Source organism: Dendronephthya gigantea, unplaced genomic scaffold (genome assembly GCF_004324835.1).
Source record: "Dendronephthya gigantea isolate DGI-Jeju-01 unplaced genomic scaffold, DenGig_1.0 000006F, whole genome shotgun sequence".
Taxonomy (NCBI): Eukaryota; Metazoa; Cnidaria; class Anthozoa; order Malacalcyonacea; family Nephtheidae; genus Dendronephthya; species Dendronephthya gigantea.
Genome location: NW_021163016.1, coordinates 792,976 through 847,726, shown reverse-complemented (window position 1 = coordinate 847,726; position 54,751 = coordinate 792,976). Strand labels below are relative to the sequence as shown.

The 54,751-nt window shown below is 38.4% G+C and overlaps 3 protein-coding genes across 6 annotated transcripts; 2 read left to right on the top strand and 1 right to left on the bottom strand.

Annotated features, from left to right (window-relative positions):
- Positions 1-10,219: 10,219 nt before the first annotated feature.
- LOC114516570 lies at positions 10,220-13,378 on the bottom strand. Its single transcript, XM_028536096.1, has one exon. It carries the CDS (start codon positions 13,376-13,378, stop codon positions 10,220-10,222), a length of 3,159 nt encoding a protein of 1,052 aa, XP_028391897.1.
- Positions 13,379-29,320: 15,942 nt separating this feature from the next.
- LOC114516897 (follistatin-related protein 4-like) lies at positions 29,321-47,845 on the top strand. Of its 4 annotated transcripts, XM_028536507.1 has the most exons (5): positions 29,353-29,881; positions 30,547-30,712; positions 31,228-31,487; positions 31,584-31,719; positions 32,019-32,636. In XM_028536507.1, exons 1-5 carry the CDS (start codon positions 29,842-29,844, stop codon positions 32,020-32,022), a joined length of 606 nt encoding a protein of 201 aa, XP_028392308.1. In that variant the 5' UTR covers positions 29,353-29,841; the 3' UTR covers positions 32,023-32,636. The 4 variants fall into 4 exon arrangements, with proteins under 4 accessions (XP_028392307.1, XP_028392305.1, XP_028392308.1 ...); XM_028536506.1 differs by lacking the exons at positions 30,547-30,712; positions 31,228-31,487; positions 31,584-31,719; positions 32,019-32,636 and adding exons at positions 45,815-45,980; positions 46,491-46,751; positions 46,848-47,845 and having other exon boundaries at positions 29,321-29,881; XM_028536504.1 differs by having other exon boundaries at positions 29,346-29,881; positions 31,584-32,636.
- Positions 42,972-44,546, top strand: LOC114516568 (calcium-dependent protein kinase 2-like). The gene has a single exon (XM_028536095.1). The coding sequence runs from the start codon at positions 42,972-42,974 to the stop codon at positions 44,544-44,546; it is 1,575 nt and encodes a 524-aa protein (XP_028391896.1).
- Positions 47,846-54,751: the final 6,906 nt, after the last annotated feature.

Below are 54,751 nucleotides of genomic sequence, written 5' to 3'. Positions count from 1 at the left end.
GATGAAAGTTTTCGAGACTTATCAGGATTTTTTGGTTTTTTGGTTATTATTAATATAATACTAAAGCACCAATTATGTCATTGACTGAAAAATAAAGAACTGGACAGATAAGAAAATAATTAGGCCAGAGATATTCAACGCACGGGAACCTTTTTAGCTTATACACTGGCGCGGTAAATATAGAATAGATTACATGCTAAGCTATATGAAATATTAATATTTTGTTGACCCTCCTTTGGCCTTATAATTGATAACGGCCTTACACTGGCGTGGCATACTTTTTGTTAAGGTTGTAATCTTAACGGTCAAAAGAAATTCATCCTATGGACAGTCTTTACAGCAACGCATAAATCATGAACGCTTTATGAATGAATTCCTTTCTTGCACTATCCCCTTGACATTGTCCCACAAATTTTCAATAGGGGCTTAGTCTTTTAACTGTGCAGGTCAATCCATCTCTGTCACTCCCTCTTCCTGAAACCGTTGTTTGACTATATCTTGGAAGTGTGGTAGGTTGCATTACATTATTATAATATATTGCTTGGAATAAGAGAATTATCCAAAATGCCTATGAAGCTCTCTCCTATATTCCCTCCCTTTTTTTTGAATTTGTATCTAAACAGTTCTTTGTGACCGCTAGTGTACAATAAAAGATTGATTGTTACGATTCCTGTTACATACGATAATAGCAACATTTGAGCAGTTCTTTTTGACCATGCACCATTGTATACGTAAAGAAATGTGTGAAATTTCGCTGTCGGCGAATTTTTAAAGGATATCGATGTCAATTTTTTTGCATAATAATTTCGAGTGAGGTCACTAAAAAATGGACGGAATCCGATGACAATCAAGACATTAAATTTTTCACAACAATGCTTGGAAAATGCAGTACAACTTGGAATTATTAAAATTGTCGTCGCATAGCTAATTTGTTCTAAAATGGCCTTTACATACAGGCTCTACAGCGTGAATATCTCATTTTTTGCTTTGTAAATTTTATAACTTTGCATGATATATGCATGCAATAAGAAAGAAACAGTTCATTCTCTCTGCTTTCTTTATTAAATAAAGGAAAAAATCGCAAAATTTCTTGGCGATGCAAAATTGGCAAATTTATATGTAATCCGCCAGGGTTAGGGGCCGGTTATATGAGTCAACGTGAATATTATGCACTGAATATGTAGTTGTAAACAGTATCCGTTTGTATTAAGTTCAAAAACATTTAGTTCGTTTGTTGGCTAAAACGATAGATTTGCTTTCTATTTTGAACTTATTCGCCGTTTACGCTAAGTTTATACGTGCAGGATGTCGTAAAACAAACCTCATAAATTTCATCCTCTTTTGCCTCCTGTTGTCGTGTAAAAGTTTTTATTCCCTGCCTCTTCATGAAAATTTCACAAGTGCCGTATTACAATGTTGACATCCTTCTAAAATTTGTGGTGCGCTATCTAATTAATTTTTAACATATTTTAAATAAATATAGCTGGTGGTATAACCAGAACCCCCTAGCTAGACTTCGCAGGAAAATTTACCCGATATGACAAAATTAGTTTCAATCTATTTTAAATAAACTCACCTAGCGATTTCTTGCCTGGCGTCGATACCCTATACCACCTGTAAATCTACGCAAAGAAAACAATCCTGAAAGCCCAAATCAAACGAGGACGCAACTCCATCGCCGTTTTTGCTTGTGCTTGCTTGTATCTCGTTTGACCGTCAACTTGCGATGACTTGCGACAACTTTGAATCTGTTCAAACTTTATCACAAGCTTTTTCAAACCTGGAAACATTTGAACAGACAGTACAAGTATTTCGCCTGTTACCATGGAAACTTTTCGAAAAAATATTTTGAAAACAAGACGCCAGCCCCGTCATATAGACTTCGTAGACTAGTAACCCGTTAACCCCGGCGTGCCGCGCACCTGCCAGCTACTGAACATAAACACTACAGTTCATACTCATTGTTTAGAAGCCTTGCGAACCTACTTGTTCGATATTCAGACAACACACCGTGCTTTAAAAGTATAGATTATATACTTTAAAGCACGGTGTGTTGTCTGAATAGAAGCGTTGTGAACCTAAATGTTGTTCGACATTAGAAGCACATCGTAGCTACTTTAAAAGATATAGAAGTTAAAAAATGCATGTCTACATGATACATCTACATACGGACATGGCTTTCACTTTTTCTTACACTTTGGAATTCGCATTGATGTAAGTGGTATTCTTCAATCGTGTGCGACGTGTCAACGCGCCATACACGACCACATATTTAAACGGCGAAATAGCAGCGATGTTATCAAAATAGAACCAGAATCTACATGTATTAAAGTTATTCTTACCCCAATTAAACCTAAACTTAATCCAACAGCATCAAAAGAACGATTTATTCGAGGAATTTCCGTATCATGCGAACGAAATCAAATCGCGCATCGGAAAATTGGCCAAGAGTTTCGAGCACCGAAAAAAAGTTTGCTATGATTTACTTCTTACATGATTTCGGTGTTTGTATCTCAATACTTCAATATTTATAATTTGGTTCAAATGTTGAATAATATTCAAACCACGTCACATAAAACTCAATTTGATGACAAGATGTCAGAAGTCACAACTGTCCTGTTGTTGTTAAGTACCCCTCATCCCATGGCTTTGTGTCAAATGCCTACCTCTGCAAAGGTTATATTAATCGAATTTCTACTCTAGAGATGGCCAAGGTAGTATTTGAAGCATTAATGGACGACTTGCGCTTTAGACTAATTTTTGATCGAAGTAACTAGAAGAAAACAAATCATCACAGCTAGAAAGATCTTACTTAAATTACTGCAAATGCAAAGTTTGGCTGCGAAATTTTGTAAAATACGGAAAATATAGCCACGCAAAGTTGGCAGATTTTATCCCCGAGCCGGTGCGGAGCACCGTGCGAGGGTACTAATTTCGCCCGGAGATTAGGAATTACACCAGGGACCCGGGAGAACATAGCGGAATCCAAAGTCGCCTAAATTTGGACCATGGACGTTCAATGGTCATGGTACTTGTGCGCATGCACGAAATGCAAACGAGCGTAGACTGGTAATCAGCAACTTCCTGATTGGCTAAGACGAAACGTTTGTGTTTCAGTGAAAAACATCAGCAATTTAATTGTCATTTTGCAAACTATATCGGCAGCCCAGACTTCGACTTGCGCGTGTGATACTCGCGCGCATGTCGCGCTTAAGTTGTTTACTTCGTCTATATATTATGACAATGTAGGAAAGAGTTTATCAAAATATGACAGATATACCTTCGTAAATGTATAATTATCTAAAAAGATACTTGAAGAAACGCCACAAAAACTACAACCTAATAATTACCGATGATTAAACTACATTATCCTGCAGTTTCCATGTTTTTAAACATCTAAAGCCTTCAAATTAGCAAAATAAAACAGGAATTCATACGGAATTTTGAGAAAACTATCCGAGGGTCACTCCGCCTAAGGAAACGTCATCTTTTTTGAGATATTAAGTAAACGCTCATTGGTTCTCATTGGTGGTTCTGCAGGTAAGCCAATGAGCGTTTATATATAGTTAATATTTCAAAAAAGATGACGTTTCCTTAGGCGGAGTGACCCTCGGATAGTTTTCTCAAAATTCCGTATGAATTCCTGTTTTATTTCGCTAATTTGAAGGCTTTAGATGTTGTTTAAAAACATGGAAACTGCATGCAGGATAATGTAGTTTAATCATCAGCGATTATTAGGTTGTAGTTTTTGTGCCGTTTCTTCAAGTATCTTTTTAGATAATTATACATTTACGAAGGTATATCTGTAATATTTTGATAAACTCTTTCCTACCTTGTCATAATATATAGACGAAGTAAACAACTTAAGCGCGACATGCGCGCGAGTATCACACGCGCAAGTCAAAGTCTGGGCTGCCTATGACTATATTTTAAAAAAAATGTTTCGAAAACAAAATATGAAATGTGAATCAAATAACAGATAAAACACTGGGAAGAGTTTAAAATATTATTAGAACTGGAAGAATTAGCTGTGAAAAGGAACAACTCGATTATAATCTTTGAACTGGTAGGAGTCTATTTTGTTTATTTCGAGGTTTATTTCGTGTTTGCTGTACGAATACATTTTATGACCTTGGTACAGTATATCGTTTTGCTCGGTTTTGCGAAGACGTGACCGAGAATTTAAGGCTTTACATCATCGTTTTAACTTCCAAAAGAGTCCTTAAAAGTGTAATTCGGAGTTTTAATATAACAAATATCACTTTAAAGGTTTATAGAGTCGACTGCAATCACTGCATGAATTTAATAATCGAAAAACAACATTCGACGTTCACTGCTTGGGTATTTATATTATTTGTGCTGTTTTGATGTTTTGAAGGTTTAGCTATAATGAAGTATTAATAAACTCTCACTTAAACTGTGAAAGTCTATAACTTAATGCAACGGAAAGCAGCAGGAAAACGGGTGATTTCACTTCACCTTTACGACTGTGTTTGTTTCCGAAATATTTGAAACATCAGTTATCGGCTTTACATTCAGGACATTTCATAATATTGAAGGTTAGGTCTGGCTAGCTCAGGAAATATTTTGCTTCATTTGAAATAGCGAGGGGTTGCTGCATGCAAGTATTTCTAGTATACTTTTGTATTACGTGCGGAAATGTGTAACAAAATTAGTCACAAACTTCCGGCCGTAATACAAAATTCGTCAAAAATCGCATGACTATATTTTCTGTAATTTAAAACAAATCGCAGCCAAACTTGGCAGTCTTACTAATTTTAGTAAGATCTTTCAGAAAATATCCTTTTTATCGCCTAGGTAAGAAATAAGTCTAAAGCGCAAGGCATGAAATTTCAAGAAACGAGCCCTTAACAAAAGAGAACTTACTTCTGGGCAAATGTTGCCTGAGACCTCTCCAAGCTGACCGCCAAAGCATTCTATGATGTATTATTATCTCTGTTATTCTGATTTGTTTACATCCTATCTTGTATAGAAAATTTTCTGAATTAGAAAATTTGCAAGATGGCAGTGCAAAATGAATTTGTGGCTGAGACCATATTGGATGTTTCACTTTCGTATACTACGCATGAGCTGTTAAGACAATCCGTTATCCATCAGCAGATAGCTTTCATTTAGCCATTTTTTATACACCCTGTATATCACATATAGTCATAGATGAAACTTCGAGTTCTTGATTTCTACTATTAGGGACCATGCAAAATTTATGTGTATACGGGCCGCCGGAGAAAATCAATTCTAAATTTTAAAAAAATGCAAGCCCCGCTTGAGTTGTCGTATAAAAATCTCGAGCCCTGCTCTGAAGTTCACAAAAAAAGTTGCTGGTAAAAAAGCTACCGTCAGTATACAAAGAAAGCTTATTCTTTCTGTTGAAAACAGGTGGACTAGTGCACTTTTTATGTTATTTAATAGCTACGTTTTTATACTGATTATACACCATCAGAAGAAATCGCTAAAGTATGCAAAAGTCTAACACTGCGACCTCTACGGGTCCGAACTTCTCCTAAAGAGAATAATCCTTGTGTTGGCCTTTTTTTTAGTAGTTTTATTTCCAGTTCGTCATATGAAGATTCTGGAAATGACGAAAATTCTGTGCTGATAATAGGCAAAAAAAAAACTTTTTATTTGCATAGATTAGCCCGATGAAAGTATTTGAAATTTTATTGAATTTTTTAAATAGTTCATGAAAGAGAATAGCCTGGGACTGATCTACATACTCATATGAGAAGACTTTATTCTTGGTGGACATCTGTTAAATCACACCAAAAAGGCTGAATTTATCGAAAATTCGTCAAAATTTTAGCGAAATTTTTTCGTCACAGATTTATGCCCTGTGATTGGCTGACAATGAAAACACGGTGAAATCACGCGAGCTATTAGTCTGTTGACGCGTTTGAACGTTTGAAATATCCCCCGAGGAATTTGCGTGTGTGCACGCATTTTGTGAAAAGCTCACAGCCTTTGTTAAGTAAAAATTGTTTATTGTAATTCACAATTTGCAGTATATCCTCTGTGCATAGACCGCAGTACTTTCCACCTGCTTTTATGGCGTGCGCTTGAGGTAAGATTGACCATTTGATGTCGTAGTGTTTGCCACTTTCTTTCAGCTTCACAGACGCGTATTTTGTCAATTAGCCTTTCTCACGATGACGAATATGCCGCCATTTTTGGGGTACTTTTAATCAAAACCGCAAGCGAAACCTCGTAACGGCCACAGTCTTTAATTTTAGGCTGGAGTTATTCATCCAATGGTCTGTTGATTCTAAAAAAATTGCTTTTCATGATGTTATTAATTTTAAAACCCGTTTGAAAGAATTGAAAATACCCCAAAACGTCATCGTGAGAAAGGCTAATTCAGTGCTGTTCTCGTATCTGACGTCGTTAAATGACTTCTTGAGGTTTCGGAAGCGTTCTTTGAAAGTTGTCGAGGTCGTTCCGATATAACTTTTAGCTTGTTGACTCTCCGCCGTAATCACATCAGCTTTATACACAATATTATTCATAAGACACTTGTTTTCTAATGGACATTGATCAGGATTTCTGCAGTTGCATTTCTTTTGGTTCCGGTTATTCTTTTCCCAGTCCGATCATTTCGCGCAACAAACACGTTTTGCGCATATATATAAGACGAGAACAAAATACAATAAACTTGGTTTACTTCATATGATTTTATTCACTACAAGTTTCTTTTAACAAGCAGTGCTTGCCACACTCATCACGTGAATTTAAATGTCGTGCAATATAGTTGCCATGGCTATATATATATATATATATATATATATATATATATATATATATATATATATATATATATATATATATATATATATATAAATATATATATATATATATAATCACATACTTGTGCCTTTATCAGGGCGATAACAGGGTGACATAAAAACGATATCGTCACTGATATCGCTTTTTGTCACTGATATCGCTTTTTGTCCCGCTGCATTTGCCGCTGTCAAAACAAAGATGGCTGACTCGGAGTTCGAGGTTTGTTTCAGTCGATGTCGATTGCTTTATAGAAGAAAAAGAAGTATGTGATAAACAGGTTATCACAATCGGGACGAGGTGATATGAGTTTTATCGCTTTCAGGACGATATCATAAATGTCCCTCGTTCGCTGCGCTCACTCGTGAAATTTATGATATCGTCCCTCAAGCGATAAAACTGATATCACCTCGCCCCTCATGTGATAACCTATACATATATATATATATTATAATATTATATATATATATATATATATATTATATATATATATATATATATATATATATATATATATATATATATTTATATCATATATACTATTGACAAGTTTGATTGAAAACAGATTGCATTGTATTAGGTTACATTACTTATTTCTATGTCTGCATTTTGATAAAAGTTCGCTTCATGCTTGAATTAAAAGAACAAAGTTCAGAGTGGTATATTATAATGTGTGCACCTCCCAATTATATCGATGTATCTATAGTTTAGGCCATGACGGCATGCATTGCATATATTCTTATTTCAAAAAAAATTGATCGTAATTGTTCACATCTTCAAAAGAAGGATCATATCAAGAATTTCGTGACATGCTTTTTTATCCATTCTCGCTATTTCTCTGCTTTCTCTCAACTGCCCCCTTGCCACCGTAAGATCGACTTTAGGGTGTGCATCATCCTTCCTAGTTTCTTTGAGCACAGACAAAGCATGCCTATGCCTGCGTTCTTTCCAGTTTAGCCTGATTTTCAAGTCAGCCCACCTCTTCCTTGCCTGTTTCCTTTCTTTGCTCGGGTTATCGTCATCGTCGTCGTCCAGCCAGTTTTCCATTGATCTAAGATAGGCGGTGGATCCCTTCGGTTGATCCGGAATAACAATATCCCAAATCATTTCCTCAAGGATCCATGCGATCTGTCCGAAGACAAGTCTTATTTTTTTGTCTTCCAGCTCCTTCTTGATTGATTGAACCCGCTTTTCTAAATCTTTATTTTCGTTCTCAACTCTCCGAAACGCTTTCGTCAAGTCTTCGCATTTCTTCATGAAACTTTCTTTCACGGACTTTTCCCTTTTGAAATCATCTCGTAGTTTATCTTTCTCTGCTTCTACCTTCTCCAAACGTTTGGTTAGTTCCTGATATTTTTTCTCAATTGTTGAGAACTTATCTTTCGAGATGGTACATTCGTTTTCTAACTCCACTATTTTCCTTAAAAGATCGCTGTTTTCATTTTTCAATTCGTCGATTCTATTGGAGAGATTAACCAAATGCACTACATGTTCCTCTTCATTTGTTTCCTCAAAACCTGTTACTCCATCCAGTTTGATTGTTGCCTCCACTCTGGCTATTTCCTGTTCAGGCTCAAGAGATGGAAATGTGGATCTCCTTTGTGTAGTCGTTTCGTCCCTTGATGAAGAAAAATGTCCCGGGAGACTCTACAATAGGATGGAGTGAGAATTTTAAGAAATGGTGCAATAGAATATAGTGAGAATTTTAAGAATATACTGAGAATTTTAAGAAATGGTGCATGTCGTGCCTCCGTGACAGGTGGAGTCCGCAGCTTCAACCAATTTAACGAGACTTATTTATTCGTATAAAGGTGAAAAATCATGCTCTAACTGTCAACGATTCCCCGATTCCCCCAAATTACTCCAAGTGTGTTCAATCAGTTCAAAATAAAGTCCGTATTTCTCAAGGTTCAGTATATCTTAGCGTACGCGTGTCTTTCTAGCTACTTAGTCAAGCGCGGCTCATTTTATACAAAATATTAGCATATTTAAATCATATTTTAATAGTCCATTAACTAGTCCATGACACAACACTCCTCACCCAAGGACGTTAACAGTATTGCGTCCTTGCATATCTTAATTATAGCTCATGTACTCATTAAAAAGACGAAGTTGCTTATCGACCTCAAGTAGCTCTTTTTTTCTCCGTCTTTCCATGTAATTACTGTGGCTTTTCTTACTTTACCATCTTGGCTTTTGATTGCTTCAGAGACTCTACCCAAGGGCCATTTGTTGCGATGCGTGTTATCTTTGATCATCACGATGTCACCGACTTCTAGGTTACGTCGTTGTTGATTCCACTTTGCTCTTGACTTTAGGTTTTGTAAGTACTCCCTCTTCCATCGTGTCCAAAATTGGTCCGCTAAATATTGAACTCTTCTCCAATGGCGGCGGGAATACAGATCATGGGATGTGAATAAACCAGGTGGTGACGTCAGATGTCTTGATTTCATAGTCAGCAGCATATTTGGGGATAAAGGTTGTGGTTGCTTTGCGTCTGATGGTATAGTCGCAATTGGTCTGGAGTTCACTATGCCGACCACTTCTGCCATAAGTGTAGTTAGTAATTCGTGTGTCAGTTGCCTTGGACCAAGATCGGCAAACATTCCGTCGAGAATTCGTCTAATTGTTAAAATTTGACGCTCCCAGACGCCACCAAAATGTGAAGAATGAGGCGGGTTGAAAATCCATTCACAGTTCTGTTGATTGACGTAGGATGCTATCATGTTCTGATCCATTTCGTTTAAGGACTCGACGAGTTCGGATTTTGCCCCAATAAAGTTTGTACCTCGGTCACATCGAAGGACGGATGGAGGTCCTCGTATGGAGAAGAAGCGTCGGAGGGCGCAGATAAAAGAGTTTGTTTCCATTGTTTCCAGAACCTCGATGTGGATTGTGCGACAATTCAAACAAGTAAAAACTAGTCCCCATCTTTTGGAGTTTACAGCACCTCCTCGTAATTTTCTTGTTTGTATTGTCCACGGTCCGAACACGTCAAATCCGACATTCGTAAAAGGTGGGGGTGTATTTAACCGATCAGCTGGTAGGTCAGCCATAAACTGCGTCATCAATTTCCTTCTAAGTTTCTTGCAAATTAAGCATTCGTTGATGATTTTCGAAATCGTCCTCTTTGCGCCAATGACCCACAGACCTGCGTTTCTAATTGCACCATGAGTTATCTGTCTACCTTGATGATAAACCTTTTCGTGATAATGTTTGATTACCAGTTTTGCTAAATGACTCTTTTTGGGGATGATTGCCGGATTTTTCTCTTCATACATCTGTTCTCCGTGTCTAAGTCGTCCACCAACGCGTAGGATTCCATTACTGTCAATAAATGGATTTAGACGATATAAGCTGGATGTGGCAGGAATACTTGCTGATGGAATCTGTTGAAGGTTTTTGAATTCTGTTGCATATTGTTCTATTTGAACAGTTTTGTTTGTATTTCCTCACTTTGTTTCAGTTCCGCGGCGGTAGGATGTTTTGTAAGATCTGTTGCGTTGAGGAGAAGAGCGTTGGAACGTCGGCTAGATATTGAATCTCGGTTGTTGGTTTTGACACGCTTAATTCGGATGATCAAGTTTGCGATAGCTTTTCGTAGAGACGACAACTTGGAAAACCTTTTGAATCGTTCGGATCCTAGTCCTTGAGTTGTAGAAGGTTTAACTGTAAAACGAGTGACTTGAGTACGAACCTCTGGGTCGTTTGAGCTTACGTCGTACTCCATGGGATCGATTTCAGCTAAGGAAGGTTCAGAAAAACTACTGTTCCTCAGAAAATGTGGTCCAGTGAACCAAATCGAATCCAACAAGTCTTTGGCTGGTTTTCCCCTTGTGGCCATGTCCGCAGGGTTCTCTGATGACTTCACATAATGCCATTGTGAAGGATCCGACCCAGTCCGAATAACTTGAATCTTATTGGCGACATAAACATAGATGCGTTTGCTTTCGTTCTGGAGGTATCCAAGGACTACTTTTGAATCAGTATGGAAGAATATCTCGTCTATCTTTATCTTCAGCTCATGAGTGATCCATTTAACTGCTTTGACTGCGAGGACGGCGGCACAAAGTTCAAGTCTTGGGATCGTTGTTGCTCGTTTTGGTGCCAATTTTGCCTGAGCAAATACCAATGAGACCTTGATTTCTCCAGATTGATTTGTCAACTTTAAGTAGACTGCGATGCCAATTGCAAGATCGCTGCCATCTGAAAAGGCGTGGATCTCTGCTTTCTTTATCTGAGACGTCTTCTCTTGGAGAAAACATCTTGGCACGTAAGTTTCTGCGAGTATCGCGAGTGATTCCTTCCAATTTTGCCATTTTCTTTGTAAGGAAATGGGAAGTGGATCATCCCAACCTAGGGACGGGTTTGCAATTATTGACGTGGTAAGGTGGCGCAATAATAACCTTCCAGTTAAGGTGACTAGAATAGCAAGTCCCAGGGGATCGTAGATAGAATTAATTACTGCTAGGACACCACGCCGAGTGAAAGGCTTCTCGGGTAAAGAAATTCTGAAGGATATGGTATCTTTTTGTAGATTCCAGACTATACCTAAGGAAAGTTGCGATGGTAGAGGATCACGATAAAGATCAAGGTCTCGAAGGCTCTCAGCCCGGTCTTCCAGTGGTATAGCTTCCATCACTTGCGTTGAGTTTGAGGCGATCTTATGTAGACGAAGGTTTGCGGTTGCCAGCATTGACTGTGAGTTCTTAATAAGGTCAATTGCTTCTTTGCTGGTTGAACACGAGGTTAAACCGTCATCAACATAAAAATCATTTTTAACAAATTCTTTGGCGACTTGACCAAATTTCTCCTCACCATCATCAGCTGTCTTTCTAAGACCGAACATCGCGACAGATGGGCTGGAAGTGTTTCCGAACAGGTGCACTGTCATATGATATTCAATAATCTTCTTTGTTTTATCGTTCCCTTCAAACCAGAGAAATCGTAAAAGGTTTCGGTGCGTAGGGCTAACGTAAAAGTTATGGAACATCTGTTCTATGTCGCAGACAACTGCGACGTGGTTTAGCCTGAATCGAATGAGTATTCCGAGAGGATTGTTCAAGATGTCTGGACCTGACAGCAGTTCTTTGTTCAGCGATGAACCTTGGAATTCTGCGGATGAGTCGAACACCACGCGAATCTTGCCTGGTTTCCTCGGATGGTAGACTTCGAAATGAGGAAGATACCAAACCTTCTCGGGATTCGTTACTTCATTCGTGGAATCAATGGATGGCACAGGGACAGCATGACCCCGTTCTAGCAATTTTTCCATAAATTCCAGGTAGTCCTTTTCCATTTTCGGTTTTCTCTTGAATGATTGTAATAAATTGTTCATACGACTTTCTGCTTGTTTTCGGTTGTTTGGAAACTTTACATCCAAGTTGCGAAGAGGCAATGGCATTTCCCAGTTCCCTTTCTCGTTTTTGTGGATTGCTTCGTCCATAAGTGTTAGGAATCGTCGATCTTCGATAGACAAGCTTGGTTCATTATCACGAACTGTAGTCTGGAAAACAACATCTTCTGGTTCATCGTAGCAGTCTTTCACCTCTAACTTATTTGGGCATGATAAATATTCAGTGTACAAGGTTTGGTATGGATGATTAACCTTTGTTTGTGAATGAACTTGAACACCATCCTCAAGTTTATTGGATAAATCGCGGACGACGGTTCGGTGAGTCGTAATGTGAATAGGTCCTCCTTGACGGTTGACACACATTCGACCACATATGGTACAGCCAACAGCCAACCTATGCGCCCACGGAGCTCCTTTCGGCCCATTGCGGACTTCCCTAACTTTCATTATCTCGGGTGCATCACGACCAATTAGTAATTGGACTTCAGCTTCCGATTTTAATGGAGGTAATTTGTCTGCTACTTCACGAAGATGACCGTACCTTCTAACTTGTTCAGGTATTGGGATCTCGCGTTTATCGGAGGGTATATTGTCGCATTCAACTAATCTTGGTAATTTCATTAAAACTCCGTCCGAGGATGTTATTGTTAGTCCAGAGACGCGACGGCCATAGTGGGTTTCTTTTGATGAACTACACGTGGTTAGACAATACTTCTCTTTTGGTCCTTCCAGTCCGAGATCGTCGACGAGCTTTGGAGCAATCAAAGACGCGTTGCTTTGTTCGTCAATCAATGCGTAAACTTTTACTATATTTTGTGGTGTTTTTGGATGAAAAACGTCTAACAGAACGATCTTGCTGCATGAGACCCCTTCAATAGACGTTGGCGAAATGTCCGTGCAGGCTGATTTTACTTCTTCTTTCTCCTCCTCCTTCATTATTTTCTTCTCCATGTGCAGTATCTCGAGGTGGCGATTACTGCCGCACTTCGTACAATTCACTTCTGTTTTGCAGTCTCTTGCTAGATGTTTTTGTGTCAGGCATCGAAAACATAGTCCAGCTCTTTTCAACCAGTCTGTTTTTTCCTGAAGCGTTTTCCGTGCGAACGTTTTGCACTCTGATAGATTATGACCATCGATATCGTGGAATATACAACGTTTCTTGTTTTTCGACTCTTGTGCTTGCCCCATATCTCCTTTTAAGACTTTATAGTGTTGTTTTCCTGCCATGTTCTTGTCTCTTTGTAAGCTATCCGCTAAGGCTGTAACGTTAGGGTGGTTACGCAATTGTGACTGCTTTTCTACTGTGTTCGCAAATACTTCGAACTGTGGGTAGGCGTTGTTATGGCACTTTGCAAATTCAACGACTTTTTTCTCCCAACTATGACGAATTCTCTCTGGTAGAACATTAAGGATTAATCGCATTGCCGTCGGATAATTCAAACATCCAAGCCCGGGGAGTTGGTCAATTTGTGAAGCTACATCGAGACATAGATCCGAGAATGCCTGCAGCTTTTTCTTTTCTTGTTCTCCAAACTTTGCTGATTCTCTCACCATTTTTCTTGCTTCACTTTTTTAGAGTCGGAAATTTCAGCCAATCAGAGCAAAATCGAACCTTGTCAGATAGAAATCTATACCGAGCTGTCTCACGCGCCTCAAAAACAAGCTGTGGAGGGTAAAAATATAGCTGGGGCCCGTTGTATAAAACCTTTTAACTACACTTTGCATAGTTAAATTCTATTTAACTGAGAAATACGCAACTCTGATTGGCCAATTCTGTCCTTAACTACAGCTAAAAGTTAATTTGTCTTTTATACAACTGGCGCCTAAAGTTTATTGTTTCTAAGGAATTTCGAGCTCTTCCTGGCAGTTATTCTTTATCGTTTGACAATTTAAATGGAAAATATTTTCCTTCAAGAGCTGACAAAATCGCGTTACTGCCTGGTGAGTATTGCAGCGAAGCCGTCAAAAGGGACAAGTCTTTTCATTTTCAAAATAAATGTTGGCTAGGCCTGCTACCCCACGGAAAGTTATTTTGTATAAAAGAGACGAAAAGAGGTTTGCATAAAAGCCAGGCCAGACATTGCACAACATATTCGTTCATTTAATAAATATAATGTAGCGGGTTTAGAATCATGAACATAAAGAAAATTTAAAAGTGGAAATACTTACAGAAATAACAAAAATATAGCTTTAGCTAATATCAAATAAAGATAAAGGTGTGTGAAACTGCCTTCTTTATGCGAATAATTTTAGTTATCTTTTTGCCTGTTTGTGCGATAAATGCTACGGAATACCAGACCAAATACACGACTACAAAATCAAATTTCCGTATTTAAAAATCCAAACAAATGAGGCAATTGCTTTTCTAGTATGTTTTTGTCCTCATTGAAGTTCTTTAAAAAGACAAATATTCCATCAATCTTTCACCGTTAATAACAAAAAATACCAAAACAACGCCTGAAATAATGAAATCCTATATTTCTTGCTGCATTCGCTGGAATTTGCTTTGAAAATATAAATAACAAAACGCGCGCACTGATCTCTGGTATAGATTTCTATTTGCTTGAAAATAATGTTTGGCGAGCTTGGAGTGAGATCACCTGGATTAGGAGCAAGTCCTCCAGGAATTTTTATATAGCTCAGTGGTTTACATACGGACTTAACTTCCTTTAAGGTCGCGGTTTTTTGCCTACCTAAAAAGAAACAGGTGCACAAGCGTACATGTATCTGCTCACAACAATCTATTTTTTACCGCTATATATTTTCCGCTATAGGAAATATGCTTAGTAATATGTAGTAATTTCAGTCATGATAGTAATATAGACGTGGGAACTCAAAGTGTGTAAGTGTTCTGCCTGCATTGACACTATGCTTCTACCATAATTGGTCACAACAGGTGCAAATATAAAGAGGACTTTGTGACACAACAGCATGAAAACTGGATATTAAACTTTGTACTGATTTAAACTCATAACGTTTTTGTTTCCTATATTCCTTTGCATACATTTTTTTGCTCAGCCTCAGTGCTCTGTTTTGAGAGCTGGGAGCTTTCACTGGCTTGTTTGCATCTGCTATATTCCCTTGCATATGCTCTTCACTTTTGTTTAGCCTCAGGGCTCTGTGTTTCATTAGCTCGTTTTTCCTTCATGTATTTTTTCATATATTCTGTTCTTGTTTGCTTAGGCTGAGAGCTTTGATTTGACTGTTCAGGATTTATCTCAGCAAAATCTGACATTGAAATACATGGCAAAGTTGATACCTAATGATACTCATCTATATGACCTAAATAAATATCTCTAAGTTGATCTGTTGGTGAAACAGGACTAAGGTTTCTTTCAATATCTCCTGACAATATTAGTTTCCTTTGAGATATGTGATATTGTTTACTAGCAATATTGCCTGCTATCTTTTGCTGTATAAAACATTACAAGATGATTTTTCTTACTACATAAATGTTTTTCTACAAAGTTGACAAAAGACTTTTAATATCCGAATGAATTGATAAAAATATGTCGCATTGGCACAAATTGAAAACGACATTGCTTGAAATTACGCACTATCTTATTTAAAAAGGATGACCTAGGGGCATTTCTTACAAAATAATGCTTTAAAATTGATCTACTTCCTCTCTTTTTCATAGCCAGTATTATTCTCTTAAAAGCCAATCTGGAAGGTGCACGGTCTCTAGATCGCTTGGTATTTGTCTGCTTTGTCAATTTCCGTACAGTTGGTCGGCAGCGACAACAGCAGCTACGCGTATAAAGATCTGAATTTATACACCTAACACAGCTACTATCTATACGATATAAATGTTAAATGTTTTGCTGGTGAATTTCTTTAGATTTCGTTAATCGTTTCAGAAGAGACTGTTTAGATCTCCGTAGAGATTGTTTTGATCTCCGAAGAGATTGTTTTGATCTCCGAAGAGATTGTCTCGATCTCCGAAGAGATTGTTTTGATCCCCGCAGAGATTGTTTTGATCTCCGAAGACATTGTTTTGATCTCCGAAGACATTGTTTTGATCTCCGATGAGACTGTTTTGATCTCCGAAGTGATTGTCTCGATCTCCGAAGAAATTGTTTTGATCTCCGAAAAGATTGTCTCGATCCCGGAAGAGATTGCTTTGATCTCCAAAGAAATTGTTTTGATCTTCGAAGAGATTGTTTTGATCTCCGAAGAGATTGTCTCGATCTCCGAAGAGATTGTCTCAATCTCCGAAGAGATTGTTTTGATCTCTGAAGAGACTGTTTTGATCTCTGAAGAGAGTGTTTTGATCTCCGAAGAGATTGTCTCGATCTCCGAAGAGATTGTTTTGATCTCCGAAGAGATTGTTTTGATCTCTGAAGAGACTGTTTTGATCTCTGAAGAGATTGTTTTGACCTCCGAAGAGATTGTCTCGATCTCCGAAGAAATTGTTTTGATCTTCGAAGAGATTGTTTTGATCTGTGAAGAGATTGTCTCAATCTCTGAAGAGACTGTTTTAATCTCCGAAGAGATTGTCTCGATCTCCGAAGAAATTGTTTTGATCTTCGAAGAGATTGTTTTGATCTGTGAAGAGATTGTTTTGATCTTCGAAGGGATTGTTTTGATCTCCCAAGAGATTGTTTTGATCTCCGAAGAGATTCATTTGTTTTGATCTCGAAAAGATTGACTACATACCTCATTAGGATAAGTTTCCATGTTCAGATAAACTTCGATAAAAAAACACAGATTCTTTGAAGCCAAAATTTCAATGACAAGTCACGAATATGCCTGTTTAGGCACAGAATAAATAATAGATGTAATTAAAGTGCCCCTGACACAAAATGCGATTTTTACATCATGGAATGTACGCATTTGTCCGAGAGTTATGGTTAAAGAATTTTTCGATTTTATAAAAGCGAAGCCGCCGTCGTAACAGAACACTGGAACTAGCGATTTTCGTGACGTCACGCAAGTGAGTCGCAGCAAACTCACAGTGTATTTCCTAGGGGCTAAGGTTTTGTACTTCTTTTAATACGCAGTATTTCAAATATTGTCGACCGCAGGATCCAATTTTTAAACTAGCTATTAGGAAGCGCGGTTTGAAGCGCGGTGTGTTAATGTTGCAAAAAGCCTCTAGATGACTAACGCCTGTATTCTAAAAGCTCACTCACACTCAAACTCATTGAGTGGGAGATCTTAATCTTCTCATAACGTTTCAATGGCGGTATTTTTAACCGAACAGGGGCTTGATTTACAGTGATTTACCTTATATCTTTTCATCTATTCAGAGAGAACTTTCTCATTGATCAGCATTAACAAAATTTATATGTCACACTCGATGAGTATGAGTGTGAGTGAGCTTTTTGAATACAGGCGTAAGAATGGTCAGAAACCTATCAAAAGGCACAGAGGGGACTCATAACAAACTGCGTATAATGTTTGCAATGATCGGTAGACGAGTAATATATAGCGAATAGAAAGTGATCACAGATGCGACCTAGAGTCAACTGTCGCGACATGCCGATTTTTTAATATACTGATTTTTATCGCGATATGTTGACTTTTGTCCTTATAGGTGAAAGTGCGGAACCGATCGATCTCTCACTAAGCGAAATGTCTGCATGTTTATACTTTTGCAGATAGATAAATAACATTTCCGAAATATTTGACAGGATAAACATGCATTTATTATTGTGTTCGCAGAGTTTTATCAAACCAGCACGACGTGGCGTATGCATACGTTTGTTTCGCGCCACAGTGACGAATCTCTACTGCTCTAATTTCCACAGTTTCCAAACAGGGATGGTAATTATAGTCTCGTTTTAATAAACAAAGTCAGAGCCGTATGTAAACCCATAGGCAGCCGAAAGCTAGTTGTTTTATCACTATATTCAAATTGATTTTTATTTGCTTAAAACTTAATATTAATTACGTATCGTAAAAGTCGTTTTATGGATTTGAAATAATTTTTTTAGAATGACGAATATGTTTAAATCAGAAAAATCTCACTTGTTAACTTGTTAGATTTTACTTTGTTATATGATGTTCACTTTAGGTTTTGCTCTACTCGATCGATGCAATGTTTCGTGTGACAACATAGTCTAGTGCGGTATTAAACGTATTTGTACACTGTCTGTCTGTCACTGCAGTGCACTTTTCTACGTTTCACAGTGTTATATGGCCATATACTCATACTTATAAACAAGCATATACTTATTATAAGTATATAAGTATTACTTATACTATACAGGGTGTCTCAAAAAAAACGAAAACTATTGAAATCACCCATAACAATGTAATTGTCTGAGTTTGAATGGCTAAGCACTCTGTTGGGACCCACCAGTATATAAATGTTTGCCATAAGCCTTTTTATGCATGATGCAGTAAAATTTCCTTTGTCAACCTTCGTCGAAAAGCGTTTCGCACTTCCGTTGTTCTTTGGGTGCGCGTATAATTTATCACAATAAACACTCGTTGTTTCGCGGTCATCTGTACCATTTTCTTTCGAAGCAATAACAATGCTAATTTGAATTTAATCATATTCACAATTCCAAATTTTCGTATTTGCGTTTTATAAGTTGCATTAAATCCCCACGGGCTAAAATTCGTGGACACGGGCATTGAAATTTTAACAATGAGTGATTTCAATAGTTTTCGTTTTTTTTGAGACACCCTGTATATAGCTACTTATTGATAGCCCACCAGGACCCTCATTGATAGCAGTTACTTAACTGAAGTGGTTATCCTGTTTAAATATGTTTAAATAATAATAATAATTTTCCTGATAACATTTTACGCGATTTATATTGCACAGAGTGTAACAACAAAAACATAACTTACCATTGTTAACTAGGGTTCAACTTTTCAAACTTCTTAGCTTTTTCTTTTTAAAAAAAGACAATGTCTAGATGAGAAGAAACTCCCTATAGTATGAAATTTCGCGCTTCCTGCTTGCGAATTTCATGCAATACATGTCACAGCTTGCACTGGTTTTACAACATGTTCATTGAAAATTTTTCCATTTACACTTTTTAAAAAGAGATTTATATGCGCCGATACCTTCAACTTGACCACTATCTCAATCGATACAAAGTTGACATTGCCGCCGCATTGCTTGGAATGTTCTCCTGATGTGATTTATTCCTACTTATATAATATGCATATACGGGTATAGTTTATTCAGAAGCAAAATTCTTCAATTAAGCGGCTTCCTATTTGCCCTTTTTTAAACATGTCATTCGATAGTTACTGTATGTAAACAAACGGTTTGTTAACATTTTAAACTCGCTATTTTTTAAAATACGATGTGCTGTCTGAATATCTAACACTATTTAGGTTCATTGCGCTTCTAAATTAATATGAACTAGAGTTTATGTTAAGAAAAAATATGATACATGCGAAATTTAGGCAATTTTCACATCAGAGGGCCGTCGCTTGTTATGAGCAGAGCCTATGCGCAGAACGGACTTGACTTCCACTTTAAAAGACTAACCTTTCTGAATGTGAAAAAAGTTCGTTAAGAGAATGAATAGTTCACGTACAATAGCGCGCCAAAGATGGATTACCTTTTTTATATGCACCCTGTACATATTGTAAATACAATGATGGCAGTCTACTTGAGTAAGCAAATTCGGCATTGTTCAAAGGAAGCAAAAACGTGCCGAAATCACTGTGTCGCAAACTATGTCGGGTTAAGATCAATAAAATCTTCATATGTTGGTATAATTCGGGAGTTTAGCAAAATATGTTCAGTTTCGCATCTTTTATGTATTCCGTAGCCGCATCCGTTTTCCGCAATTCTAGAAAGTCACTCGGTTTAGACCTCAGTGGTTTAGACAAGCGGTTTAGACAACTTGCATTATAGATTTCGCGCCGCTAAGCTAAGCATGGCAGGAGGCTGGAGCCTGGAGGCTGTATGTTGCTTTCGAACGAAATGGCCGGCGTTAGAGCGAGCGATTTCCTTCGGAGGAATATATGGCAGTTTTTAGACTATTTATTGCTTCAATCGACATTCGTTTTCCTATGGGAAATAACATGGGTGCTATGCTCTATACTCTGAGAGAATTTGAGGAGTTTCTATCCATTAGTAACCGAGAAAATACTCCGAGAGTGACACGCTTTGAAAACTTACCTTGCAGAAATTACTAGGGGAAATTTCGATCTCCGCAACAAATTGAACAAAAGCAGGTGAGTTGACCGGCCTTTCATTATGCGAACGGCTGAATTTTATTTCAAAATATGATGTTCGCGCATTAAAATGGCATTTTTGGCCTCCTGAAATTTATAACTTCTGTCGCATTTGTGTTCGAATTTGCTATTGAACTCATCTAAATGTTTTTATTTGTTTTGGCGCAAAAATACACTAAACTCAAATTCAAGTCGTCTTCTTGTGGCACAAAAATTAAAAGATAGACGTTTTCTGGGTTTTCTGCTGTTATTTATCCTTTAGCTAAAGTGTAACTGTACTAAATTTTGTATATAATACGAGTTCTATCGTGAATTTCGATTTTTCGGCAAGATATAATTTCAATATAAATTTCTTAAGTCGCTTTAGATTTGCATACAAATTTTTTAATAAAATATTTAGTTAAACAAGACGCCTGTTCTGCATGGCGTTAACTCCGGTGCACGTGCCAGTCTTCAATATAGAGCTTCTGAACATAAACAACAATGCAGTTCATATTTATTTAGATGCCTTGCGAACCTAAATGTTGTTCGATCGCAAAATTCTGAAGCACATCGTACTTTAAAAACTATAGAAGTTCAATTGTTCAAAAACGTAAATAAACCGCATGATACATTCACTTTGTCTTACACTTTGCCTTTGGAACTCGTGCTTATATATCCTGTGCAATTTCAGATTATGCAAGACCCGTAGGGTTACAGTATAAGATGAATTGCATGAATAAATGGAGACGAGATATAACAATGCTTTATCTTTATTACTTTGCTCAAATACAGCATTTTTAACGTTAACTCAACATATCAAAACAAAAAACTGGGCTCTAGCCCCTGTAATCCTCAACGTCCGCCCCTACTCCTCGTCTTTTTGCTGAAGCGGAACCTGAAAAGGAAACATAACAATGTAATTATATGGGGGGTGAGGGAGGGAGCATTGTTATATCTCGTCTCCATTTATTCATGCAATTCATCTTATACTGTAACCCTACGGGTCTTGCATAATCTGAAATTGCATTTCATAAATGTCGCCTCAATATAACAATGCTAGTTCAAAGCAACTTTCTCACCAAGAACAGCCCGTCCAAATGTTGGGTTATGGACTGGTTTGTAATAAAAACGTTTAAAAGTATTGTCGTTCGTCCAATTAGCCATCTTAATAATATCCTCTACGAACAGGCCAGCTCTAGCTGCCGTAGATGAGGCAGCTCCCCGTGTGGAGCGAGCTTTAAATATATTGGAGTCAATCCCTGCTAGGCATAAAAAATCTCTTATCCAATGTGCTAGGGTTGCTGCTTGTACTGGTTTATGCGGTTTTACTAGAGCTAGAAAAAGTCTATTGGGTTGTTCTGGATTTTGTGGTCTTAAATGTGCCGTACGAGTCTCATAAGCCTTAAGACATTCACAAGGGCATAATCGTTTGTCCAAGGGGAAACTAGCATGAAAGGAGACTTTCAGGTTTTTACCCACTCGAACGGATTTTGTCAGTTCTGGCAGAAAAAATTCCACTCCTTCAGGATGGGCTCTTTTAAATCTAAGGTCATGTGCCACTAGTTCTGAACCACGCTCCGCTGATGTGAGCGCAAAGAGAAGTGCTAACTTTGCTGAGAGCTGTTTGATTGTCAAGCTCTCGTTATCTCCTAATGATTTAATGTAAGCTAAGACACCCGATACCTCCCAGGAAGAACAATATTTTGGGAGTGGAGGTGTATTTTGAAAAATGCCTTTCATAGTTTGGCAAACCAAGGGGTGTTGTCCTACACTGACTCCATCTATTTTCGGAAGTGTGGCAGAGAGTGCTGAACGATAAACGTTGATGGTGCGATATTCTTTTCCTGTTTCAAAGTGGTGAGCTAGAAAATTTACTACATGTTGTATAGAGGCCTGAAGTGGATTAATTTGTTCCTTATCACACCAGCTATACCACTGTCTCCAGGCAGAGTCATATGAACTTGATGTTTGTTTTCTCCAAGCTGACAATAATAAGTTTTTAGCTTGGACTGAAATTCCCATTGTTGAATAGGATTGGCTGAGACAAGCCATCCTGCTAATTGTAGGTGAGGTAGAGGATGTTGTTCCTCTCCTTTGGTTAAGAGGTCTGGGTGTGTTGGAAAAAGCCGAGGGTAATCCACACTCATCTCTAGCAACAGGGGGTACCAGGGCTGGGTTTCCCAAACTGGTGTTACTATGCACAACAACTTCACCTCCTGGTCCCTCGCTTGGGCCAGGCAGCGTCCTACCAGATTGAATGGCGGAAAAGCATACCCTTTTATTAGAGACCAATCTAGTGTGAAAGCGTTGGTTGCTTCGGCCTCCGGATCGGGTTTCCAACTCACAAATCGGGGGAGTTGGTTTGTTAGTCGGGTTGCGAAAAGATCTACCTCGAATGGACCCCATAACGTGCTTAAGTGGGAGAATACCACAGGACTTAGTTTCCAATCGGACATGTCCCTGTCTACTCTGGACTCCTCGTCCGCCGTTACATTGTGTATGCCTGGAATGTGTTGGGCGGAAAGATGAATCTGCCTCTGCAGGCACCACTGCCAAATTTCGAACACAAGGCTTGCCAGGACTGGGGATGGACCCCCCATTTTGTTTATATAAGCTATTGCCGTTGTATTGTCCATTAGCAATTTTACTTGGATGGAAGCTTTGTTTTTGCAAAAGGATCGTATTGCAAAACCTCCGGCCATCAGCTAGAGGCAATTTATATGATGAAGACGCTCTTGGTGGGACCACAACCCCCCAGTTCGGACCCCGTTGCATGTTTTCCCCCAACCTAGATTTGAGGCATCCGTTTCTATCACCAAATTGTCTGGCTGTTTTAAGACTATGTGCACACGGTAACGTTTTCGAGCGTTTTCATTTTCGTTTTTACGCCAAAACGGTTTCAAACACCGTCAATTTACAATAGAAGTTGAAGCTAATTTAACATATTAAGCATATTTTCCCTTGGATCGTGTGGACAGGGCGTCAAATCGATAAACTGGATAAAAACGATTTTGAAAACGCTCGAAAACGACGCTCGTGTGCACATAGTCTAAGAGGGACTTGCCGTTCCATGCAGAAAGATGATCTCTCCACCAGACTAGCTCCTGTAGAGCTGCTGGGTCTAGAGACAGAAGGGTTTCGTAGCTTTGGTTTTGTTTCAAAGCAAGGTTCTTTGCTCTTAAGAGGAATCGATAGTGTAGTGGGGCAGGGAAAACTGCTTGAATTGAAGCGGACAGTTTTCCGAGTAATCGAGAAAGGACCCGGACTTCTACTGCATGTGGGGTTGTTCAATAGATGTTGGCACTCTTTTCTGATAGACCTTATCTTTTCCCCTGGGAGAGACAAGCTCATGCTTTTCGAACTGACTTGAAATCCTAGAAACTCGAGTACCTGAGTGGGTTCGAACACTGATTTTTCTTCGTTTACCACAAAACCCAGACTGCTTAAAAGATTGACAATTGTGCTGGTGTGTTTGTGAGCCAACTCTTTTGACTCTGACATTATTAAAATGTCGTCTAGATATATAATCAATCGCATTCCCATTTTTCTTAGGTGACCCACAACTGGTTTTAATAATTTTGTGAAGGTTCGGGGGGCACTCGCCAGTTCCAAGGGAAGGCATTGGAACTGCCACACCTTGTTTTTCCACTCGAATCGTAGAAATTTTTGGTGAGGAGGCCAAAATGGATCCGTCAGATAAGCATCCTTCAGGTCTATTTTGGTCAGAAAGTCTCCTGGTTTTAATAGATCTTTTAGCATAGGTATGCCTTCCATTTTGAAATGCTGGTATTCTATGAACTGGTCCAGCATTTTTAGATTGATGACTGGCCGGTGCCCACCTCCTTTCTTGGGGACTGTGAATAAGGGGCTTACAAACTGATTTGCACGACAACTGTTTTCCTCTGACACTCGGCTTATAGCTTTTTTGTGGTGCGTAGCTTGAACCTCGAGGTCGATTAATGCTGCCTCCTCGAGAGTGACATGCATTTTTGAAACATTTATCTGATAGGGAGTTGTGGTGAACTCCAACTTGTGCCCTTTTACTGTTTCTAGGACCCAAGGGTCTTGTGTAATTTTTACCCAGTTGTCGTAAAAATGAGTTATTCTGCCTGCTAAGGGCATATTGGCTTGAAATCTTATGTTTTGAGTCGGCAACATACCTGTATTTAGGGAGGTTCCTATTGACCTTGTGGCATTGTTGAGCGGGTGAAGGTTGATGACGCCCGTCCTCTGCCCCTGTAGGGTCTGCTTCTGCGGTAGGATTGGCCCCGTCCCCGAGGGTATTGGTAATTGTAGTTGTTCGCACCTCCTCTCTGCCATGGCTTTGGGGAGGAGGTGCTGCTTGGAAAAAACTGCTTTGACTTGGGAGTGAAGCTAGCGGATGAGATGGTTTGTGCAGTCTCGGCTCTTTGTTTCAATCTTTGTTCAAATTGATGACCAAAAAGCTCTTTCCCATTAGTGTCCCAGGTTTCATCGGATAGGGACACGTATCGCTGACCAATTTTGGAAAGTACTTGAGCTCGTCTCTTATTAGGAATATGATCATTAACATTGCCCAATAACTGAAAGGATTTGGTGAGGCAACCCATTAAGGCCGAAGTGTCTAAATTAGCTGGGTTGTCCTGGCCTTGCAAGACCATTTCATAGCACATGGCAATTGGTCCGGTTACATCTAGGAGTAAATCTTCGGTTTTCCGTAATGTTTTGTCATCAACTTTACATTTCGGAACCAAGTCTGCTAGAAATTTATCCAGGACTGGTGTATATACACAATCAACGTTAGGACGAGGACAAGACTTTATTAACTGACGTTTGTCGAAACGAGAAAGTGGTTTTGCAAAACACACATTGAGGAGGGCGGACAGTTCCTCCGAAGCTTGCCAACGTTGAGCAGTGAGTTCTAGTACGTCGTCTTCGCTCTCAAAGGTTTCATTAACATTATGTCCTTGCGAATTGTCCGGTAAGGCTTCATGTTCGACGTCAATCACACCTGTGGCTGTGGCGTTTGGCGTCGTACTCTCTAAGCGAGACCTTTTTGTGGGTGGTTCGCTTGACGAATTTACACCATTTATTGACCCAGTGGCAGGTCTGGGAAGTGGACGACCTTTTGTTGACCCAGAGGCGGAACTGGGCAGACTATCTCCACTTTTTGACCCGGCAGAGTTCCCGGTGAATGATGTTTGTTCAGTGTTTGTCGATTCGGCATGTGCCGAGAACGACTGTCTTACGCCGTCAACGAGAGACGGCAATAAACTTTCTTTTATCAAATTAATAAACTGTGAACTTTGCAGTAATGATGCAAACGAATCTGGTACGAGATTACCTGTATTATCCGCATCCAAAGAGTCTTTTTCTTCTTGAACAGTAAGATCCATGGCTGCTTTGCACGTGGAGCGAAGCAAAAAGACGAGGAGTAGGGGCGGACGCTGAGGATTACAGGGGCTAGAGCCCAGTTTTTTGTTTTGATATGTTGAGTTAACGTTAAAAATGCTGTATTTGAGCGAAGTAATAAAGATAAAGCATTGTTATATTGAGGCGACATTTATGAAATGCAATCCTCTGCAAACTGCGACGTGTCAACGCGCCCATACACGGCCACATCTGGTTAAACGGCGAAATAGCAGCGATATTATTAAAATAGGACCAGAATCTACATGTATTAAATAAATTGTTACCCCAACTCAATCTAAACTTAGTCGAAAATCATGAAAAGAACGGTTTATTTGTTGCTCTTGGAGGAATTGCCGTATCATGCGAGCGAAATCGAATCGCGCATCGGAAAATTAGCCAAAGCTGTGCACCACAACTCTTGGGAGATAAGACTGGGACGTAGATAAATACAGTCACACACACATGTCACATACTAGTATATTTCGCGCCATTACAGACTCGCGACGACGAAAAATAAAAAAAACAAAACAAAACCGGGGCGAATTTTCAACTCCGTCGCTGACGCCGGAGTAATTATAAGTAGCTAGAAACAATTTAGGGTATCTATTAAATTTGTTAATATTTTAAATATAGTGTACAATTATAGTAAATTTTTAGTGTAGGTCAGCTAAGTATTTAAATTTAATCCCCGAGCCGGTGCGAAGCACCGCGCAAGGGTACTAATTCCGCCCGGAGATTCTAATGACGCCCGGGAATGCAAATGCGAAATGAAAGTTGTCCTCCATTATGTCATGGACGTTGGGCGTTTTTGTAAGTTATGCGCATGCGTGATTATAAGACGAGTTAAAACTGGTAACTACCTAACGTTTACAAACGTGCGATTGGCTAAAAAAATCTTGAGCACGTCAGCAAATGATATAATTATAAAACTTTTTTTAAATAATATTTTTCATTTGGATGGTGTGAAAAATATACGAAAAATTGACTCGCAAAATTAATTAAAATATAATGTAAAAGATGCCTTCGAATAGAAAAACTTTCATTCAAATAGATGGCAAAAATTTACGAATTTGAAGCATTTTTGGAGTGTTTTGAACTGGTAAATCGGTTAGATTTTGTATTTTAAAGCATGCAAGTATTTTGTAAGTTTAATATGTGGATTTATCAACAAATGTATGGCACCTCTTTGAATTTATTCGTCAATTTCGTTGAAATGATTTTGATTTGGAAAGTATTTATTGTTAAGGGGAATTTGCTTAAAAAGTAATTGAAATTTCGTTAAAAATTGCAGTATTTAAAACTATTCGTAGCACAATTATGACCATAGTCGAATTTGATAGCTCGAGAGTCGACTTTATTATTGTACTAATGGCAATATATAGGATTTTACTTTACGACTTCGATCATTCAGCAGAAACGAGTAATATAGAATTTCAGTGATGGAAATATAGGTTTATTGCTTCAGGCGAGGGGACTTTGCATGCAATGTATTTCTAGTATATAATATAATTAAAATAAAGGTTGTTGAACCACAACTTTTTGAAGTCACTGCAAGGTTATGGAAAAGATATTGTGGTATCCCACAATGCGAAAACAACAATCAAAGAAACCCTGAACTTATTTTTCATAAGATTCCAAAAATTCCTGATTTAAAGAAAAAGCGGTTTTTGAAAAAGACTTTCGAAAAGAAAAGGTGTAAGAGATCCCAGTTCCAGCCATAGGGTGTGTTCAATGTATTTTGTGGGAGGGAAGAAGACATATACCAACAACATTCCAACAATTTTTGCATCAACAAGTAAACCAAGAAAAAGACCCACTGTAAGAGTAACAATTGACAATAATAATTATCTATTACTCTGCTTTTGTTGCCGAGATCGAAATTTCCCCTAATAAATTCTGCAAAGTAAGTTTTCAAAGCGTGTCACTCTCGGAGTATTTTCTCGGTTGCTAATGGATAGAAACTCCTCAAGGGGCGTAGAGTAAAACCAGTTCGACCTTTCATTAATTCTGTTGCAGCCCAAATGAAGAAAAGTTAAAGATGTCCTTGAGGATGATTAACTTTAACTACGTTTTAACTGCGATTAACGATGTTTAAACTACAAAAATAGTGAATTTTATACAACTGGCCCTAGGTCTCTTCTTTATAGACTAGTATGTCAACTGTGTTGAAATTGCGTATTGTATGCATCGTTTTTTATTGTATTGTATTGTATTTATTCGATTAATGTATCCGAAACTATGATTTCTCTTTATTTCAATTTTCACTAGCCACTGTCCGGTAATTGTCCGGTAATTTTTGTCCTCGTATTTCAATAAATCAATATAAACTCCACAACCGATTCGTTTTAGATTTAATGAATTCTAATCAAGATCCAGAAAAAAGTATTCAAGTGCCTCAGTTAACGGTGGATGACTGGATGACTCGGCATTTTCTCCAAGGCAGAAACCAACACATTAACAGCTTTTTCTTGGTTTCCAACCAGTTTGTACGCATACCCCACGATAGAAAGAATAAGAGAATACTCCGAAGACGATTGTAAGCGAGAAACATAGTTCTCGAGTTCGAGAGCAGATTCTTGTGCCTTATCCATCTGGTTTGTTACCACGTATGCCGTACATAATTCATAGTAAGCGAATACTTTTGATGGCAAACTGATCGAGCTTCGAACTTCGATTTCACGAGCACGTTTCGCTTTCGTGTCACATCGGTGGCGTGGACTCTTTGAAGAACGTTTCGTTTAAAATAAACTCGTCGGAGAAAGTCGGAATAGCTAGAAGGACTGGTGCGGGAAAATCATCTGTCATAGCCGCGCTTATGCGCCTTGCAGGGACCCAGGGCGAGATTATGATTGATGGCTTGAATATCAAACATTTAAATACGCTTTCAACTCGCAAACATATTTCAGTAATCTCGCAAACACCGACTTTAATGAAGGGAACAGTTCGGCTAAATCTTGACCCGTTAAACCAGCACACAGATGAAGAGATATGGAATGTCTTAGAACGAGTTAAACTCGACTCTGTTGTCACAAATCTACCTGAGAAACTTGATTCTGAACTAAACATTGGCGACACGGGTTTTAGCATCGGGGAAAAACAGATGTTAAATACTTTAAATCTCGCTTTAGTTTTGCAGCAAAATAATAAAATTGTGATTTTAGACGAAGCGAAAGAAAAGGTGGATGAAAGCACAGAGGAAAAAATTCAACGAATAATCAGCGAAATGTTTAAAGACTGCATAGTTATCATCGTTGCACACCGACTGAGTACGATACTGAAATGTGACAGGGTGATAGTATTGGATCAGGGTAAACTTGTGGAATTTGACCGGCCTGACGTGTTAATGAACAAACCTAATGGGCTGTTAAAACAACGGCACGAAAATGCTAAATAAAAATATACGTATATGCCCAGGTTGTATATTGTTGAAATAAAATACATTCAATATTGCGATATCCGATATTGCGATTAATTTCTAAGTATCATGCATGCATCCGGTTAGGCACTATCAAAAGCACACAATTAATACACTGAAATACTACATATTTGCTTTCTCCACGATATATAGTGATTGAATAGCCATGCAATATACAATGCCTTACAGCATGTCGAAGTTAATAGTTACAATCGAGAATAAACTCATATGTCATCGACAGTGGGCGATGTATTGTTGATGGCTGGTGACAATCACATTGGTCATTGCGGGTGTCGGTGACGAAAGAGAAATTTATTCAAAATAACAAAGCTCTTCATTCGTCTGTGACATATGAGAAGTGGGCTTTAGGCGCTTACAACACGCAAATCAAGACCGGGACAAGGAATGACTGAAAATATCTAAAATTGTCGATCGGCAAAGCATCGAGTCGCCCTCGCTTAAGTTCGCTCAAGGGAAGTCAGCAGGAATAACTAAAGTTGCAATTTAATCATTAGTTTTTCATACGCTTAGCAACATTAACATCTGCGATTGGATTGTATTTTATTTGTTTATATTATCGAAAAAGCTTCGAATATCACATCGGTAACCACCAGGACTTGAGATCAAACGACCAAATTCGTAGCCTTTTGCATAATCTAGCAGAATTTGGCAGAATTTCACGCTATCAAAATTGTTGGACTGGATAGTTGGGTTTGAATAGGCATTAACTGTAATACAATATATTATTGTTATGACGCCACGTGTTCTGCTCCAAATACTGGTTATCTACGGTAAGTTAACTTTACTATAATGTTGTTTCTTCGTAGCGCAAGAATGTAGAAACACCGCAATACAATTTTTTCATGTTCAATCCCAACACTAACTTCGTTTAGTAAACACTCAAAAGGAAGTTGAGTCCGAGGTCGAATCGGCATTTCTCTCGAACTGAAACACGCAATGGCAGTTCCTAACTTTCGATGTGCGTCACATAATTAGCTCAAGTTATTAAATATACTATGTAGTTTTCTTGAACTTTTTGTCTTCTCTGTAAAGAATTAAAAAAGGAGAGAAAGTTTCAATATATGAATAGGGGGCTGTTTAAATGGAAGCCGGCTAGCGAAATCCCGCCACGAATGCCTTTCCTAATGAAAACTTCTGCGCGTTGATATGGACAGGTGGGATCGAAAGAGGCGAGATCTTTTATTAGCGAAACGCCATTGTAAAAAGCGATTGATTTAACGCATGTGCGTTTATTAAATTTTATTGTATAATATGCAGTGTTTTATTGACGAATCCGCCATTTTGAAAAGCGATAATAACACATGTGCATGCGATTATCGTGTTTGATTCACCGATCTGGGGGATACACTCGCTCGTTCGACATTATTCTCAACACTTGAAATAAATTCCATATTTCCGCGCACCAAGTATTATTCTCTATTTAATTTTTCTGCAGGAATTCTACACGGTCATTCGATTACTACTTCAGCGGACATAGGCAATGTGTTCTATGTTCTGGGGACTGATGGTATTTACGTGATAGATCCAGTGGCGAAAAGTGTTGTTGCCAATATAACAGACAAAACAGCACCGGGCTTGTGTACCAAGAGAAGCGGTTCAAGGTTGGTTTGTCCAGTTCTTACTAGAAAAGGTTTCCAAAATTGGCTCATGAGCTTTCAACGCGAAAAGATGCTCGTTCGCATGTGCTTTGAAAAATTACAGGGAATTCGGGGTTATTGAGCAGTCCAAATGAATAAAGCAGATATGAGCAATCCAAGACCTTGTTTACACTTCACACTGTGACCATGTGAATCCGGTATGGTTTAAACGAGGTCTAATCTTAATTACATCTACGTCAGCGTGACGTCAACAGAGGCGGTTCTATGGTAATATGATAAGTCACTGAATTGGGATATTTTGTCTTTCCTGTTCAATTTTACGGCGGCACGAACGACAGTTATATAGAATATCTTTTTTTCACGCAAACTAGAAACACTCGTACGTCAAATTGATGTCTAGCGTTGTAACACGGCAGCATGACCCTATATCCGTAGCGAACAAACTCATAAACATGTGTATTAAAACATTGATTTTTGTTTAAAACAGTTTGTAAACTAATAGCCCTCTTTCATTATAGTGACATTTGCTCGTTTGGTCTGGCTTGCGCTGTTCATGAGACAGTTTTTGTCGCGGATAGAAGTGGACGTGCTGTGCATTTGATCGACATCAAAACATACAAGAAGATTAAAACCATTCAGACAGATTCTTCACCATTCGAGATGTTGTGTATGCCGTGGCGCAAAGAAGTCTGGGTATCACTTTCTTCTGGTGGGTTTGACGTCATCGACACTGAACATCGTACTAGCACCCGTGTTGCGCATGCTCAGCTCCCAAACGGTGAGTCTATATTTGAATACTACGTGTGTATGCGAATATTACGTTTAACAATATTTTTACACAACACCTCCTTAAATCTTATGAAACTTTCATTAGATGATAGAGACAGGATACTTGCCGACCAAAACATGCTCAAAGGAAAGACGGGCTTCGTCACAACTCTTAAAGATTCCGGCATCCATGAACTGAACTTGGAAACGAAGGACTACACACGCTTTCGTAACTTCTCAAGGTATGGCTGCAGTGGAACATACGGACAGAGCATTGTGTATAACTCTTATAACAAACAAGTGTACGTGCGTTGTAAAATCAACGAAAATGCGACACTCGCACTAGACACACTCAGTGGCGCCACAAAAAAATGGTTTATTTCCGGCTATCCGTTTGTTTCTCCTAACGGTCGATATGTTATGATAACTGATGCCATCAATCGAATAGATATTTTAACCGTGAATAAAACAGGATTTAAAGCCAGTCACACGAAACTTGCAATCCCCGGTGCAGTTTCTAACCCAGTTTTTTACCGCAAAGGTAACTCCTCGGTTAGTTACTACGTATTTTTTTCTCTTGATCACGCGGACAAAATGATGGTCGTTGACTTGGACTTGGCGAAAAATGCGGGCAACATCTCCGCTGTGAAATATATCGAAGGCGTCAACTCCTTCTTCGGAAGATTTTACAACCTGTTTATCAACGATAAATGGATCATTTACGTCGTAGACGCTGACAACACAGTGGTTATTATTAATGCTGAGACCCAAAAGATTCATGGGAAGATTAAAGGGGTAAACGGAGGACATTGGGCAGTCTGGGTTTCTAGGCCCAGCGCCAGCGCGACTTCGGAGCCCACCATGACCACTACTAATGGAAATTCTGGTGTAGGTCGCCCGAGCTGTTTCACTTTTCTTGTCTTTTTGCATGTTTTTATACAGTTGTGAAATAACTTCGACAAACGTTTATAGAATTTAAAATATACACAATATCACTAATAAAAGACATCTTTGGGTACTTTACTTAATAAAACATGTATTTCAAAGCAATATAATTATACAGACTGAGAGAAACGGACTAATAACATTTGAGACGCATTACAGCCAGCTTAATACCATTAGTTCTAAAGCGGTAAAAGATACCGGGGGGTTCAAAAATTGAATAAATTTATGTTGCTGGTTATAAAAACCTTAGTTCAGTTCGCGCTATTTCGCTCTAAGCCTTTGGCATGTTTAACTCCTGTTGATGGGGCTGTTCACATTTGCCAACAACAGAATGCTCGGTTGAATTCTACAAGCAGGTTTGCAGCAAAGCTAAATTAATTTTATCTTTGTTTCGCACGAGTTCTGAAGGCACAAAAAGTTGCGTCAGGACTTGGCAATCAGACAGTCCCTCCAGTTTATTTGCAGAAGTCTGCAATGAATAACTTGATGCTGTAATCTACTTTTTATGCTTGGAATAAAGCAAAGAACTCTAATACAACTGGAGCGACAACTCCAATGACACGTTAAGTTTTTGAATTAATTCCTATAACGGCTTGCAGTAAATCTGTTGAGGAAGCAAAGCTGACCTTGAATCTTGACCTCAAGTTGCAAAAATACTTGGAGTGCACTTCGAATAGACAAATTATTTAAATATACGTGGGGCAGAATCTAATATTTTTCCTTCACATCCGAAAACTGAATATCTTGCGAAAAGTATCAGTTTCCATGGGCTGAAAAAAATGTAGCACATTGTCACTGACGATACACTAGACATACTGTGAAGGTTATAAAGTATACCCGCTCTGGGAATAAATTATTTTAATTATGCAAAATTTATCAAAAACATGTGTATACAGATGCTTTCATCCGTATTTGATATACTGCGAATATCTGCAGTTGACCGGCAACTTCTTCTTGTGACTCTAATCTACTGTTTTTAAATGTTAATATATATCAAATACGAGTTGTAACAATTTTGACTAACTCTAAATACTACTGCACTGATTAAGAGTATATATATATAATTTATATGTTATTCCTTATCGACTTGGTCGAGCAAATTATGAACTAAGGGACAAAATTTAAATACTTTTACATACGTCGAACTATATTAGCTTATTAATGAACGTTGTTAGAATGTTAGAGAAGACCCCGTTAAATTGTACATAAACATTGTAAACTACCATTAAAAGCACTGTTCTAAGACTATCAATTACGTAATAATATTATTTGAAAATTTAAAATTCATCCTTTCTTTGAGTTTAAGGTCCATCCTTAAAAACGTTTTGAAAGTTATTCAGTGTTTTCCAAAGTAAGGATCATGTCGATGATTTCTTCACACGACTTTTTCTCTATTTCAGCAACGTAACTACCCTCTTTTATCAGTTTCCTTGCCATCTCAATAGTAACTACCGGATGTGCATCATCGAATCTGATTTGTTTGAGCAACCACAAGGCATGTTTATGCCTTTTTTCATTCCACTTTAGTTTTCGTTTCAATTCTTCCCACTTTCTTTTCCCTTCTTCTTTCTCCTCGAGGCTTAGATCTTCACTTTCTAGAAGATGTTTCATTGATTTCAGATAAGCAGCGCTTCCCTTTTTTTGATTTGGCAAGACGTAATCCCAAATCTTCTTCTCGAGTTCCCATGCGATCTGCCCAAGTTGTAGCCTCTTCTTGGCCTCCAACAATTCACGAATACTTTTCATCTCATCATCCAGATCTTGATTTTTTTTATTGACTGACTCAACCATCTCCTTTAATTCTTTATTATCGTTCTTCACTATTTCCATCCTTTCTAACAATATGGTGATATCTTGTCGTAGCTTATCATTCTCTGCTATTACTATTTTTAGATGTTCATTTAGTTTATTTCGAATCGCATTCGGGCAAGTTTCTTTCTCTATCTTTGCTATTTCTTCCCGAAGATACTCGATCTCGTTGCCCAATTTATTTATATCCGCGGCTATTTCTTCGACCTTCTTTTCAAGGTTATCAGGCTGCAGTAAATCTGCTTTTCCATTTATACTTTCTGCAGCCTGAGCAAAAGCAGAAAATGTTTTTTCTTTATTTTCTGGCTTCTCTTGTTCAGCTTTATCTGCCGTGTGTGCAATTTCCTGGTGTTCCTGCGCAAAAGTTATTTTTACCTTTTTTCCTTTTTGCCTTTTTCGAGGGGTCGAATCGTCTATTGGTATTTGAAAAGGTACATGCTGATTGGGACGCTTCGTGCTAGAAGTCTGAAAAAGAGATTGGATTTGTTAGTTTCAGTGGATAGGGAAATAGCTTGGATTATATATTTTCCTTTAAATAATACAAAGTTCGAGTTCTCAGTATTACATTAAAATGTTATCCAAAAATATGTACGGGAAAACACGTACTACATGTAATTTGCAATCGAGAGGAAATCTTGCTATAATTCAGGGAAAATTACAATGAAAAATTGCTTCACGCTGATTGGGAGAATTTGTGTCTTTGCACAGCAACAGTCCATTCAGCTGAAAAGGAACGGCCTCTTTCGAAATAAATAAACTGAATGTACTGCCAAACATCCAGGTTGTATAAGCTTTAAGCGAAGGTGGACGTGAGGAAAACATCGCGAATATTAACTGTTGACTCGAGTCTACTGTACAAAGGGCGGTGAAATTACAGGTACAATATAAGAAGACACTTATATCAGCCGTAGAGTAATGGAAATACTATCATAGTGAAATATCATTATGAATGTATAAAATTTGGAATTAGTTTCACTCCCAAACTAAAGTTAATCCCACATTTTAGTCGTCTCCATGAAACCTATACACATTTGAATAATTAAAGATTTTTGAATGAAATCTTGAAATAAAACCAACATTCCTTCCCATCTCCCTTACGCCGATCTTCTCATAAGTAGCGATAAATGGATCGGGAGCCTCGGGGAGAGTCGCGCCTAGACATCTTGAACACTACAATTAATTGGATAACAGATTTCCTGAGTTAAATTTAGAGAAGACTGCTTTTCAGAATGGGGAAAAATGTTCCTGTTGGTGTTCCACAGGTCTTTGTCCTTGGCTTTTTTTTCGATCTAAATACAACCATGCAGTGTTGACGATCATTTAAATTTGTAGACGATGTTATGTTACAATATCAGAATCTCTGCCGAAAATCGCCCCAAGTAACCATCCAGAACGCTGTCACGGATATTCAGGAGTCGTCTGAGGCAAATCACTTCTGACTTAAGGCTTAAGACCCTGTTACACGGCTTCAACTTTGCACAACGAATTCATCCTTTCGAGCATTTCCAAACACGATGAATTTATCCGCGATGTTTTTGGCTCTTTGAATCATGCTAAAGTTGTGCCGTAGTTTAATCGTTTATAGTGGTATAAGCCAAGATGAGTGAAGAAAGTTGTTATCCCCCGAGAGCTTCGGTGAGCGCGATAGACACAGCTTCTAGAGTTGGTATGGGCTGGCTATATATAGTTCTCTTAATAGCTGTATTTGCTACCCGCATATCCGCGCACAATCGAATGTTTCCCGGGAAACCCGATCCATTAAAACTTTCGCAGGAGGCGTTTTAACTGCCTGTAAATTGTGGCTATCAAAATGTCCTTCAATGTCAGCTGCTTAACTGTGTCTTGCTTATTGTGGCTTGCCATTTTGAGGTCTAACTGATAAACAAGATTATTAATTCAGACGATTCGTTTTTGCCGTGTGCAAGCTTCAAATCTTTTGTGCGTGACATATTTTGTTTAGTATTTATATGAAATCTTTTTTCTCATCAAGTTTGAAGCCTCGGTTAAGTCCTACCAATTTCCGCAGTGTCGGAATTACGACTAATTGTATTGTGTTCAAGTCTCTAATAACGTAGACAAAATGACTAAAAAACAATTTTGTTATGCGTAAAGTTTCCACTCATTAAGAATGAGCGAGCTGTTTGAATACAGGGAATAACTCTTCATGAATCCCAAACCGTTTACTCGAGTATTAGGATTTGGCGCCTCAGAATATAGTTGTTCTTAGATAAAGACTAAGTACTTACCATTGTTGAATTCCAAGTTGTGAAAGGGGCTGTTCCGAAAAAAATGTGCAGATAAATATTCGTTAAACTTTATACGGGGAAATGAGGACTGTTACAGACAGTGAAATACTCTTTTCCAATGTCTGTGGGCCAATTCGCAATTGATATATGCATATGCAGTCAACATGCACATGCGACGTCATGGTGACACCGTAGCTATGTAATATTAATATTATTATTATCATTAAAATTGACTCTTGCACATAAATTTCCAATCTTTGAATTAATAATAGCTGATGATCCACCAGATCAAAAGCTTTTCGTAGATCTTAAATTATCACTCCAGCTAAATCACGAGCAACTAAATCCATATGCTGGCAGTCTGACATATGTGGAAAGCACGAAAACCAGATTTAGTTTCAGTGGACAAACAATCCAAAATTTGCAGTGCTTAAAACGTACGTTTACGTATACTTCATACTTAAACGAAAGTGTAGCAGGGGCATACAAAGGCAGGTGTGACCAAGGAGAAAAAATAGAATAGTGAATAAATAGAAGTACTGGACGATGTTGAACAAATACTGCTATTCCGAAGGCAAAGGCAAAAAATGGATTTCGGTTCAACCATTAGATAAATAACGATGCTTTGCAATATACCTGAGTTAAATATCACGCCACAAAGATATATTAAAATCCTAAATATATCAATATATATTTTGTTCATCATAACATTAGTAACGTTGCGAAAACTTGTCTTGGAAGTTTACTTTTCATTATGTGCTATATGTATGTTATGTTGTACAAAGTATTGCGATAGACATATCAGACAGCTATCATATATATCAACAGAGACAAATTAGTAACATAGCATGGTGGCAGTGGAAGTTAAAATCGACGAAGTAGCCCGTATGTTACAGTCTCATCAAGTTCAATTAAAAGATATCATTATGGTTAATTATTGAAATATTTATAGACGCAACGAACGTGTGGCTCTACATAAATGAGAATACAGCTTCCCGCCTAAACCGTTTCTGTTTTGAGTGCCCAATCGTTACATAGCTGATTTGAGAAAAAGGGATGTCAAATTTACCAAATTTCTGAACGAACATCAATCCTATCACGCCTTCTCAACCAATCCAAATCCAAGACCTTACAACTTTCAAAACAGATCTCATACAACTTTCAACTTCGCATTCATCCTTGACTCACATGACTTTTTGGACCAGGAACTGGTCCCTAACCGCTGCTAATCTTCTTCTTCTTCTTCTTCTTGTTAGGGGGCGACGCTCTTTAAAAAAACCCTAAGGCTCTATCATTACTTGTTTGATCGAAATGAAACTTGGCACAATTATTCTAAGCAATATTCCGCATCAATTGACGGAGTTCGAATTTTTACTTTTGACCTTTGAAGCAAGTTACAAGCAATTCTTGATATATTTGCAGCAAATAATATATACATATCATTAATATTCAGCCTATATATAAGTAAACGGAAACGATTGGAAATACATTGTCCTCTCCATTGTTATAAATACAATGCAGTTCAGAAATTAAACTCGGTTACGCAGTTCCTGGTCCTTATAGTACGATCGTACTTGTTTCGCCAATGAGTGCCAGATCCCTGTTAAGGATCTGCATCTATCTGTCCAATGCATCAGGCTGCATTGATTGATTATACAATTTACGTCTTTGACTGACAAACTATGTCTTTTCTTTATAGACTCAGCTTTGTGCCGGTGAGGTATAATTATTATTCAAATAAAAATTGGGAAATCTTAAGTTTGGGGCAAATACCCTGACTTCAAAGGTCTATAACTGGTACATTTTAGCGACTCTCATATTAATCTTTTTATTTCTTCTTGTTCGACTCCATTTCTTCCTGTTGACTTGCAAATTTTTGCCAGCAAAATTAGATGACAGTCAGGGTACGAGTCAAGTAAATACCATGCCCCGGGTAAAACACCCGTGATACGAGCTGTCCGAGACTTGGTATCCCTGAAATATATAAGCTACCGTGCATTGTCATGCGGGATGAAACAAGTTCGTGATTGGACAAGTTTGTTGTGAGGTTTATTATTAGTCGAAAACAATATTGTTGTCAACTTTGTTGAAATTAGGTATTGTATTGTATGTATTCGTTTAATGCACCTCAAATTTTGATTCCTTTTCATTCAATTACTTTTGGCCGGCGAATGTCCGATAATAATTATGGCATTTCAATAATATAAACTCCAAAAATTTCCACCACAACCGATTCGTTTGAGATTTCTTGGATTTTAATCAAGGTCCAGAAAAAAGTATTCAAGTGCCTCAGTTAACGGTGGATGACTCGGCATTTTCTCCAAGGCAGAAACCAACACATTAACAGCCTTTTCTTGGTTTCCAACCAGTTTGTACGCATACCCCACGATAGAAAGAATAAGAGAATACTCTGAAGACGATTGTAAGCGAGAAACATAGTTCTCCAGTTCGAGAGCAGATTCCTGTGCCTTCTCCATCTGGTTTGTTACCACGTACGCCATACATAATTGATAGTAAGCGAATACTTTTAATGGCAAACTGATCGAGCTACGAGCTTCGATTTCACGAGCAAGATGTGCATCTAATAACGGCTTGTCTTCCTCGTTAAATGATATTGATGTATCCTCGGGAGTTTCGATAACATTCAGTAAGTATTCAATGGCTTCGCTGTGGCGATCGCCCTTGCAGAGAAACAAGCCATAAGATGACTGAACAAATGGAACAGGTTTTGCTATCTTTTCAAAACATCTCGCATACAGATCAGAAGCCAATTTCATCCAATGTGTGTACACAGGTTGGTCCTCCTTGGCCAGCAGAGCTTTTGTTTGATAAAGTTCTGCTAAAGTTCCGACCAAGTCCTGCTGAGATTCCAGGCTTTCGTCGTTCTCCAAGCATTTCTCGTAACATTTAATCGCGCAATCGTAGCGTCCACGTCTCGCACACAAATTTCCTAACGAACGCATAACGTAAGAGCGGTCTGCAAATGAACATTCTTCAAGTACAGCACATTGTTTCTCAAATTCTAAATCTAAAATTTGTTTTTGTTCGTGAAGTATCTCCAAGAATAAGACAAAATACGAAGCACATTTGGCGTGATTGCCTGTTTGAATTAATGTATTTCCAACAATATGCATGCAATCCAGTTTTAAGGCATTCTTCTCGGTCGATTCCAATTCGCTAACGGGGGATTCAACTGACTTCAAGGTATCAGAACAGTATTTTAGAGCACCTTCGTAATGTCCCGCTTCAAAATCAAGCTTGGCTAGATTCATTGGCAACAGCAGAAAGTCACGATCCTCTAGTTTTCCATCATCTATGAGAAACGACAATTTCCGATGACAGGCAGCAAGAAGATAGGAATTTACTGAGGGTTGGACTCCTAAAATACCATTCAGATCGCGTTGAGTTGATAGTTTCTCACAAGTCGTAATCGCGTCACTTGTCAATCCTAACTCAGCATAAACAAACACAGCCACGCTGCACATCAAACTTGCAAATGTTGTCATGCATTCGCCATGTTCCTCGATATAGCCTTTTATCGCTGGACCATAAAAGAATCTTGAAGAAAATCCTAAAACTACAGGAACATTCGCTAACTTATCATGGATTTCCAGCAACGGATAAAGCAACCCAATGGCTTCTATAAACTCATTTTTTTCCAATAGCCAGCAAGCAAGACTTAACTTCTTACACAACGATGAGGAATGAAAATTCATGTTTTCACCGGTTTCGTAATACTTTCTTGCCAAATCCCTTTCCCGACTCCTTTCTTCGCCGGTGTTGTTATTAGCATGTACCCTGTGCGCATGACCAAGTTGTAATTCCATAAATGCTCCCCTCGGCCCTTCCGTTGGTCCGCAACAGAATCAGACATACATTCAGCAGCTGTTAAAGCAGTGTCATAAACGACAATTGCTTCCCTTGCACGTTCGATCTTTATGTAAAAAAGTTCCAACGAAACCATGAACCCAGAAACTGTAACGACATCACCGTGCTATTCAAGAATTTCTCGTAACGGGTGACGTCAACTCACAGATGACATCAGCGGAACGTGTGCTTGCCCACACCAGAATCGAGCCTAAGCGCGGGCAGGATGAGCCTGATACGCCACCCGAAAATTGGCCACGCGCGGGCGAAGTTGTGTTTAAGGACGTTTCGCTTTCGTGTCACATCGGTGGCGTAGACTCCTTGAAGAACGTTTCGTTTAAAATAAACTCGTCGGAGAAAGTCGGAATAGCTGGAAGGACTGGTGCGGGAAAATCATCTGTCATAGCCGCGCTCATGCGCCTTGCAGGGACCCGGGGCGAGATTATGATTGATGGCTTGAATATCAAACATTTCAATACGCTTTCAACTCGCAAACATATTTCAGAAGCGAAAGAAAAGGTGGATGAAAGCACGGAGGAAAAAATTCAACGAATAATCAGCGAAATGTTTAAAGACTGCACAGTTATCATCATTGCACATCGACTGAGTATGACACTGAAGTGTGACAGGGTGATAGTATTGGATCAGGTTAAACTTATGGAATTTGACCGGCCTGACGTGTTAATGAATAAACCTAATGGGCTGTTAAAACAACTGCACGAAAATGCTAAATAAAAATATACGTATACCGTAATTACTCGAATAAACGCCGCGGCGTTTGTTAAATTTTTAGCAATTAAGATGCGGCGTTTTTTCGAGGGCGGCGTTTATTCAAGGGAGGCGTTTATTGCAAACTCGTAACAACTCTGCATTTATTGTGTAATTTAAACGCCAATTTAACCACCCAATACAATCTAGTGGTACCGGCAAGATTCTTGGCTGTTACCACGGAATTACGCATCGCAGAAGTTTTGGAGAGAGAGAGCTAAGCAGCAAGCTATGAAGTATAGCCTCTTTGAACTGAATAACATTCAAACTGAGAAAAATAAATTTCCACGACTGGTTTAGATTCAATGTTGTCTTTTTTGTAAAGATAGATACTTGAATTTCTTACTGTGGTTATAAATAAATGCTTCGAATAAACGCCGCAATTACGAAAAGGTTGCGGCGTTTATTTTAGGGCGGCGTTTATGATATTTTTGCCATTCCCTGCGGCGTTAATTCGAGGGCGGCGTTTATTCGAGGGAAGCGTTTATTCGAGTAATTACGGTATGCTCAGGTTGTATATTGTTGAAATAAAATACATTCAATATTGCGATATCCGATATTGCGATTAATTTCTAAGTATCATGCATGCATCCGGTTAGGCACTATCAAAAGCACACAATTAATACACTGAAATACTACATAATTGCTTCTCCACGATATATAGTGATTGAATAGCCATGCAATATACAATGCCTTACAGCATGTCGAAGTTAATAGTTACAATCGAGAATAAACTTATATGTCATCGACAGTGGGCGATGTATTGTTGATGGCTGGTGACAATCACATTGGTCATTGCGGGGGCTTACCTGAATATGCGGAGTGGAGTGCAGAGTGCGGAGTGTTGAAAATGCGAAGTGTCGAAAATGCGGAGTGTTGAAAATGCGGAGTGTTGAGAATGCGGAGTGTTGAAAATGCGAAGTGTTGAAAATGCGGGAGTGTTGAAAATGCAGAGTGTTGAAAATGCGGAGTGTTGAAAATGCGGAGTGTTGAAAATGCGGAGTGTTGAAAATGCAGAGTGTTGAAATTGCGGAGTGTATTTGTTTTTAAAATTATATAAAGATTTCACCTTAGGAACAAGAAATACGGTAGTGACAAAATTAAAATCCTAACTTCATCTTATGGAACCGCAGCGAATGCTCTTATTTTTTGTGTATTTATTTTTCATCGTGCGAGCACCGCTTTGCATAATAATAAAAAATTAACAAACTAGAAACGGCTTCTCACTACTTTACGATATAGCTTTATCATATTCCCACCTTTCTCGAAGCAATCCTAATCAAATATAACAAACCTTTTCTTAACACTACCACTGGACTTGAAGCCGGCAAAGAACTACAACTGTTCGCTTAAAATTTGCTCTATATGCACATTTCATAACTTTATTTCATTAAAATCTCTCTTATCATTCACAATATTTGCGTGTGTTGACAATACAATTTCTAGTTTTGACTTTGACTGCTAAACAAATGTATTCAAAAACTTAAAAGAAGTTTATAAACGTGTATGCAATGTATGTCTACGATGGGTTATCTTAAAACATATATGTATCGAATATTTCTAAGACATACATACATACATACATCCATACATGCATACACACATATTCGTAACATAAATCGAAAACAAAGTTATCGTCGCATGAGGAAGCCTTTCGGGTGTCATACGATATGTCATATTACGCCGACAGATGTATCAAATTTGTCGCAACCTGAAAACCGGCGTTTTTCATGTTTGCCGTAATGTTTTTCAACATTTAATCGAACGCTTTCTTATTAAGCTAATAATACTTCATACTTCATTCAACTATGGACAACAAAGAATACTGACTGCTTTTAGGACACAGTTCATTTTTCAAAATGACGAATGAGTTTGTTTTTCCAAAGCTATCCGTGCGGGAATGCAGAGCTGCGATAGATATTCCTTCATTTTCGTGGCGCGACTTTACAAACAAAGAAGAACTTGGAATGGGTTCTTTTGGAAGCGTGTATCGTGGCCAATACAACAGTAACAACGACGACGTAGTTGTAAAAGTACTGCGCGGGCATAACAGAGAAAGCAAACGTTTATTTCTGAAAGAAGCACGTCTGCTCTCGAAACTTAAGGGACATAAAAACATTTCCTCTTTTATTGCCTTTTGCACAGAACCCTATGCAATCATGTTGGAATATCTTTGTTTCGATTTTACTGTTTTTGAGGTGAACAAAAAAGTCACCTCGCTTGGTGAATTCCTACATTTCATTGACGAGCAACTCGATGTTCACGCGCTTCGAAAATGTCAGACAAAAATCGCTAGAGATATAGCAGATGGGTTATGTTACCTTCATAGCAATGGCGTCGTTCACCGTGACTTAAAACCAGAAAATATTTTGGTGTCGAATCAGCATTACACTAGTGAGCTCGAAGAAAGTGCCCGCAACGAGAAATTTTCTAGCAATCCCATACTGTGCAAACTGTCGGATTTCGGGGAGAGCAGAGCAACCAATTTACAAACACAAACTCTTGTACAGTCTCAAACAAACCGATTAAACCGTGGTACACCAGTTTACATGGCCTTCGAGCTTCATTCGCACCCGACTAAAGCTCTTACTCACGATGATCTGAAGAAAGCAGATATGTGGGCTTTTGGTTTGGTCATGTACTGCTTACTTAACCCGGACGTTGACCATCCTTATCAACCTGTTTTTGCCGAAGCTGGACTGAACGAAAGTCTGGATTCGTTGAAGTGCCTGCATGAAGCAAGAAAAGTGCCGCAACAACGGTCAAATTATGAATTCCTTCTTCTATCAGAGTGGTGGCAAGTAGAAGAAGCGTATAACGCATGCGTAAAGTTTGATCCTAATCTTAGAGCTCAAGCATTGGAACTGTCATCGATCTTGTCAGTTAAACAGCCCGAGGAAAGCCTAAATGTGGTGCATTTAAATGTCAGTCAGGCAACTGCTTTGAGTAACTTCGACGGCATGTTAGCAGAAAATATTGTTCAATCGGCTCCTAATACTACGGCGGCATTGCGAACGGCTGACGAAATAATATGTTCAGTCCCAAGCAACGACGGAACAAATGCTTGCGTTTTTCTTGACTTAGCAATATGTGACCGTTTCCTGCCCCTTGATCAATGCATGACATGGGATGAATTGAAATCCATCGCTGAAAACGTCATCACGGAGTTTCCATTACTGATAAACACTTATCGAGACATCAATGAGATATACGAGCCAATATCTGCGTACACTTTGTTGAAGAAAATCGCATATTACATTTTCAACACTCCGCATTTTCAACACTCCGCATTTTCAACACTCCGCATTTTCAACACTCCGCATTTTCAACACTCCGCATTTTCAACACTCCGCACTCCGCACTCCGGCACTCCGCATATTCATGTAAACCCAAATGGGGGTGTCGGTGACGAAAAAGAAATTTATTCAAAATAACAAAGCTCTTCATTCGTCCGTGACATATGAGAAATGGGCTTTAGGCGCTTACAACACGCAAATCAAGACCGGGATAAGGAATGACTGAAAATATCTAAAATTGTCGATCGGCAAAGCATCGAGTCGCCCTCGCTTTAGTTCGTTCAAGGGAAGTCAGCAGGAATAACTAAAGTTGCAATTTAATCATTAGTTTTTCATACGCTTAGCAACATTAACATCTGCGATTGGATTGTATTTTACTTGTTTATATTATCGAAAAAGCTTCGAATATCACATCGGTAACCACCAGGACTTGAGATCAAACGACCAAATTCGTAGCCTTCTGCATAATCTAGCAGAATTTTCGCAGAATTTCACGCTATCAAAATTGTTGGACTGGATAGTTGGATTTGAATAGGCATTAATTGTAATACAATATATTATTCAGTGTTATGGCGCCACGTGTTCTGCTTCAAATACTGGTTATCTACGGTAAGTTAACGTTACTACAATGTTGTTTCTTCGTAGCGCAAGAATGTAGAAACACCGCAATACAACTTTTTCATGTTCAATCCCAACACTAACTTCGTTTAGTAAGCACTCAAAAGGAAGTTGAGTCCGATGTCGAATCGGCATTTCTCTCGAAAACACGCAATGTCAGTTCCTAACTTTCGATGTGCGTCACATAATTAGCTCAAGCTATTAAATATACTATGTAGTTTTCTTGAACTTTTTGTGTTCTCTGTAAAGAATTAAAAAAGGAGAGAAAGTCTCAATATATGAATAGGAGGCTATTTAAATGGAAGCCGGCTAGCGAAATCCCGCCACGAATGTCTTTCCTAATGAAAACTTCTGTGCGTTTATATGGACAGGCGGGATCGAAAGAGGCGAGATCTTTTATTAGCGAAACGCCATTGTGAAAAGCGATAATAACACATGTGCGTAGCCAATTTTTTTTTCTCACTCCCCGACACAGCTACCCCAGGCCAAATATAAATGCCTAATATAAATGCAGATGAAGGCATAAGAGATGCCTGTGGAGGAGGCTAACATGTGCGTTTATTAAATTTTATTATATAATAGGCAGTGTTTTATTGACGAATCCGCCATTTTGAAAAGCGATAATAACACATGTGCAACCACTCATGATAATAACACATGTGCGATTATCGTGTTTGATCCACAGATCTGGGGCATACGCTCACTCGTTCGATATCATTCTCAACACTCGAAATAAATTCCATATTTCCGCGCATCCGTGTATTATCCTCTATTTAATTTTTCTGCAGGAATTCTACACGGTCATTCGATTACTGCTTCAGCGGACATAGGCAATGTGTTCTATGTTCTGGGGACTGATGGTATTTACGTGATAGATCCGGTGGCGAAAAGTGTTGTTGCCAATATAACAGACAAAACAGCGCCAGGCGTGTGTACCAAGAGAAGCGGTTCAAGGTTGGTTTGTCTAGTTCTTACTGGAAAAGGTTTCCAAAATTGGCTCATGAGCTTTCAACGTGAAAAGATGCTCCTTCGCATGTGCTTTGAAAAATTACAAGGAATTCGGGGTTATTGAGCAGTCCAATTGAATAAAGCAGATATAAGCAATCCAAGACCTTGTTTACACTTCACACTGTGACCATGTGAATCCGGTATAGTGTAAACAAGGTCTAATCTTAATTACATCTACGTCAGCGTGACGTCAACAGAGGCGGTTCTGTGGTAATGTGATAAGTCACTAAATTGAGATAATTTGTCTTTCCTGTTCAATTTTACGGCGGCACGAACGACAGTTAGAATATCTTTTTTCACGCAAACCAGAAACACTCGTACGTCAAATTGATGTCTAGCGTTGTAACACGGCAGCATGACCCTACATCCGTAGCGAACAATCTCATAAACATGTGTATTAAAACATTGATTTTTGTTTAAAACAGTTTGTAAACTAATAGCCCTCTTTCATTATAGTGACATTTGCTCGTTTGCTCTGGCTTGCGTTGTTCATGAGACAGTTTTTGTCGCGGATAGAAGTGGACGTGCTGTGCATTTGATCGACATCAAAACATACCAAGAAGATTAAAACCATTCAGACAGATTCTTCACCATTCGAGATGTTGTGTATGCCGTGGCGCAAAGAAGTCTGGGTATCACTTTCTTCTGGTGGGTTTGACGTCATCGACACTGAACATCGTACTAGCACCCGTGTTGCGCATGCTCAGCTCCCAAACGGTGAGTGTATATTTGAATACTACGTGTATATGTGAATATTACGTTTCACTATATTTTTACACAACACCTCCTTAAATCTTATGAAACTTTCATTAGATGATAGAGACAGGATACTTGCCGACCAAAACATGCTCGAAGGAAAGACGGGCTTCGTCACAAGTCTTAAATATTCCGGCATCCATGAACTGAACTTGGAAACGAAAGACTACACACGCTTTCGTAACTTCTCAAGGTATGGCTGCAGTGGAACATACGGACAGAGCATTGTGTATAACTCTTATAACAAACAAGTGTACGTGCGTTGTAAAATCAACGAAAATGCGACACTCGCACTAGACACACTCAGTGGCGCCACAAAAAAATGGTTTATTTCCGGCTATCCGCTTGTTTCTCCTAACGGTCGATATGTTGTGATAACTGATGCCATCAATGGAATAGATATTTCAACCGTGAATAAAACAGGATTTAAAGCCAGTCACACGAAACTTGCAATCCATGGTGCAGTTTCTAACCCAGTTTTTTACCCCAAAAGAAACTCATCAGTTAGTTACTACGTATTTTTTTCTCTTGATCACGCGGACAAAATGATGGTCGTTGACTTGGATTTGGCGAAAAATGCGGGCAACATCTCCGCTGTGAAATATATCGAAGGCGTCAACTCCTTCTTCGGAAGATTTTACAACCTGTTTATCAACGATAAATGGATCATTTACGTCGTAGACGCTGACAACACAGTGGTTATTATTAATGCTGAGACCCAAAAGATTCATGGGAAGATTAAAGGGGTGAACGGAGGACATTGGGCAGTCTGGGTTTCTAGTCCCAGCGCCAACGCTACTTCGGAGCCCACCATAACCACTACCAATGGGACTTCTGATATAGGTCGCCCGAGCTGTTTGTTTTTTTTTGTCTTTTTGCATGTTTTTATACAGTTGTCAAATATAAATTCGACAAACGTTTATAGTAGCTAGAATACAAACACTGTAACCGAAAAAAAAATTGGGGTTATTTTTTAATGCCATATATTCAGGAAAACGATCATCTTTGCTGGGATTCTCTATAGGCTGTTCACATTTTCCAACAACAGAACGTCAGGTGAAATTCTACAGTAGGTTTGCAACAAAGCTAAAGTGAATAGTAATTATAGCTCTATATCGCGCGAATTCTGAGAGAACAAAAAGTTATGTTAAATCGAAAAGAACTGGGTTATATCAATGGGTTTTACTGAAATAATCTCTATCAACCCGTACCAGATTTAAGTTCCTTCAGCAGGGCTATTTTTACGTAACCGTCACTTTTATTGGCTTCTATTGACCTAATCACGCTGTTGGCAAGTATAGGGTTGTCAACCTGATGATGTAATCCCGCATGGTAATATATATATATATATATATATATATATATATATATATATATATATATATATATATATATATATATATATATATATATATATATATATATCAAATATGTATTTAGAATCATATATGAGTAGAGTGCTCGATATACCAAAGTATAGAGCTAGTATAAAGATAAAATAAAATAAACTTGGTTTACTTCATAAGATTTTATTCACTACAAACTTGTTTCGTATGACAAGCAACGCTTGCCACACTCATCAGGTGAATTTAAATTCGTGTTTCTAATGTGCTCATGCAAACTTTAAATATATTACAGGCTTTAATTAATTATTAAATTAAAAAAATTAAAAAATTAAAAAAATTTAAAACATTTAAAAAAATGAATGTAAATTCATGCAATGAATGAATGTAAATGAATGTACTTCTTGTTCGTAATTGTTCTGTATTAATTACGCAAGAAAAAAATCATATCAATGATTTCGTGACATGGCTTTTTATTCATTCTCGCTATTTCTCTGCTTTCTCTCAACTGCTGCCTTGCCACCTTAAGATCGACTTCAGGGTGTGCATCATCCTTCCTGGTTTGTTTGAGCACATACAAAGCATGCCTATGTCTGCGTTCTTTCCAGTTTAGCCTGACTTTCAAGTCAGCCCACCTCCTCTTCGCCTGTTCCCTTTCTTCTGCCAGGCCATCGTCATCGTCGTCATCCAGCCAGTTTTCCATTGATGTAAGATAGGCGGTGGATCCCTTTGGTTGATTCGGAATAACAATATCCCAAATCATTTCCTCGAGGATCCATGCGATCTGTCCGAAGACAAGTCTTATTTCTTTGTTTTCCAGCTTCTTCTGGATCGATTGAACCTGCTCTTTTAAATCTTCATTTTCGTTCTGAACTTTCTCAAACGCTTTCGTCAAGTCTTCGCATTTCTTCATGAAAATTTCTTTCACGGACTTTTCATTTTCGAAATCATCTTGTAGTTTATCTTTCTCTGCTTCTACCTTCTCCAAACGTTTGGTTAGTTCCTGATATTGTTTCTCAATTGTTGAGAACTTATCTTTTGAGATGGTGCATTCTTTTTCTAACTCCGCTATTTTCCTTGAAAGATCTCTGTTTTCATTTTTCAATCCGTCGATCCTATTGGAGAGGTCAACCAAATGCACTGCATTTTCCTCTTCATCTCTTTCCTCAAAACCTGTTACCACTATTCCCTGTTCGCATTCAAGAGATGGAAATGCAGATCTGCTTCGTGTAGTGGTTTCGTCCGTTGATGAAGAGATATGTCGCGGGTGAATCTACAACAGAACATAGTGAGAATTTTAGGGAATTTAAGGAGCCGTGTAATTTAATTACTTGCATTAGGAACGTTCATTCATACAAAGGGGAGAGCATCGAGAAATGAGAAATTTCGTAAAAATCTTTTTTGCCGGAAAGATGCTTTTTTCAATTTACGACTTCAACTATGCACAACGAATCCAACCTTTCTAGATAGATCTAAGTAAGCCACATCATCTATGCGCGCGCGGGTTGTAATTATTGGGTTCTAGATCGCAGCTGGCCGCGGATCTGCATCAGTATTGCGAGAAGGTACGAAGGAGAATTTGCACTTCGCACTGTAGATTGAGAATCACGTTATTCTCTCGCAGGCGTGTAACTACTTTTTCTAACGCGAGTAACGCAACTCCTTCGAGCATTTCCAAACACGATGAATTTATCAGCGATGTTTTTGGCTCTTTGAATCCTGCTGCATTTGTGCCGTAGTTTAATCGTATATAGTGGTATAAGCCAAGATGACTGGAGAAGGTTGTTATCCCCCGAGAGCTCCGATGAGCGCGATAGTTCTCTTAATAGCTTTATTTGCCACCCGCATATCCACGCACAATCGGATGTTACCTGGGAAACCCGATCCGTTGAAACTCTTTCGGGTATTTTCTCGATGATGTCGTCCTGTTCTAATCTGTATATTTCCTCTTTGGCTTTTCCGCGTAAATAGAACGGTGTTCAACGCTGTGGTTGCGCAACTGGCGAAACAGTTTCATTGATGACTAGTCCGACTTGTTTGTTCTTTAGTTTCCTAAGTCTACGGAACACAGGAGCATGTTTATCTAGCATGTGTGCGAGGTTTTGTTTGTGTGAAAGTTGCTGCCACCACAGAAAAAATGTCTTATTGGATGGCTTAGATTTTGCTTCTTTTGCGGTAGACGTTTTAACTGCCTGTAGATTGTGGCTACCTAAAAGTCCTTCAATGTCAGCTGCTTGTGTCTTGCTTATTTCTTCGCGCCTCGCTTTGAGCAGAACATCTTTAAGACATACATGGGATCTCGCAAAGTTTGTTTTCGCACACGACTTGACTTTCCTCCGATAACAATTTGTTTCATCAATTCGAATGCTACATCTGAAAACTCACAGTTTCCTAACAGTATTTGCATGTAGACGCGTGTGATATTCATCTATTGTTTCCGTCATCAACACGGATTTTAGCCAATCAGGGTCAGTAGTTCGGAATTAACTGGCACCATAGCTGCGTTTACATGACCACTTTTAAAAATTTTAAAATAATCCGCGTAATTTAATCCACCTCGTACACAGTTAGTGCAAAATAATCCCGCTTACTTTAAACCGATTTGAAAAATCAAAAATAAAGTTAAAATAGATTAACTGTGACCGTGTAAACGGGCCTTTAGTGAGTTTAGAAAATACACTGGTGGTCAAAAAGAACTGCTCAAAACAAGTTAAAATGCTCTCAAATGAACGTAACTGTCCCTCTAACAATATATACGTTAACAATATATAACTATATATAGACTAGATTACATGCTAAGCTATATATGAAATATTATTTTTTTTGTTGATCCTCTTTTGGCCTTATAATTGATGACGGCCTTACACCGGCGTGGCATACTTTCTGTTAAGGTGGTAATCTTCACGGTCAAAAGAAATTCATCCTATGGACAGTCTTTGCATCAACGCATAAATCATGGACGCTTTATGAATGAATTCCTTTCTTGCACTATCCCCTTGACATTGTCCCACAGATTTTCAATAGGGGCAAGGTCTTTTTACTGTGCAGGCCAATCCATTTCTGTCACTCCCTCTATCTGAAACCATTGTTTGACTATATCTTGGAAGCGTGGCAGGTTGCATTACATTATTGATATATTGTTTGGAATAAGAGAATTATGCAAAATGCTATGACGCTCTCTCCTATAGTCGCTTCTTTTTTACAAGTTTGTATCTAAACAGTTCTTTTTGACCGCTAGTGTACAATAAAAGATTGTCACGATTCCTGTTACATACGATAATAGTAACATTTGAGCAGTTCTTTTTGACCGCCAGTGTACAACGGCCGGTAATCGCAACGGCAAAATATATTCACCTAATATTGTGGTATTCAAAGAAAATACGAGTTAGTATCGACTTGATTTGCCTCTTCAAGTTTCCTCTTTCTCTGAAACAGTTTTTAACTATTATAAATATGGTCGATCAGCAAAATTGCTTCTAACACTCCAAACAACATCGAACACATTAACCGCTGTTGCTGTGTTGTCATGCACTGTGAAATTGGTGTAAGTCACGTTGCCGTTCCAGCAACTACGGCAGTGTGCAACGTTAAAGGCTACGTAATTTTCTTTTGTCTTAAAAGATCAATGCCATTGTTGATAAGGACGTTGCCGTGGGACATGTCGCAGTGCTCGGAGGCTTTCGTCTAATTAGATAATACTATGCTTTCCAAAGAACGAAGCTATGCTATTGGTTTAAACAGAAATGTGTCGGAATTACGACTAATTGTATTGTGTTCAAGTCCCTAATAAAGTAGACAAAATTACTACAAAAAAATTTGTTATGCGTAAAGTTTCCACTCAAGAATGAGTGTGAGCGAGCTGTTTTAATACAGGGAATAACTCTTCATGAATCCCAAACCGTTTACTTGAGTTTTAGGATTTGGCGCCTCAGAATTGATATAGTTGTTCTTAGATAAAGACTAAGTCTAAAGGCTGAGTACAAAGGCACTTTCGGTATTATGAATGTCCATCTGCACTTACCATTGTTGAATTCCAAGTTGTGAAAGGGGCTGTTCCGGAAAAAATGTAGATAAATATTCGTTAAACTTTACGGGGAAATGAGGACTGTTATACAGACGATTGACAACACTTCAGTGAAATACTCTTTTCTAATGTCTGTGGGTGAATTCGCAAATGTAAATGTTTTCATTTATTTTAATTATGCATGCGATGTCAAGGTGACACCTGCAACATTATTGCTGACGCAGCGAGCGAGCAAGTCAGCAATTCTAATTCGTACAGTGCTCTGAAGACTGAAAGTAAGATTTTACTTCCGTTTTTTGGACCAGAATGCATTGCTGTTAAACGCGCAGATTGGATCACTGTGCACTGCTGTTAACTGACCAGAATGCTTTGCGTGCATGATGCTATAAATACAGGGAATTTGAGTAGTCGACTTAGTTGATTTACATAGGTTTAAGTAAATCGAAGTAAATTCTACACTTAATATATCCGACTGATTCGACTGATTATAGTCGTTCGCTGGCTTTTATAGCACTATATTATAACGCCAGTTGTAACGACTCGTACAACCTCCAATCGTGGCTGTTTGTGCTACATTTCCTACGCATGCAAAATTTTCTTATTTAATTCATGCTGTTAATAAACAAAACTGATAAAATAAGGCGATAACGATGCAATTGCTTTGCCTTTGGTGTACGTTGTATTCATTATATGACCTACTAATTCTGGCCTGGTCTTACACTATACTGAATTTGGTTAGTACAAACAATTTATAACGCTGACTGGAAGGAGGCATTTTTGTGTTTGTGTTCCTCACTTTAGGAATTTATTTAATACTCAGCAGTATAGACTTTTATTTTATTATATCGATGAACGCGGTCTGTTACGTGTGGGTGGCAGGCTGAGCAAATTAACGGAACAGATGATGTTAAGCACCCGGTGATATTAGCAAAGAAAAGCCATGTTACTACACTCGTTATCCGTCATTGTCATGAGAAGGTCGCGCATGCGAGAGGAGGTATTACTTTGAATGAGCTAAGAAGTAAATATTTGGTAATAAATGCAAACTCGAGAGTGAGACATATATCCAAGTGCGTTGGATGCAGAAGATTACGGGCTGCGGTTTCTCCGTATATTTGCGTTGTGTTTTGCAAAACTGATCGAATTCTACTCTTACACGTTGCCGACATATTAAATTTTGATCGCTCGTGCGTGAAGGTCTAGTGCGGAACCTAACCAGCCTTTATGATCCGCCATATTTGGCTTCACTTTTAGATTACACAATGTACTTGTGCCGGACAGGACAGGAAGTTGCAAAACCTTTGTATGTTACCTCGAAATCGCTAATAATCGAGTAACAGGAGATGATTTGTCATACTTTTCAACATCGGTGTTGAAAGCCAAAACCAAATAAAAATTTTCCTCTTTCAACAAATCTTCGAACTCTGTATTTAATAGCATGTGCTAAAATAAGCGGGGGGCCCATGTATCACATATAAATATATCGCCGTTTCACCGCCCTATCTTATATACGCCCTGATTATAGCAAAGCCACTCGTTAACGAAATATTGCGTAGTTGTGCGAAAAGGAAATTTCGTCCAACAATTAAGTGAACAAAATGGCACATTTTCGCTGATTTTCTTCACTAAATAGGAAAAGCATATCTTAAAACGCATCACCATTATCAGAAATAAACATTTTGTTTATCTCCATGGAATTAGAAGAATTATTTAAATACAAGCTTTGTTAATTGGTGCCCCCCCCCCCTTTTTTCTATCTTCCAATCTTTATGCCGGTATTCAAAAAGCTGGCCTCATTGAGTGTGACATAAAAATTGCACGTATTATCCTTGATTCATGACATAACCTTTTACTCAATGGAAAGATTTAAGGTAAGACGCTAAAAATCAAGCACTTATTCGAGTGGAAATACCGCAAAGCAATCGCCGTGAAGTGATTGAGATCTCTTGAGAATTTTTTTTCAGCTCCAGGAAAACGCGATTCATTTTTTTCTTAATTTCTATATATATAACGACAATACCATTCTACAATGTATACGATCTTAGACAGATCCTTTTATTCCTTTGCGTATTATTATTGGTGGGGAAATTATTGGTGTTTATAATTTTGCATGATTATACATAGTAAATATAGAATTACCGCACAGAAAAGCGCAGAAAAAAATAACTTACCATAATTGCCAGAATTCTAAGACAGGATAACGTCAGACTTGTAGCTACAAAGGTGCGTACGTAATAGGGTTTTATTAGTTATTGCAATTTCGCTTTGTACCTGTATGAACCGTTCGCGGTTTGCGGTATAAAAAACACTGAGATTTGTCACGAACATATGAATTAAAGGCTTGATTTGATCCCCTGGGATGCATCAAGGCCATGGCGCAGTAATAATTTTTATAATTCCTATGTTCTCTGATGATGTTCTCTGATAACAACTAATGAATAATGATTGCTTAAGGAAAGAAATGCCATTTACTATGGTGACCAATGAACTCTAATAAATAACTGGAATGATATCGCATTGTTTTTGTTAAGGCAAAATTCGCGGCAATTTACCTGCAAACATGCGTGTCTTGATGGTAATAAATTATAAATAAT

What these genes read in the sequence shown, in the direction of transcription:
- LOC114516570 (XM_028536096.1), bottom strand. Translation starts at nt 13,378, where the DNA reads ATGGCAGGAAAACAACACTATAAAGTCTTAAAAGGAGATATGGGGCAA.
- LOC114516897 (XM_028536504.1), top strand. Translation starts at nt 29,842, where the DNA reads ATGACGCCACGTGTTCTGCTCCAAATACTGGTTATCTACG. An exon ending in CCAAATACTGGTTATCTACG is followed by an intron (nt 29,882 to 30,546) that starts GTAAGTTAACTT and finishes ATTTTTCTGCAG; the next exon opens with GAATTCTACACGGTCATTCG. An exon ending in ACCAAGAGAAGCGGTTCAAG is followed by an intron (nt 30,713 to 31,227) that starts GTTGGTTTGTCC and finishes CTTTCATTATAG; the next exon opens with TGACATTTGCTCGTTTGGTC.
- LOC114516568 (XM_028536095.1), top strand. Translation starts at nt 42,972, where the DNA reads ATGACGAATGAGTTTGTTTTTCCAAAGCTATCCGTGCGGGAATGCAGA.